General features: G+C 53.8%; 2 protein-coding genes across 4 annotated transcripts; both read left to right on the forward strand.

The window, feature by feature from the left end:
* The first annotated feature begins 8,965 nt into the window (after window positions 1-8,965).
* RFX2 (regulatory factor X2) lies at window positions 8,966-44,020 on the forward strand. 3 transcript variants are annotated; one of them, XM_074163623.1, is made up of 17 exons: window positions 8,966-9,064; window positions 11,756-11,845; window positions 12,869-12,948; window positions 14,019-14,283; window positions 18,494-18,568; window positions 25,582-25,763; window positions 28,085-28,204; window positions 29,233-29,348; window positions 30,283-30,401; window positions 30,724-30,836; window positions 34,756-34,907; window positions 36,426-36,523; window positions 37,178-37,327; window positions 38,222-38,430; window positions 39,241-39,394; window positions 41,887-41,929; window positions 42,486-44,014. In XM_074163623.1, exons 1-17 carry the CDS (start codon window positions 8,966-8,968, stop codon window positions 42,593-42,595), a joined length of 2,175 nt encoding a protein of 724 aa, XP_074019724.1. In that variant the 3' UTR covers window positions 42,596-44,014. The 3 variants fall into 3 exon arrangements, with proteins under 3 accessions (XP_074019724.1, XP_074019725.1, XP_074019726.1); XM_074163624.1 differs by lacking the exon at window positions 18,494-18,568 and having other exon boundaries at window positions 42,486-44,020; XM_074163625.1 differs by lacking the exon at window positions 11,756-11,845.
* Window positions 44,021-47,351: 3,331 nt separating this feature from the next.
* Window positions 47,352-49,545, forward strand: LOC141475515 (la-related protein 6-like). The gene is made up of 3 exons (XM_074163907.1): window positions 47,352-47,512; window positions 47,786-47,996; window positions 48,538-49,545. The coding sequence occupies exons 1-3, from the start codon at window positions 47,352-47,354 to the stop codon at window positions 49,543-49,545; spliced, it is 1,380 nt and encodes a 459-aa protein (XP_074020008.1).
* The last annotated feature ends 19,381 nt before the right edge of the window (window positions 49,546-68,926 follow it).

Consider the following 68,926-nt stretch of genomic DNA (forward strand, 5'->3'; position numbering starts at 1 on the left):
GGTCCGTGCACATGGGATTTGTCCGCAGGCTGCTGCCAGCAGCGTTAAACCATCACGGTTTATGCTGTTCAGCCTCAGCTGGCTCTTAAGGAAACTCCAAATTACACGCCAGCAGAGATACATTCCTCCCTCTCTCTGCCTCTCGGAAAGTTACTTTTAAAGAAACAGCGAAGAATAGTGAACTCCTGTTACGCAACAGTTCTCTGTGTGTGTGTGTATATCTATTACTTGACTTGATTCCATGAAATCTATAATTAAAGACTAAGTGTGTATTTGTATTTCGGTATATTATTAACTATTGCTAATAAAAGCCATTTCCAAATTTGTATTTTTCCATGAGGACCAGGTTTCTGAAAAAAAAACCAACCCCAGCTTTACTGCCTGCCCTTGAAACGCGTGTTTTGGGTTTATCTGTGTTTCCAGGTAACTAGAGCTCTTAGACAAGCAGCGTTTGCTTCTGTTTTAAATTAATTTAACCTAATCAGTGGAAGGCTCTGGTGCCTTCTCTCTGTTTATAACATTTGGAAGCAATGTAATAAGTGGCCTCTGCAGAATCAGCTTATTATCAAGTTCTTTGTCATGTTTGCTTCCCCCTTCCATCCCCTCCACTTACCACCGCTTATTAAAAGGCTAAAGGTTGTGACACACAGTTCAGGCCACTCTTTAGATGAGCCGGCTCCTGTGCCAAGCTCCTGTAAGTCTGGAAGAGCTCAATGGGGATGAGGACACGGTCACGCTCCTACGAGAGGCCCAAACCTGTCCCCCAGCCCCTTCTGGGAGGGGATACTGGTTTAGGAGGGGCTGGTGGTGAAAGGGGAGTGCTGCTCCCACCCTCTGGATGCCGGTGGTACAGGATGCTGTTGCTGCTAGTGGGGATGCTGGGCAGCATCCCGTAGCATCCCAGGCTCTGTGGGGCAGCTCGGTGTCACGTGGCTGCGGGCATTAGGGACTGTCCTTGGTGTGGGACGAAGGGTTTTGGTGGGGAAGCCAACGCTTTGATGAGCCAAGACTCCCTCCAGTCCTAACCTGCTCCCGCGTTCCCTGGCTCCCTCTGAAAGATGGAAGAGCAGGCTCGTCTTCCAAGACTTTGAGAGCAGTTAAAAACCAGGACACTTAGCTCTCCTAAGTCAAGCTGGCATCGTGATTGCCAGTTGTACAACATTTTGGATTAAATTCAGGTTGAGGATGAAGTTCAGGTGTGCAGCAACCAGACTGCCAAATGCTTTGAGCTGCGCCCGCTGCTCAGAGCCGTGTTGGGAGCTTCATTCTCCAACCATCGCTCGTACAGACTGAAGGAAAAGATAACTCCAAAACGTGGATACTGGTAGTGCAGGTTGTGTTTGACTCAGCCATCCGAAAGCAAAGAGTTTCTTTTGGATTCACAGATGGATGAGCTGGAATCATGTGTTTCCAAAGAGGGTGCAGAGATGGGGCCAGACTTGGCCCTTGGTCTCAGCTCAGAGCCACGTGCTGGCCACCTGCAAGTGCCTGCTCCTGGGCTCCTCCAGCTTCTGTGTTTTATGGGCGATGGAAAAAAAAATATTAATATTTTCCTGGTTGGAATTTCAGGGAAACGCCTGTTGTTTCTTGGAGATATGATGCTTTGGAGACGTGCACAGCGGGGATAAAGGATGCGTGCGGAGGCTGGGAGAAGCTGGGTCTGATACAAGCCGTGGTTCTGCTCTAAGGTGGTGTCATTCGCTTCCTTTCTCTGCTCTGGTTAAAAGACACCTAATGCCTTTTCTGGGCAAATTATTAAATAGAGACCAAGCCGAAAACGTTGAATGAAATGGAAAATATTTATGAAGGTTTTCTTTAGTAAAATAACTGTGGCAAAGCGTGGTGGATAAAGTTGATGGATAGCATTCATCTGCTAGAAAAGAAAGTCAAAATCTGCTATTCCTTTTGCACTCCTTTTAGTATTTTCAATCACTTTTGAGAGCGTTGAGGATTCTCAGTAGTGAATGTATTAAATATAAAAACCATGGTTCTTTTTTCTGTAGTCAGGGGGCAAAATACCATCTAGAGCTCATATAGAATGTGATGGTTAAACAGCATTTTTATTTCTTCTCTTTATGAATTCAGTTATTGCTGTTCTGGTTTTCCTATTTATCTAAGCTCCAAGCCAACTAAACCTGAATAAAAGTTCCAGAAACTAAATAACTATTTTTAAATGTAAGCCTTCCTTTCAAAGTATGCAAAAAATGTACAAAACCAACCAAACAAAAAAAAAAAAAAAGAAAAAAGCAAAGACCTGGGTTTGGATTTTGACTCTACCGGGTCAATGTTATGGAGGAGTATTTTTTGTTAATTAAACTACAACCTTCCCCTTATTTTCAGTAAAATACCAGGTATCAGGAGATTTCTATAAAAAATTCATAGCTGTATCCTGAACTTGTGTATGGAAATGTGACCGTATGGGATTCCCTGGTTATTTTACCCCCTGGGCAGCCCAAGAGCCCTTCACCAAAGCAAACTCAGAGCACGACCGGTGCCCAGCTGATGGCTCTGGCTGTTGGGTATTCTAAATCTCATTAATAAAAAGAGAAGCATAATTCTAGCAGGTTCACCTGGAAAAAAAGAAACTTTTTCCTCCTTTATATTTTAATTTCGAATGAAAGCCATGAAGTACATCCTTCAGTCGTCAAAAGTCTGATTTACCCTTGAGTCCTGTGCTTCAAGGCAGTCATTTTCCTGGCAGATTTTTATGCCCCACATTTAAATCCCCTTTGAGAAGAATTTGTTGAGACCATTTACAAATGGCGAGTGGAGGGGCAGTGGAATTACCCACCCAGTAGAGGTGATAACACCCACCAGGGTTTACTGGGAAGCTTAAATATAAGTAGCTGCGAAAAACTTTGTCCCAGAGGTAGAATAATTGACTGTTCTTAAAAACAACAAGAAAAATCTCATGGAAGATATTTTCCTTTCCCTCCTTTATGTCCCAGTATAATATTCTATTTCAAAAGTTCTGCCAGAAAAAATAGGATGTAATAAAGGAATTTAAAAAGTTTAAATAAGATCAAAGGATGACCAAGTAAGCTTTGAAAAGCAAATTAAATAAAATAGTTTATATGTTTTGTCTTCAAATGAGCAAGTGATTCGGTGAAACAGTAACAATTTTAGTATTTTGAAATCAACACTAGTGTGATTGTATGAATATTCTGGCTTTAAAAAAGACATTCCCTGGGTGCTGGTGTAGGGCAGTTAATATGTTTTATGTTTTCACCTTCCAAAACTAAAGATATGTAAATACAAAACCTAAAGAGCCCATGAGAGCCAAGCCTGTGCCAGTCCCGCTCCTGATTTATGTAAGGCTGCTCTTAAAAAATAAAAATAAGGTGAGGGGAGAGTTATATTCACTTCCAATGGGGACATTTTCTTCTAGTATAACACCACCAAGTAGGTTGGCCCCAATTACAACCGGAGCGACCCTGGGCCCAAGGAAGGCAGGGACTTAAATCCTCTTTTATTTGAAGTTTGGGGTGCTCAGCGAGCGCTGTGCTTGCATGTCCCGCGGAGCGAGGACCAGAGCAGCAGAGAAAAATAAACCAAATATTTCCCTGGGGCAGATTCCCTGCTCTGGCTCTAATCAGCAGCAGTTATTAAGACGTTTGAGGTCTCGGCGTTTAGCTCCGAACCGTTTTTGTTTGAGTGTTCAGGAGCTGATAGTTTATATTAAAACATTCTGTGGAAAAATACTTGCAGTTCCTCCTCATCTCCTGGATGGGAGAGCTCGTGGGCTGCGACGCCGACGAGCACCCAGGGGCACCCATCTCGCTCCTGGGGGCTCTCACATCCGCCCCCCTCCTTTCCCAAGCTCTTTTTGGGACCTTGGGAGCTGGTCCAGAGGATGCTGCCGCTTTCCCTTCTCGGTCCTCAGAAGCAACTCGCAGGAGAAAGACACCCTTCTGCTGCCCCCTCCTTTTCTCCCCCCTCTTGCTGCAACCTTGAATGTGAAAAATATTTTGAAATGCTCCTCTTATCTCTGTTTTCCCAGCATTTTGGAGCTGGTTTAGGCAGGAGAGATTAACAAAGGCGAAGCTATTTACATGAAGGCAACGTGGCTTATGAATGAAACGGTGACAATTGGAGTTTTTATCAACCCTCGAGGCTTGTAATGTTACTACTCGTCTTTCTCGAACGCATTCAGGCTTTGACAGCCCTCTGAGACCGGGGCTTGAAAAATACCTTACCCGGGGGCGGGGGGGGGGCAGGGGGGTATTTTGGCTTTTTTAGGAGTGGGAAAATTGAAGCGCGGGGAAAGGGAAGCATCCTGTTCAAGGTCACAGAGCAAGCTGGTGGCAGAACCAGAAATAGCACCCAGAAGTTATTAGGTTTTTTGCTGTATTTCCTTTCCTGTCAAGCTGTTTGCTTGGATACCGAGATAGCTGTGTGCAAACAGAAGGTTTCCAGAGCGCAGCGGCCTCGTTATCTGCCTGATTCATTCAGTGATGATGCAATCTGGAATCCAGATTTCTGCAACGCCTTCCAGGGTCGTGATGCCGCACGTGACATCACCGGCCCCGTTGAGCAACCGGACTCTTAAACTTGTCTCCACCTGAAGTGCCGATGTCTGAGTAATGCCCTTCTCACTGGGATTCTATTCCTTATACGTGGTTAGGTCCTGTCTGCTCATTCCTCTGACAAAAATAATTGACTTGTCTTTCTGCTGTCTTGAACCCAGTAAGGAGTCCTGGAGCTAAGAAAGTCACCTGTGGATGTTCATCCTCCCTGTGACCCACCAGCGGCTTTGTTGACTACTAATTAAGTTCTCGGTTTGTGCAGACTCCCCAGTACCAGGGGGCTGCCGGGCTATCAGCCTTCCACCGGCTGTCAGAAGCCACGAGACTTCTTTTAATAGCTTCTGTCCCTCACTTCTGCTACGAGACAGCCACAGCATTCTCCCCCAGCCAGGGGTGGGAAGGAAGCATGGCTGGGATGAACCTCTCCTTCTTAGACCAGGTCTAAGAGGAAGGCAGCAAATTTTAGATCTTCGGGAAACAGGAGGGCTCGCTTTTGAGTCACCGAGTCTCTGTGAGGAGAGGGTGACCAAGAACATCGTAAAACTTAACTTCCTCCCCTGTGGGAGGTGAGAATAAGATGGAAGGAGAGCGGTGAGTCCTTTCATGGGCATTTTCTTTAGAATCATAGAATCACAGAATGGTTCGGGTTGGAAGATACCTCAAAGACCATCCAGTGTCACCCCCTGCCCTGGGCAGGGACACCTCCCACCAGACCAGGTTGCTCCAAGCCCCCTCCAACCTGGCCTTGAACCCCTCCAGGGATGGGGCAGGCACAGCTTCTCTGGGCAACCTGGGCCAGGCTCTCACCACCCTCACAGCAAAGAAGTTCTGCCCCACATCTCATCTCCATCTCCCCTCTTTCAGTGTCAAACCCTTCCCCCTCCTCCTATGGCTCCCCTCCCTCATCCAGAGTCCCTCCCCAGCTTTCCTGGAGCCCCTTGAGGGACTGGAAGGGGCTCTGAGGTCTCCCTGGAGCCTTCTCTTCTCCAGGTTGAACCCCCCCAACTCTCTCATCCTGTCCTCACAGCAGAGGGGCTCCAGCCCTCTGATCATCTCCATGGCCTCCTCTGGCCCCACTCTAGCAAGTCCATGTCCTTCCTGTGCTGAGAGTGTGGCAGAACTGCCAAAGAGCAGCAGAAGCAAACAACCGATCTCCAGCAGCCGATGTTCATTAAAGAGCTACAAGAGCATTCCTTTACATGCACAACTCCCAGGAAGAGGGAAGAGCAAGACTTCGGATGCCATATTTCCTCTCCTCCTTGAAAGCCGATGCTTTATCCATCTGGCGCCTTGGCTCGGGTGCTGTCACTTGGTACCTCTGCTCCAAGGGTGTCGGCGGAGCTTTGTAGCACCTTGCGATGGTTTCTCCGAGCGTAGGAATTCTGTTTACGTTGTTCAGCTCTTCATCAGCGCAAATTAATGTTAGCAGATGGCGCGCACGTATCTGTCTCTCCAATTCTCGGGAAGCGCAGGATGGCTTTAATGGGAAATGAATTATTCTTTATCCAGGATGTTTCACTGATAAACAAAATAATAAGTCGTCTTGTATGTGTGTCTTGGCCGTCCAGTACTTGTGTGACTGTCTACCTTGTCTGGAAGTACCAGCCGCAGATTTCATCGGGGTCTCTGTGTCTGGCTTGGTTGTCATCGTTAAGAGAGCCTGCCCTTTGTAACAAATCTGCAAATAACGTTGATGATTTATTTTGGCAGCAGACAATTCATCTTCCACCCTGCAGGCCTCGCTCTGGTCTCTCTCGGTCACTGAGGGAAACCAGAAGACAAAATTTATCAGCAGAGATGAGTAGGTGGTGATTTTGAGATAGCATCGCTCCGGAGTGTCCTTTTCTGATTATAACTACACTTGAAAAGAGACCTTTTGCAGCCTTGAAATGCCGAGATCTCACCCTCCCGGAACCATTCTCAAATAGAATATTGAAATATATTTGACAACTTACCCACCTTTCTTCTGTAACCTCACCGTGCTATATTTTTCCAATCGTAAAACCTTAGAAAACTGTGGACTGGAGCCCTGGGCACAAATGATAGACAACAAAACGCCCTTGGAAAAGTGAGGAGAATACGTACGGTAAAAGTGACCCCTCTTCTCCTTGAGCACCTTCACGAGAGCTTTATAAACCTGCCCCCTTTGCCAACGGTGCTGGCCCGATCTTTAGTTGCAGATAATTTGGGGCTGGAACGGGCGGGAGGCTATTTCGTTAATTTACTGCAAGAATTCTTACTTTCACGATCCCACAGCCCTATCGCAACTGGTGTCTTCTCACAAATTGGTTTTGGCTTAAAAGCGTGCAGTGGAGCTGCAGGGAATGGGTTTGGGCCCGTCTGCTACGGGCTTGAGGGCCACCAGTGGGGATATATAGTGACTTAATTTCTTTACCGTGTTTCTGGGTCATTAAATCAATCTGGATGCTGTATTTGGAGCAGTGACTCTGTGGGTTCTGTATCTTCTCTTTCTCCTGGATGCAAGAAAGATAATGTCAAAGGAAATTATTTGCAAGCTGTGGGGTTTGGGGGAGTCGAGAGCAATTGGTGTAATTTGCTAATGGGTAACATGGGAATACGGGCTCAGCACTGACTGAAAAAAAATCCTTAAAACCTCTTTTGTGAAGAATCTAAATATTTGGGGGTTTTTTCAGTGGCTGGAGGAGAATAAACAGGTAACTTCTGTAACTTCACCTTCCCCTTGCATTTCTTCTTACCACAAAGGAGCAGGGCCCAGTGTCTCTTGGTTTCTCATTTTTCCTTTTGCCTCTTGCACAAAGTTGAGGAAAACGTTTAAATATTGGATGGAGAAGGGAAATAAACCAGAAAAGATTTCACGCCATTATTTGGAGCCTACGTTACGTTCAGCAGCAAGGCTGAGAAAGGAGAAATGACACTGCTCAAAATCTGGATGTTTCTGCATCTTTTGGTTTTGGAGTAACAGCAGAAACCCTCCGAAAATAGTTTTTTAAACAGGAAATTTCACAAGAAGCTGAGAAAAAAGGGCTCCCCCACCCCTCCATATTACACCAAAAAATCCCAGATGTCATTATCTGCTCTCGCAAAGCATCGCAGTGTCACCTCGGTGTCCCTGGGGCGGCTGGGCTTTAACATGCCCCGTGGCCCGCGGGGGACGGACACGGGGAGGGGGGACAGTGCCCTCATGGGGCGAGGAGCCCCAGGGGCTGGAGAGCCTGTGCTCCAGGGCCAGCTCTCCTGCCACCTCGCCATCCCCAGGACATCCCCACGTGGCCCTTGGGATGCTTCCTGAGTGACGCTGGGTGAGTGCTGGGGACCCGGGTGACTTGAAGGTGCTGAGGGCATCAGTCCCGTAGGGTGGCACCGTGGGAGCAGGACCGGAGGGCGACGGTGTGTCTGTGTTTGGAGACCTTGGTGACGCTGATGGGATTTTGGGGTGAGGACACAGATGGGAGAGTAGAGGTGGTTCTTTGTGGGGGTGGTTTGAGGGTTTTAAAGTGGTGCTCAATGGCTGTTCTTCTGCTATTCATATTTGTGATTCTAAACCCAAAAATTGACCACCCCGCTTTCCAAATGATGAGTCGGGGACGTTCAGCCTGGAGAAGAGAAGGCTCCAGGGAAACCTTATTGTGGCCTTTCAGTACCTAAAGGGGCTCCAGGAAAGCTGGGGACAAACTTTTTAGCAGAGCCTGTTGCGATAGGACAAGGAGTAATGACTTCAGACTAAAAGAGGGTCAGAGATTTAGATTAGATATAAGGAAGAAATTTTTTACAATGAGGGTGGTGAGAGCCTGGCCCAGGTTGCCCAGAGAAGCTGTGGCTGCCCCATCCCTGGAGGGGTTCAAGGCCAGGTTGGAGGGGGCTTTGGGCAACCTGATCGAGTTAAAATGTCCTTGTCCAGGACAGTGGTTGGGACTAGATGGCCTTTAAATGTCCCTTCACACCCAAACTATTCCATGAATATATGGAATGTATTCTATAAACCCAAATTGACCACCCCGCTTTCCAAATAAAAGCTCCAGGCATATACTTAGATTTGGTTATTTTTTTTATTTTTTTTTTGCAGTAGTTAAAACATGATAAGGCAGAGAGGGAGAAAAAATGATTTTTAAAACATGCTCTTACTCTTCCAGATCTCAAGATATCCTCACTGTGACACAATAATTTTCCAACGCTACTTTTTGGTTATATTTAGAAGTGCATTTTCTGTTCCTTCCCTCTCCTTTCTGTGGAACAATTGTGCAACTTTCTTTTTTCTTAATATAATACCGTATTAAAATTAGCTACAAGACTAAAAAGGCTCCTCTGTGTAGGAAGGCGGCTACCTTCCTTCCCAGCGCTTCCCCTGGATCTTCCACTGGGATTCTGGTCCTGTTCCCCGCGGGTTCCCGGGGCGTTTGCTGGGGTGTGGGGCTGTGTTTTCCCTGCCTGACGGTGCTCTGCTCTCCCCAGCAGTGAGCATGCAGAGTCCAGAGGGTGGATCAGACTCAGCAGCTTCTGTGGCACTTCACACTTCTGCCCAGGCTCCCGTAGTGCAGCCCGTGCCAGCCTCGCAGCAGGTAACGTATGCGCAGCTGGGAATGCCGTTTCCATGGAGAAGAGACCTCTTTTACTGGCAGATGTGTTTTAATCCAGGGTTTTTTATATGGGGGAGAGGATTTTTAATCCGCTCGTTGAGGTAGCGGGGAGAACCTGCTGCTGGACTTTGTGTTGATAAAGGCCATAGATATTTCGTGTGGTCGCCCTACAAATAAGTAAGCTTTAAAACATGGGATTTAGATTTTAACTTAGCTCCACAAGGAAGTTGTTTCATGCCAGTTTGGTGTTTGCTTCAGTGCAATATCCTGTTGTCATTATTTGGTGTGTCAATAAAAGCAGGAGAAAACGAAACTGCCCTTAAAGGCATCTCTGCAAATCGGGTACCGAGCTCAACAGAGAAGAGGTGGAGGGAGTGCTGTTGGAGAGGGTGGAGGGCTCTTCCTTTGGTAGGTGGATCCTCACATTTTAAATTGAGGAGGAGGGATTTATGATTCATGCTTCATATACATGAATATGATGCGCTTGGGGAGTCTCCTGATAGGACAGAAACGATAACTTCAGCTGATGACTGAAAACTACCCAGTGCAAAACGGGAAGGGTTAAGTAAAACTGGATGCTTTTTATGCCATTTGGGGAACTATCAAAAGAAGTTTCTGTCACAGGAAGCTGGAGGGATAAGAGGATGGGTGGGTGTAACTTAGCTACACCCTTCTCTGATTCCCAAGTGAGCAGAAGTAGCTGCCATTGGATGCTGATGAAAAGGAACAATTGAAAATTGTGAATTAGTAGGAGCATTCGATTCACCAGGAGACTCGGACATTCTCAGCGTGTGCTTCGGTGCGTGGTTGGCCAGCTCGTGGTCATCTTCCAGCCTTCCCATCTTCCATTGCTCTGGGGGACATTTCTTGTTCGTGTTGGAATGATGTGGGTATCGCTGATCAATAGGGATCGTAAGTCATTAGTGGGAATTTGGCTGTGACAACACATTAAAGAAGTTTAGAAAACCCATCAGCTTTGGATTATGAAATTACCCGTCCAGCCTTTGCCAGTGCTGTCATCATGACACGGAATATCGAGTGTTACTCCATGGATTAAGGAAGACCCAGAGGATCGTGGAGTATTGCTGAAGAGGAAGAGCGTCCAGAGCCTTCTCTTCTCACGAGCAGCACAAAGAAAACACTAGGAATGAACTACTGGCAGCATGAGTGGTGTGAGGAGGAAGCCTTTGGTGTTGTTGATCACTGGTCTACCTTCCAGTGTGAGCGAAGGCTGTATGAACAGGATGGCCTCATCTTACAGGTTGGGGCTGATTAATTTTTTGGGTTGGAAGGCAGTGGGAGCAACAGGACGGGCAGTGACAAATTCTACGATTAGCTGAGCCGAGCAGCTGTGCCCAAGGAGATGTGTCGCTTGGTAAAAGCAATGACAGAAAATGGGTAAAAAATAAGAGAAAGGAACGGATCTTTCTGAGCCTTCGATGTAGGTGGCATTGCCAAGTCCTGACTCGAACAAGGGCTTTTCATGTTCCCATCGTGCGCTGCTTACAGCCTCTTTTGGAGAGAAAAGGGACAAAGGGATGGCTGGCGTAAGTGTATGTGTCCTTATCTCAGCGGCAGGATCTCCAGTGTACCCAGGCTTACTGAAGGTCACCTGGGGACTGGTGTGGTAGAGGCTGCCTAGAAATCTGGGCAATTAGCACATTCTATAATTCTGCTAGAATAGAATTTCTGGCTGGTTATAAAGGGCATGTTGGGAGGGTGTCATAGGGCTAAAAATCATAAATATGTATGGATAAGGTGGCTGGTAATTGGCAAGGTCTCTTCTAGTGTTCATGTGGCATTGTTTTGCAGTTTTTGTTCTGTTGGCCCAATCTGCTGGGTATTTTTAAAGCCTCAAGCCACAGAGGGTGAGTGTCTCCTCGGAGAAGGTCCTCGTCAGTTAAAAGGCCATACTGATCTTTGGCTTGAATGTCTCCTTCCTTCCTCTCGTGCCGGTATCCCAGGCTCTGTTCCCACAGGCCTCGTTGAATCCTTTCTTTCCATCCACCACGTCCCCACGCTTGTTTAGCTGTACCTGCAAGGTGCTGAGCACTCTACGAGATGCGTGTCCATCTTCAAACTGAATGCCAAGTGGAACACAAAGAGCAGGGGACGCTGGAAATGACAGGGGAGAGGGAGAAGACAGAGTTGACCACCGTAAGGCAACACAAAGCATTTCCGTGCCCTTGGTGGCACAGAACCATCTGAGCTTTGGTGCTGGTAGAACCTGTAAGGGCTGGGATGCCTTGGAGAGCGTGATTTGATATTGCAGGAGGCAGAGCGTGGTTTGTTATAGCAGCCGTGAGAGAAGAAACTTTGCAGCCGTAGGAGGAAAATGTGAACGTGTGAGGAGTGATTCTTGTTTAGCTGCGACTGAACCTCATGTTGAGCTCCTCTCGTCAATCAGCCATTTGCTGTTATTTCCTTGGGCGGAGACTTAAAAGGTGATCTGTGTCGGAAAACGTGGATCCAGCTTTTGCCAGGTTCAGGGTTCTGAGTTTGGGCTGGTGTCCGGTGCAGGTTACACTGGAAGGACAGAGACCACAGTGACATTAAGTAAGGGTACTGCTGCCTCGGGAGCAGGAGGGAAGCTTTCCATGAAAGTTTGAAAGAGAATCCTAACTCTGTTACAGACTGAAAGTAAGTGTTTGTTGCTGTTTCTTCTTCTTTCAGAGGGTTCTGGTCCAAGCAGCAGGTTCCGCTCCCAAAGGAGCGCAGATGCAGCAGATCTCTGTGCCCAGAGTTCAGCAGGTTCCACAACAGGTAATAAATATCTCCAGGGTGAGACACCACACAGGGACCCCCGTGTCAACAGGACCCCACGTCCCACCTGACATTTGAAACCGTGCCAGATACCTGCTTAGAAAAATCGTAATTAGAGAGTTGTGTGCAATTAGAGAACTGGCGATCACTGTGAGAGCAGCTTTCTCCATCTCTCTCTTCCTTTCTGAGATTGATGGCGAAAGAAACTCTCAAGATATTTAAAGTTTAGAAAAAACGTTTACTGTAGCAGTTGCTTTTCGTACATTTGAAGATTTGATGGATGCTTTTAATTGCCATTTAAAAGCAATCCTCCCCTCTAAAGATTTTTTTAGAGGCACGGTGTTTGGGATTTTTTTTTAATTACACAAATAAATGTACTGACTGCATGTGGCTTCAGAGAAAGGTTAGGTGACAGAGAGCCATGCAAGTGTTTTTATTTATCTGAACTTTGCCTTTTGCAGTCCTTGTTTCCTAAGAAACCAGGCATATGTGGTGCTGCTTCATGTGGACAGTGAGTCTGACTCTCTTGACTTTTTCCTCTAGCGATTTTTTATTTCGTTGCTCAGTTTCAGAAAAAAAAAAAACAACACACCAAACACCAACTTGACAGAGGGCAAGTACATCCCTCCCAGACCAAGGAAAAAAGGGGCTGGGGTGCAGAGGGACGCTGCCAACCTCCTCTCTGCAGGACAGGCTGCAGCGTGATCTCACCCTTATTAGTCAGCAGAGAACCAGCCCCGAGACGTGTGTGCAGAGGAAACCTAGCTCCATTGTTTCCACTGCTCATGGAGCAACTACTTATTTATTTATTTTAATATGACCTTTTAAAATAAATAGGTCCTTTGGGATTCCTAAGCATGTGGGGGTTTTTGTTTGTTTTGTTTTTCTTTTTTTTTTCTTTTAAAAAGAAAGCCTAAATGTCAAGGTAAGGTTGAAAGTTGTTTAAGGATGTAATAAGCAATTTCTCCTGCTGTTCCTTGGCAATAACATACCCGTAACTCGAGTTTATGCTGCTTGTTCCAGGTGCAATCCGTGCAGCACGTATATCCATCCCAGGTCCAGTATGTGGAAGGAGGAGAAGCTGTTTATACCAATGGAACCATGTAAGAGTCTCTTGTTGGCTGGAGCAGAGCCCTGTTCCCCTCCCAGCTGGGCTCAGCCCTTGGGTTCTCCCCGGCTCCTTCCACCCGGGCGTGCTGCTGGCACTGCCCGCTCTTAAAGGGAGGAAGAGGAGGAACAACCCTTTCCCGTGCTCCCTTGTGTGCACTGGGGTAGTTTCAGCCAGACTCCACCCTTGGAGGAGGTGTTTTCCTCATGGAGGGGCTGTTCTCCAGGGAATCCTGCTACATAAACGGCCCAGTGTTTTCCTCTGCCCATTGTGTGGTGAGGTGGGGTGGCTTGAGGAACCAGAGCCTAACTGGTAGAGGAAGAAGGGGGGGTTTGTAAGGTTTCCTCTTCCTCCACTCTGCTGTACCCCCTGCTTTGAGCATCCCCTGCTGCCCTCCGGGATGCTCTCAGCCTTCTCCACCGAGGTTGCTCCCATGGCTGCAGAGCAGCTTCTGGGCTCTGCTCTGGCTGTGGGCCTTTGCTCCAGGGCCCTCACAGGACTGATTAACATTGTCACAATTAACATGGTGACTTTTACAGCACAGGGTTCACTTTCAGTGGAGCAAAGGGGTTGTTCAGCCTGCAGAAGAGAAGGTTCTGGGGAGACCTTATAGCAGCCTTCCAGTACCTGAAGGGGGCCTACAGAAGAGATGGAGAAGGGACTGTTTGCAAGGGCGTGTAGCCATAGGACAAGGGGCAATGGTTTTAAACTAGAGCAGGGTAGGTTTAGATTAGACATTAAGAAGTTCTTTACAATGAGGGTGGTGAGACACTGGCCCAGGTTGCCCAGAGACGTGGTGGAGGCCCCATCCCTGGAGATATTCAAGGTCAGGCTTGATGAGGCTCTGAGCAATCTGATCTAGTTAAGGATGTCCCTGCTTACTGCAGGGAGGTTGGGCTAGATGACCTTTAAAAGTCCCTTCCAACCCAACACATTCTATGAAATCCCACCAACAATGGAGTAGAATTTTTTTTTAAAAGGCAATCCGGATTGTGGGAACTATTGTCCATGAGATTAGCTCTGCAGGCTCCTCCCAACCTCCTGACCCTCTTGTTCCTTTGACAGACGAGCCACCTACTCCTACAACACCGAAGCTCAGATTTACGCCCCCAGCAGCGCAGCATCCTACTTCGAACCGCAGGGAGGTGGAGCTCAGGTGACTACAGCGGCATCCTCTCCTACAGCCATTCCCTCTCACAACATGGTGGGCATCACCATGGACATTGGGGGAAGTCCGATCCTCTCCGGCTCGGGAGCCTATCTCATTCATGGGGGGATGGAAAACACTAGACATTCCCTGTCACATACTTCACGCTCCTCTCCAGCAACGGTATGTAGCCCTGTAGATATTGCAGCTCGGGGGCCAGGAATTATTCCAAGGGAACTGAAAAACCTTCAGAAAATAAAACTTGCTGTCGTTATCTCTGTGTATATGTCTGTATAACATGCCGTGCAAGTGCAAGGGAGAGAATAGACACTGGTGTACTACAGAAGATATTTTTCAACAGGAGTTTGGAATGTCTCTCTTGCTGGTGGGCAGAGCCTTGACAGACTTTCTGAGCAAATCACTGAAATTACGCAGCACGGAGATAAGACAAAATTCTCGGGTTTTTTGGCTTTTTCCCCCTGAGCAAAATGTTTTGGCTTTCCAATTCAAAATGATTGTCTATATTTACATTTTCTAATAAGTATAACATCTGAACATGGGGCTTGGCTTACCCAAAACAAAGAAATGTATTTTTAATTACGAGTAGACCTGAAAAATCCATTATTAACACAGTGGATAATTAGTACATAAAATATGTCAAGCTGATCATGCCAAACGCACAGTGATCGACAAGTCTTTGTATGGATCTCCTACACCATTGTGTATTCTGTCCATGCCATATGTTACAGAAAACGTATTTTAGGGATAATACTTATCAAACAGAAATATTTTAGAGCTCTACTTGTTTTTAATCATGTCCCCCCAAGTGTCAAGCCAGGTGCCAGGGTGCTGGAAGCACAGCTGTACAGCTGTGTGGGACTCGGGGGGGATACAATCACTCACCCAAACCCTCCTTTCTGCAGCCAGAAGCTCCCAGGGCTTTTCTCTGGAAATCTCCCCGGCTCAGGAGCGGCTGCTGCCAGGAGTGGGTTGGAGCTCGTTTTCTGGGACACCGCTCACCTTCCTTCCCAGACTGACTTATGTGTGTTTATACGTTTGTATGTAAACATAATTACAAATGTAGGTGTAATTCAGCCCATGTGGCCAGATTTTAAAATGTGAACAGCACCACCCAGGGAGAAAAACAGGAGCCGTTTGCTACTGAGTACTCTTGAAAATCTGGCTGGTTTGGTTGTACTTTCTTTTCCCACTGAGTTTTAGAATATCGACTTCATGTTTTTTGAATCGTTATGCCTTGAAAGGTTGCCTTTGATCCTGGAGTAAATGTGTTCTGCCTTAGGTAGAAGTAGAGGAAAAGTCTTTAGTTGGGTGGAAGAGAAAAGGACAGATGCATCTGGGTTAGCTGGGGTTCGTTTCTCGCATGAGAATTGTGTGTGTGTGTGTTTTAACTGCTCATAGTTCAAAACTAGCATTGGACCATCTTCTGATCTTTGCTCAGGCTTGTTATTTTGAAGGAAGTAGCTGCTGATCTTGTCTCCCGCGTGCGATGCATCTTGCAAAGCTGCACAACGTTACTCTTGGGTTTTGTGTTTTGGGGTGGGTTTTTTTGGGTGTTTCTTTTTAAATTTTCATGGTGTAAAAAGCCCAAGTAGAATATGTGTGAACAGAAATATCCCATGAACAGATTTAGCTTGTAACTGTCTATCACATGAGATAAAGCTGTTCAGCAAAAAAAGAATTTAGGAAGTGACCTTTCTGAAAACGCATCTGAAATAAATTCCCTCTGTTGCACGTAGGGATGAACCTTCCGAAGGTATTTTAACACAAACTGTGGCTCTTGTGGAGGGGCTCGAGGGTGAAATAGCGGGCAGAACACAGGATAGGGATGTGTCCATGTGTGGCCTCCAGCTCTTTCAGCACAGACCAGGGTCAGAGGGGGATAGAGCAGAGCCATGAGAACTGCTGTGAATTTCCCACAATAATGGGTGGATGGATAGTGGAAGGGAAATCAATGGGTAGGAACATCATTTTTCGTTGTGATATCTTGCTTAGAGAATAGGAAAGGCTGGTGTTGAAGAGGCTGTAGTCCTGGTAAAATGTATTTAGGGCAGGATTAAGAGCTCTATGGAGAGCAAGAGAAGTACAGCTCCTGCAGAGGTAGCCAAGGAAGCCGCAGGGTTTGCGTGTGGTTTGAGGGTGTAGTGCAGAGGGGATGGATGGATGGATGGATGGATGGATGGACAGATGTCAAAGTGGCCAGCGAAGCGAGGGCTTGGCAACGAGAGAGGCAGTTGCAAGGTTGCAAGGAATGGGGAATGAGGGTTTGGAGGGTGTTGAGTGCTTGAGGCAGAGCTGCTCTCAGACCTCGAAAGCAGGGAGAGTGTCTTCAGAGGAGACGGGAAACAAGATAGCGCTTCAGAATTAGCTGTGGTGCAAGAGCTGCCTCAGGAGGTCGAGGGTTGTTTGGGTAAAGACTATGTACACTAAAATAAAATCTTCAAATATTTAAAGAAACCCATCTTCCATATCTGCTGGAATAATGATGTTCAGCTGCATTGAAAGGGCTAAACCAGCACATGAATCAGTCCCATGTCTGTGCCACAGAGCACTATTAATCTTCATTTAAATTAGGATATAACAAGAGGGGGAATCCTTGAAGACCTCCCATAAGTGAGTCCTCGCCTTTGCGCAGGGCTGGTTAAGAGCTTTTAGTCTTTCCCCTGCAACAGTTTTTTTCTGCAGATTTTGTATGGGACGCTTACCAAAACGCCAAAAGGGCAGGCGGTGTTTCTGCGCTCGTGTAAGTGTTGCTCAAGAGGCACCGCGCTGCTCCTTGAACAGAGGAAGGAAACGGTGTCTCCCTCGAACACTGACTCATTTCCTGAAGGCTGCCTCAGCAATCAGCCTCTCCTTCCCCCTGACACATCATGGTGTGACAGTTCTCTCAAAAAACACTGATGCATGGTCTTAGACTGACCCTTTTTTGAATTCATTGATAACTTCTTGAGAAGTGGTGGCACTTTTGGACAGAAACCAAGGAACGTGTGCTGGGGGTGCTGGGAGAGAGCATCGCGTTCGGTCGCGGGATGTTACTTTAGGACTTAGATGTGATTTGTTCTGTTCTATCACCTTCCTGACAGAGCCGGGTTTTGTAAATGGCTGGGTTTATCTCTACCATTATCTTCACCACACCGTGAGTTGGTGCAAACTGGAGTAGGGGGAGCTAACCAATATGTGAAGAGGCCGCTGACAGATCATTGTGCAGATGCGATGCTTTGTGCATTTGCCTCCAGACGAGTGCAGGACCCTGCTCTTAAATGAGGACAGATGCTAGAGATAGCAGCAAGTTTTGCTGACTGATGTGTGCCTTCTTTTCCTGCCTGCACCAAGAGGTCACAGATAACAAGGCTTTGAGAACATCTACTGGAGAGGTTCTGTTCCTGCCAGTCCCTTAATGTGGGGTGGTTTTTTGGTGTGGGATATTTTTTTTTTTTCCCTTCCTCATTTGCAAAAAGCTTGTGCTGAGGAGCACTAGAGCTCTGGGTCCGGCAGGCATCCGTTGAGCAGTTTGTTGGAGATTGCCAAGGGAGCCCCAGCAGCAGGAAGGAGAAGACAAGAAGGGTCCAGGAGAGGGTCTGGGCCAAGGCAGGAGCCGTAGCTGGGCTGGGTGTAGCAGAGAAGCCAGACAGAGGAAAGCAAGGGGGCTCTTCAGGAGCCATGGCTCCGCGTGCAGGAGTTCTGAGATCAATGGAAATGAACACAGGTAGCACCCAGCTGTGCCAGCCTGGCTTGGTGGGAAGAAGGTCACCTCATTGGAACCTCTCTCCCCTTCCTTCAGAGTCCCTCTGCAGTTCCCTTCAGTAGCAAAGAGCTCTTGGATAAGAGCTTATTCCAGCTTATGCACTCTGTGCGTCAGCCCTCCTTGTGCCTTTGTTTTATTTAGTTGCCATTAGCTTTTTGTCAAAATTTTAAGAAATAATAACCACCAAAGTAATTATTTCCAGTTTTCCTTGAAAGATCTGGGTAAAATGCACCTTCTCTGTAGCAAATCTTTGACCTGCTGCAGCGTCTGGTGGTGGTTTGGTCTAGTGTGAAGGGGAAAGGAGAAGGAAAACTGCTTCTCTTTTGTATATCTGGGCGATGGATATAGTGGAAGATCACAACCCCCCCTGGTCTCGCTCTCTGCCCCCAGCAGGGACTCTCGCCGCGGTGTCACCTGCATGCCATGCGATAACGTCCCTGCAGCTTCATCCCATAAGGACTGTGCCTCATCTGTTTGCCTCTTTTTCACAAGCTTGATATAAAGCATTAATCATTCAAATATTAATAAAGAAATAATAATCCTGGCTGTTGCTAACTATCTGATTTCCTTTCTTTTTCTTTTTTCCTTTTTTTTTATTTTTTTTTTTTTCCCTGTGCACATTTTCTTTAGCTTGAAATGGCGATTGAAAACCTACAAAAAAGTGAAGGGATTACATCACACAAAAGCAGTTTGCTCAACAGCCATGTAAGTTACAATCGGAATTTACAACCTCTTTCCCGCTTTGGTAGGAGCGTTATTTGTCACCCTTTAGGTGTATTCCGACAGCATGAGCCGCTCAAAGCAGCCCGGGATTCAGCTGGGCTGCCCCAAAGCAACCCCATTCCCAAGAAACAAGAATCTGCAGGAAAGCGCCACGATGTTAATGTTGCTTTGTGAGATGCTCTGGATTCTGTTAACTGCCTCTCCCCTGTTTTTATTTCTTTCATCCGCCTTGCAGTGGAAATTGCTGGCAATTAGATAAACACGTTTGAGGAAGTTCTTTCTTTTCACTGGAGTTGAAAGATGGCTGGAAAATACCTTGCAATTTGAGAGTAATAACTGGGAGTGAATTAGGATAGATATCCCTTAGATAGCGGGTACCCAAAGCTGCTCCTGCGAATGCCTTTATTGCCTCTCTCTGTGCCTCGGGAAGACGTTACCGTTACAACGCTGTGCTAAACCCATTTGCTAGACCTCGCTCTTCTCACTTTGCCAACAAATTCCCTGCTTTGTGTGAAGTTCCCACTGTTCTACTGGGCCTCCTGCACCGTGGTTTGTGGCTCCCCGTGCAGTAATCCTTGACGGTGGGCACACGCTTGGGTGAGATTTGAAGGGTCTGATTCAACCTCTGTTGAAGTTGTCGTACTTGCCTTGACTCGGTTGTGGTTTGGATTAGGCTGAAGCATGTCCTGCACTGATAAATCACAGTGCCCAAAGTGGGGCTTCCTTACCCTAACAAATTTCCTTTTGCTTTGCGTTTGGGGGTAGATCTGTTGTCATTTTTAGATCCTGAAAAAAAAAAAAAGGTTTTGCCCTTTTCACCCTAGAGAAATAGCCTGAGGAAACGAAAGGAGCGTTAAACCGAACACCGTGATTCTCCTAAGCTGGTGCTGAACTCCACGGCAGGGTTCCTGGCTGAGCTCAATCCTTATTTCAGCTTCTGGAAATGGAAGGTTCCTTGTTGTAGTTGGGGAAACACAAACCTGCAGGATCAGGCTGGTAGTTCCTGTTCTGAGCGTCTCAGTGCATCCGTCCTGTCCCGTGCTGTGCCCCGGGTGCTGTGCAGGTTTCTCTAAGGATGGGGTTGCTCTGCAGAGTTTTTCTTGTTCGTCCCAGTGCAGAGAGGGACAGAGGGGAGTAAGACGGGGTGGGTTGTGCTGAAAAAAGGCAGGAATAGGGCAGAGGAAAGAAAGCGAAGGTAGAAAAGAGATTTCATCTGACCACAGGCTGTGCAGGATGGAGTTGGGGCCCGATCCAGCCTCTGATCAGATCTTCCCCACGCTTGTCTTGCAGGGTAGAAGTACAGAACATAATGTCTGTCTTCTCAGGTTGTGGTTTATAGTTTGGCATAAGGCTTAAGTTCTCTTACAAATTCTAAAGCAAATAAACCACTTGCTGAGCATGTGTGTACACATCAGCTCTCCGCTGAGGATGTCAGTCCAGACACAAGCAACGTGCTGCTGCCCGGGGCAGCTCCAGGGCTGGGTAATTCCCTCTGCCAAGGGGCAGAGCCTTATCCAAGGAAATCCATGGGGCCTCTGCTGCCCCGTGCACCTCCAGTGTCCTTGCTCTGCCTTCCCAGAGCACGGAGCCATGTCTGTGGATAAAGGGAGTAGCGAGGAGGCGATGGTCCCAGCAGCGCCCATAGGAAACACAGGACATGGCAGAACCACATCAGGCGATGTCTCTTCAGACCTGGAGAAAGGTCGTTGCCACGTCCCAGGGAGGCTGCACAGCCTCAGCCAGGACTTGGCTGAATGTCCCATTCCACTAGAGTGAGGGACCTGGCCTCCTTTGGAAGGGAGCCCTGATCTGAGTAGGAGCCTGGACTGGAATCATAGAGTCATCATTTGCGGCCTCAAGTTGCACCAGGGGAGGTTTAGGATGGATATTAGGAAAAATTTTTACACTGAAAGGGTTATTGAGCATTGGAAGAGGCTGCCCAGGGAAGTGGTTGAGTCACCATCCCTGGAAGTATTTAAAGGACAGGTAGACATAGGGCTTGGAGATACGGTTTAGTGATGTTTTTTGTCAGTGTTGGGTTGATGGTTGGACTCGATGATCTGAAAGGTCCCTTCCAACCCGGGCAATTCTATGATTCTATGATTCTAAATGGTTTGAGTGGGAAGGGACCTTCAAAGGCCATCTAGTCCAACCCCCCTGCCATGAGCAGGGACATCTTCAACTAGATCAGGTCCAACCTGGCCTTGGATGTTTCCAGGGATGGCACATCCACCGCCTGGAGACTGGAGACTGCCAGATGTTGCTCCCAACCACAATGTGTGGGACAACCCGTTGAGCATCCAGCGCTGAACCTCTGCACGTGTTCAGTGGTACGAGGGTTTCTGCTGTTGGGATGTTGCAGTTCCACCTCTTTACGTTTAAAAAAGACCCAAAAAACCAAACAGAACCTCTTCCAAATGATGTGTGATTGACACATGATATTATCAGGCTTGTGCATGAGAACCAGAAAGTGAAGCAGGAGGTGACTGTGATTTGTCAAGGCTGAAAGCAAAATATGAGCTTGACAGAACCTAGTGACTGAGGAAGTTGTTAGATAATGCTAATTGTGCCATCAGTTGTGAGTTAATTGCTTTTAGTCTTAAGGTTGCAGAGTTTTTCATTAAGTGTTCCATCCCTTGCTTTGAACTTCGCATGTTTTGTTGCCGTTAGCAGATGTTTCACGCCAGGAATCTTTGGTTGGTTTGTTGTTTTTTTTTTTAAAAAAAAAGGGAAAAGTAAAGGTATCTCAGTCAATAGATGATCAGAGGGCTGGAGCACCTCTCCTATGAAGACAGGCTGAGAGAGCTGGGGTTGTTCAGCCTGGAGAAGAGAAGGCTCCGGGGAGACCTCATAGCACCCTTCCAATATCTGAAGGGAGCCTCCAGGAGAGCCGGAGAGGGACTCTTTGTCAGGAACTGTGGTGACAGGACAAGGGGTAATGGTTTTAAATTGGAAGAGGGGAGATTGAGATGCGATATTAGGAGGAAATTCTTTACTGTGAGGGTGGTGAGACCCTGGCCCAGGTTGCTGCCCCATGGCTGCCCCATCCCTGGAAGTGTTCAAGGCCAGGCTGGATGGGGCTTTGAGCAACCTGCTCTAGTGGAGGTGTCCCTGCCCAGGGCAGGGGGTTGGAACTCGATGATCTTTAAGGTCCCTTCCAGCTCTAACCATTCTATAATTCTATGATTCTATGGTAATAGGGAATTTTTTACATCATGCTGTTTAAGCAAAGTCAATGGGAGCTGGAGCCACACTTGATAGCTTAATTTAGCCTCAAAAACTCTCCGAGAGGTTATTTAAGTGCACTTGAAATATCACATTTAGAAGCCCAAGTTAACGTTAATACCCCGGTGACACGTGGTGTTACTAATGAACTCATGTCAATCTCTTGCTGTTACGGAAAAAGCTCTGCTCACAGGTGGACTCCAGAGTTACTGGGTCAGAGGATTACTTCTCGGCCAATTAGGAGCTTGCAGATGATGCAAAAAAATTTGAGAAAAATTACTACAATTTTTATATGCGAGCGCCTGGAGCTGGGCACATCATGAAGGAGTTGGATGCTATAACCTGCCTGAGGTCCTGCAGCCCCCAGATGGCCCTAGCACTAAGGAGTAAGAGGAAATGTATTTTTTCCTCATTCCCTGTAAAATAAAAAAAAACCTCAAAAAACCAAAATACCCTCCCCCCCAAACCATTGGACTTCTTCCCTGTGGGTGAATGGCTCTTAGGTAGGTGCTGATGGAGTTTTTTCCCCGAGGAAAAGATCTTGACCCCAAATGGTGTTTGGGTGGAAACACCTAAAATGAGACTGAGAGAAACAGGAAAACTATTAAAGGGAAAACTATTAAAGGGAATAATTCTCCCTTGGCTGGGGGAGGAATGTAAGGACCTAATGAAGGATGAATCTCCTGCTCGGTGGAGACAGACAGGCTAAAGATGATTTTTTTTTTTTTTTTTTAAATCAAAACAAACCATAAATAGAAATAAAGTTACACAGAAACGAGATGGAAGTGTCCCCCCAAAGTGCCCACGATGCTGCCCAGTGGTTTTACTGGAACCTGATTGTACTATAAACAGAAATGAAAGTGTAGAATTTTTTGTCATTGTCACAACTGAGCCGAATTTAAAAAGTCCAAAAAATAAGGGAAAGAATGGAAAGAATCTTTAATGTTCTCATTGTAAATGCCCACTCTGCCGTTACTAATGCAGGAAGAGCGAAATAATGTTTTGAAAATTATTTCTATTCTGACAGATTTCTTTTTTTAAGCTCTTTTGTGCGTTTTGTGAATTTCTAATTCAATAGTGGGAGTTCATATTGTGAAACTCTGTAATGTTTAAAGGAATATAAAAAGACACTTGCAGAAAAAGAAAGCTGGAAGATGAAGGGAATATTCTAGAAATATCTAGGATTAGACCGAAAATGTCCAGGATCAAATGTAACTGAGAGGGTTTTACCTGTTTCTCAATTTCCTGTAGTAACATGCAACTTTAATTATTTTTTTTAAGGCTTGGAATTAGAAGAGGTTTAGAAAATAATTAGCTGATCCACATTCAGTATCTCCCATAGAATAAATAAAATAAATGGTTAAAAAGAAAAGAACCTTCTTAATCATTTATCTTTTAAATACGGGAGATGGGCCACAATTAGCACAGGCGTGGACTTCTTAAAAACTGAGCTCCTGCTGGTCTTGTACATCAAAACCACTTTTATTAGAGATAAATTAATGGGCAGGGGGGGCTCAGGGCTAAAGAACGGCGTCTGGGGGCTTCCCAGGGCTGCCCCTTCTGCAGACGAGGGCACGAAGGGATGCGGATCGTTAGCAACCACCACCCCTTGGGACCGTAGGGTTTGGAGGTCAGAAAGATCTTCTTCTGTGGAAAACCACTTCAAACAGCGTCGTGGGTGATGTGTAACTGGGGGAAGGTGGGAAGGCGACAAGCAGCTCAGTGAAAAGCAGGACAGGGGGGAAAATGGCCAAGAGGCTTTTCTTCTTCCAGCTGTGGCAGCCCATGGTCTGCTCCAATGGCCACCAAAAATGATGGATCTAGGGCTGGAGCACCTCTCCTATGAAGACAGGCTGAGAGAGTTGGGGGTGTTCAGCCTGGAGAACAGAAGGCTCTGGGGAGACCTTATAATGGCCTTCCAGTACCTGAAGGGAGCCTACAGGAGAGATGGGGAAGGACTCTGGATCAGGGAATGTAGAGATAGGACGAGAGGTGATGGTTTTAAATTGAAAGAGGGGAGATTTAGATTAGATACTAGAAAGAAATTCTTTGCTGTGAGGGTGGTGAGAGCCTGGCCCAGGTTGCCCCGAGAAGCTGTGGCTGCCCCATCCCTGGAGGGGTTCAAGGCCAGGTTGGAGGGGGCTTGGAGCGACCTGGTCTGGTGGGAGGTGTCCCTGCCCAGGGCAGGGGGGTTGGAACTCGATGATCTTTAAGGTCCCTTCCAACTCTAACCGTTTATTGATTCTATGATCCTATGATTTGAACTCGTGGTTGCTTTGGATCAAACCCAGCTAATGAATGAAATAGTTATAACTCCACAGCTTGGGATTCAGTAGCAGAAGTTTAAATTTGGAGAGGTGAATGATAACCACAGAACAGCCATTCGCGGGTGCTGAAAAACCTTTGTGCGAGACCAAAATTTGAGATGAAAGAGGTGAACTGAAAATACCTCAATGGAGTGAGGTGTCAGAGACGTCATTGCACGTTTCAGGTTGTATTTTCACAGAGTTATTGGTATAAAACTCGAGTGATGTAGTGGGGAATTGGGACCCCAAAGTTTCCCCAAGAGAAAACTGTAGAAAGGAGCCAGGTACTGGAGTACGAGTGGAGAGGACTTAAGCATAGACCATCCATGGGTATGGTTCAGTCCTGCTGATCTCTAGACTGAGTTTGTGCTTAATTCCAATATGTGGTTGAACTAACTGTTGTAAGGAGATGATGTGGCTAATATTTTGGCATCTGTAACCTGAGTGTGTTTTGTCCCGGCTCTGGTGCAAGTGCAGCAGCTTCTGGTGGATCTGAGCCTCCTGCACACTCGGGGATGGAGAGGGAAGTCCTGAAAACATTAATCCCAAAGGTCCATAATGACAATAAAAGGGCTTTTACCAAAGCTATTGATTTGAGTCCACTTGCACATCTAGTTCCTTCAAAAATTCAATTAATATAACACTTACTTTATTAATGCTGAACTCATTTGGCCAATTAAAGGAGATGGGGGGTTTTTGTCTTTCTGCGTTTTAATTCCGGTGCTGACGTTGTGTGCGGGGCCAGCCCGTTCACATCGGCGGGGTATAAATAATTTATATCTAATTGCAAACTTTAATCAACAGAAATGTCAGAAGGAGTTCAGACAGTACATTTTGAAAAATAGATGGAAGCCCTCAGATTTTTAAGGTTTCTTTGGTAACCGTTAATTTTATCATTAAGGGAACAGTTGCAGACGTGCCAACCTTCAAATTAATAAACCCTTTGCAGCATATTTGGGGCTCCTAAAATTCATTCCTCTTAGGCAGTGTCTTAATTTTTCCGTCCTTAAAGAGCCATCCGTACATCAAACAAGGACTAGGTTTTTGCTGAAGATTTATTTTTAAAAATCAAAACAGTCCATAGAAATAAAGTTTTTAACGCCTTTATGCTTGGAAAACACGCGTTCTCACAGCTTTATTTTGGCTCTGCAGGAATTCATCCGAACGCGAGGTGGAGCCCGAGGTGGCAGGCGGACGATGGTCTAATGCTTTTGCAAAATCTGACAGCATTTTTGTTGGGTTATTACCTTTGGGGGGGCCTTTTACCTGTACAAAAACGCGACCGGCATAAGTTATATAAATTAACTCAGATAAATTAACTACCCAGCATTAAGTTCTCATGAACTCTTAATGTCAGGTGGGCTCTCCAGGCATTTAAACCTTGATGCTGTTTGATGCAGCCCGTTCCAGCCCTCTTTAGACTTTCATGTGTTCTTTATTTATTTATGCTTTCCATACCTAAAGCTCCAGTGGCTGTTGGACAACTATGAGACGGCGGAAGGCGTCAGCCTTCCCAGGAGCTCTCTCTACAACCATTACCTGCGGCACTGCCAGGAGCACAAACTGGATCCGGTGAACGCCGCTTCCTTTGGAAAACTGATCCGCTCGGTGTTCATGGGGCTGAGGACTCGCCGCCTGGGAACCAGGTTGGTATGAATCTACATTTAAATAGGGAAAAAAAAAAGTTCTACAACTTCCCTCACGTGTACTGAGAACCTACAGAGCATCATTTAGCAGGCACAGGTCTGTCTTCTGAGACCTACAGAAACAACCAAGCATAGTGTTGTGGGAAAACAAAAATTGCTGTTCTGAGGCCCAGAAGTAATTTCTTTGTGTTGTGAGGCAAAACTGCTTTCTTGAATCAGCGGTGCGAGAGACTCGACAATACAGTTAATTTCGGACACGCTCCAGGTATCTGATGGCAGCGCCTCGTCCAGCCACACGGTGGAATTTGGTCTGAGTCCATTTCCTAAGGAGCCTAAGAATATTTTATTTGAACCTAGGTTTCTAATCATTCCATTACTGTCTCAAAAACATGAAATGACTCATTTTCACAATTGCTGCTGTCAGCTGCAGAGCCCAAAATTCTGGTGCAGTGAAATGGTTTCTCCCTTTGGGTCCAGTAAAGTTCCTCCATCACGGATGGGAACAGGACCCGTGCCCAGGTCTTTGATGCAGAGCAGCTGTACAGGTGTCAACGGCTGGTTTCTTCAGTCCCCAAAGCAGCAGGCTGAATCTTGTGACACAGTTTTTTCTTTTACAACATCAAAGATCCATATGATGTTACAACAAAAGCATAATGTAAGAAACTACACTTGTGTGATTCCATGTGTGTCCTTCAAAGCAGCATCCAGAGCCTCTGCACACCTTCCACAGCTGAGTTTGCTTTTTATCCCAGCTTCTCTTTTTAAAGAAGTAGCTAAGACACCAGAGAAAAAGTGATTGCTCTGTTTGGTTATGATTTTATAATAAAATTCAAGCTTAGCTATTTGGGCTTCTAAACAAGACCAAACCCAGATGTGTCTGGGGTTTTCCACAGCTGGAATGTGGAGGATGAGCAGGGGAGAGGTTGGATTTCTGGATTTCTGTTCAAGTGCAAGAGCTCTGAAATAATTGCTTCAGAGGAGAGAAATTCTTTCATCCCGTCAAGGATTAAATTGAAAACAAACAAGCAAAAAACCCACTTAAAGTTGCAAATGTGGAGGCTGGGAAGGACACAATAAACCTCAATAAATATGGAAATAGCTGTCCACTGGTATTTTCTTATTCATTCATTTAGATTATAAATGCAGCCGTTATTTAATTTGTAGGCACTTAAAATCACTTAAGACACGATTGAAGCCTACTTGATACCTGAGCACTCAGTGTGTGCAAAGCCCTTTGGTGACAGTGACAAAGACCGAACGATTCAAAGAGAAAATTCCCCCAACCAGGAAGAAGGGGTTAATTCTTTGACAATTATTCCCCTCTTAAATTTTCTCTATCTAATTTTCCAATGGATTTAAGGATTTTAATGGGTTTAAATTCACTGGATTTAAGGTGCCTTCAGCCTCTGTCGTAGTGACACGGCAAATGAAGTTTAAGTGTCCCCAGTAAGGGCTTTGGAGTCCCGGCTGCTGCTCCCTGGCTCCGTCTCCTCTCCCGCTGAGGACTCGGCTCAGCCCTTGTTAGCGCCAAACTGGCTAAAGCCAAGTTGGACATTCTGTCGTCACGTATCCATGGCTGCAAAATTGTCCTTCTCCCTCCCAAAAGCAGGCGCTTGGGGATTGAAAAATTCCAGTTTGGTGGAAAAAACTTGAACTGACACATCTGTCTAATGGGATGGAAAGACGTTCTCCTTAAGGAGCATCCACAGCAGCTTTGCCAACCAGCAAAGGAAAAAGAATTACAGCCTCTTCTGCTCGCAAAAAGCTTTCTGGTTTTACAAAAAAAGCTACAAAAGTGAGCAGCTCCAAGAACAAAGCCACATCAAAGCCTGTTGCCGTTGCTGTGAAAGTGCTGGCAACAGAAAGACATTTTTCTTATCATAGTTGACTATTCAGTCAGGCTTGTTTTATCCGAGTCTAGATAAAGATGGAAGTTTGTTTTTATGGAAAAAACAAATCCTTAAACCCTAATCAAATAGCAAAGTGTCCCCTGAGGGCTCTCTGTCATTCTGTTTAATAACACTTTGTGTTGTAGCACTTGTCTCCTCTTCTCCGGTTTCCATGGGTTACTTGGAACAAACCTTGCCGGGTTTTACACGGGGATGTCACTGAACTTTGCGACATGTGGTTTTAAATTTTATAGGGGATGATGGCATTCGTTAGTTCATTAATTCAGCCATTCAAATAGCGCTTGGCAGCAAACGGCTGTGTGCTGTAAGTAGGGTGTATTGTCAAAACGAGCCTAAGAGTAAACTGCAGGGCTACGATGTCCCTTCCATTGACTAACCCACCCTGAGCAATTTCAACGCTGGTACTTCCAGGGGAAACTCCAAATATCATTATTACGGGATCCGTCTAAAACCAGAGTCTCCGCTGAACCGTTTGCAGGAGGACACCCAGTACATGGCCATGAGGCAGCAGCCCATCCACCAGAAGCAGAGGTAGGTGCTCCTCTGGGCTGCCGCGGGCAAGGTCCCTTCCCAAAGAACGCTGCAGAGACCATCTGGGGACTTGGCTTTTCCTGGGAGCAAAGGGACGTGTTGGGACAGGTCACACCCCAGAGCTGAGCTGTGGAAGAGGGGGCTGTGAGTCACTGGCCACTCTGAGTAGTGGAAGGGTCCAAACCCAGTTCTGGTTGATGCCCCATCCCTGGAGGGGTTCAAGGTCAGGTTGGACAGGGTTTTGAGCAACCCGGTCTAGTTGAAGGTGGCCCTGCTCATGGCAGGGGGTGGCACTGGGTGGTCTTTAAGGTCCCTTCCAACCCAAACTACTCTATGATTCTATGAAACAGCCTTTATCTGCCCCCTGCTCCAGAGAACACCACCATACGTGCTGCTCTTCACTGCCTCCCTCTGACCCAGCTGTGTTTGGACCTTGGCCATGGAGTGATTTGTGCCAAATCAGTGTAAAGGACTTGTGGGCTTGTGTTGTGTTTGGGTGGGGTTTGGGGTTTGTTGTGATTTTTTTTTTTTTTTGGTGTGCAACAGGGCAAGTTAAGTAGTGCTGTGGTTAGTCTTGTGTCTGAGTAATTTTGGATATAAAACACAGTGTGCAAAGGAATTTGGAATTGTCTCCTGGAAGCACGGATGCTTCTGGGTCCTGCTGGAGTGAAGAAGGAGCAGAAGAATTTATTTCTTCAGCTTCTAAAGAGAAAATAAATGCAAAAGTCAGCTCCCAAGACAGCCTGCTCTCTGGCAACCACTCTGCTTCTCATTTTTTTGGTTTTTTCATGTCACCTTGAGCAAACTCTTAACCCCTTTAATTCTGTCTTGGGGGATGCTTTTCGAAAGGAGGTTCTCATTTTCTTCCTCCAGTTATGTAGGTGATATAAACGGTCAGCCCTCAACATGCTGGCCTTCACTGTAACCTCATGTTGTCCACGATGAACACAGGAGTCCACGTGACTGTGTTGCAACCACCGCCTACTCATTTGCTTGTGCCTGTGTCAATCCCACCCCTCTCCATTTAGGTACCGACCGGCGCAGAAGATGGATGGGATGGCAGAGAGCGGCTCCAACAGTAACCCGCACACTACACCGGAGCAATCGGTGGCTGCTCAAAGTCAACACCATCAGCAATTCATAGGTGAGGAGGCGACCTTAATGTGTGAGATATCTCACATCTTGGCTTATAACTTTAAGAGGAAGGAAGGTCTTGACCAGCAAGCCTGGCTGTTCTGCGTTTGTTTGCTTTTCTAATCTACAGGATTATATATTATATAGAATATCTATATTATATACAGTATAATAATATATATAATCTCTATATTCTATGCAGTATATATTCTAATAAGCTCTTGTAACGTCACACTCGCTAAGTTTATTTGCTAACTCCCATACCCACAGGAAGCCTTTTTCCTTGTGCCGTCAGGTCTGTCCGTTCCCTCCAAGTACGTTTTTAATCCATCCGGTTTTACCCAAATGGGACGGAAAGAGTGGAGGGCCTGGAGACCCCGGCTGAGACAGGCAGCCGGAGGGAGAAGAGCAATTCTCTTCCTTGCAAAGGCTGCACTAAGTATCCGACCGCAGATGATCCGTACGGACCTTCTCCTCGTGAGACAAGCTCTTTGGCTTTGCTGGTGGTGGATCTACATGTCTCCAGCATTCAAGTAGAGACACCGAATCCCAGCCAGTGCTGAGCTTGCTCTGAAATACAATTGCTCTTGTCCAATTATATTTTCCATTGTACCCTCAAAATACCAGAGAGACATTTGTCAGGCTTCGGAGAAAACCTAATGGGAAGCATAGTGGATGAGGACAATGTATTCTTGTTTCTTTTATTAGAGAGAAAGAAAACATTTTCCTTTCCACACGGAATAAATGGGCCACGGTTGTTTGCTTTTTCCCCAGTATAACAGAAGGAATTGGGAAAATACTAGATTATCGGTCTCGTTTCTCCTGTTTCATCCCCAGTTGAAACACGAAAGATCGCAACCAGCGACAGCAGCACCTTGTACTCACCTGGAACCCTGAGCGCTCCGAACTCTCACCATCTTTCCCGATTTTTTTATTTTCCCTAGATGTCACCCACGTCTTTCCCGAGTTCCCAGCCCCGGATCTGGGTAACGTCCTCTTAAGAGAAGGGGTCACCATGAACGATGTGAAAACTCTGCAGCTTCTTTACAGGCGACACTGCGAGGTGATTGCTTTGAATATTTTTAATGGATTTCTTAATTGATGTGGGACCTAATGCATGTGCTCATCTCATATCCTGCTCTTAGGAAAAGCTAGAATATAATAGGCAATGCTTGATTTCCTGGGTATTACATCTCAAATTTTGCACTTATGTTATTTTTTCATTCTCTGACTTGTTTTATATCATGTTGGTTATTAAAACAATGCCCCTTCCATTATTTTTGATGTAAATTATTTCATCTAAATGGCAGCATGTGAAATTTCTGCTTAGGCTGTGTGACAGACTGCTGGCAGAGCAGCTCATGGGTTGTGTTCTTCGTTGTTAGGCGACTTTGGATGTTGTCATGAATCTTCAGTTTCATTATATTGAGAAGCTGTGGCAATCCTTCTGGAGTCCTAAAACACCCTCTAGCGATGGCTCTGCTGCCCTGCCGCCCAGGTACCGCTCTGCTTTGATTATTTCTGAGTGCTCCATTGGTTTTTTGGTGGTATTTTAAAAATGCATGAAGTAGAATCATAGAATTGTCCAGGTTGGAAGGGACCTTTCAGATCATCTAGTCCAACCATCAACCTAACTCTGATAAAAACCATCACTAAATCATGTCTCTAAGCACCATGTCAACCCGTCTTTTGAATACTTCCAGGGATGGTGCCTCAACCACTCCCCTGGGCAGCCCATTCCAAGGCTTAATAACCCTTTCTGTGTCAACATTTTTCCTAATATCCAATCTGAACCTCCCCTGGTGCAACTTGAGGCCGTTTCCTCTTGTCCCATCGCCTGTTCCTTGGGAGAAGAGACCAACCCCCCCTGGCTACACCCTCCTTTCAGGGAGTTGTAGAGAGCGAGAAGGTCTCCCCTCAGCCTCCTTTTCTCCAGGCTGAACACCCCCAGCTCCCTCAGCCTCTCCTCACAAGACTTGGGCTCCAGACCCCTCACCAGCTCCGTTGCCCTTCTCTGGACCCGCTCCAGCCCCTTGATGTGTTTTTTGTGGTAAGGGACCCAAAACTGGACACAGCACTCAAGGTGGGGCCTCACCAGTGCCGAGTATGGGGAGACGATCACCTCTTGAGTCCTACTCACCACACTGTTCCTGACACAGGCCAGGATGCTGTTGGCCTTCTTGGCCAAAGTATTTTCAGCTTCATTAGGCATTTTGAGGCATTTTGAGGGCTTTGTAGGACTTGAAAGTATTTACTTCCCTGCAGAATCGTTACGAAGAGTGTCAGAAGGGTCTCATATCGTAATGACCACATGAAGTTCAGACCCCAGAGGAAAGCATCTGCTCTGGTTCTGTACATCCATGTGCCTTTTACCTCCTGCAACAAGTGCTAATCAAAAATGCAGAGAGCCTTTGGATGGATGAGAAGGTGATGATGCTTTCGTTGACGGTCAGCAGGAGCAGACAGTAATGAGTCCGTGTCATTAGGTGTCAGTCCCGAGTGACATCCCGGGCTTTGAGGTTTCAGTGACATCTAGACCGACTCTCTTCTTTGGCTGCCTGTCCAGACCTTGAAGTGCCTCGTGTTTTGAGGCAGATAATGGCAAACAAAGCTGCTCTGATCTTTGTACTCCTGCCTGGCTTGGTGTTATTTGCCTTTTTTTCATCCTTTGTGCGTTGGTTGCCTGACAGGGGAATAGAAATAAGTGAAAACAGAGAAAATTGAAAAGGTGAAGGTTTCTTCTTAAAATTTGTATAGTGAGTCTCTACTGTCCACTTCTACTGATTGTATAAGAACTTCTGATACTGACAGTTTATATTCAGAAGAAAAATAGTAAAAGTTTGAGTAATAAGCAAGTATCACCTAATGATCTGCAGAATATGGCCCTGTTGTCCTCGGTAGATGTTACCCAATGGATGCTTTCCCACAAAGAATCACTGTAGCTGCGTTTCACAGAATCACAGAATCTTCTTGGTTGGAAGGGACCTTTGAGATCATCGAGTCCAACCACAAAAAAAAACCCCAAAACAACCAAAAAACCACCAAACACCAAAAAGAAAACAAAAACAGAAACAAAAACCACACAAAACAAACACCCAGAACCACACCCCACACCCACCCACAAACAGACCCAACCCAACAATCTCGGGCGCTAGAGCATGCCCTGAAGTGCCATGTCTACATGTTTCTTAAATACCTCCAGGGATGGCGACTCCACCACCTCCTGGGCAGGCTGTTCCAGTGCCTGACCACTCTCTCAGTAAAGTAATTCTTCCTAATATCTAATCTAAACCTCCCCTGCCCCAACTTCAGACCATTTCCTCTGGTCCTGTCATTATTCCCTTGAGAGAAGAGGCCAACACCCACCTCTCTACACCCTCCTTTCAGGTAGTTGTAGAGGGCAATGAGGTCCCCCCTCAGCCTCCTCTTCTCCAAACTAAACATGCCCAGTTCATAGATTCATAGATTCATAGATTGGTCCAGGCCGGAAGGGACCTCCAAAGGTCATCTAGTCCGACCTCCCCGCAGTCAGCAGGGACACCCCCAACTAGACCAGGTTGCCCAGGGCCTCGTCGAGCTTCACCTTGAATATCTCAAGGGAAGGGGCCTCAACCACCTCCCTGGGCAACCTGTTCCAGTGCTCCACCACCCTCATGGTAAAGAACTTTTTCCTAATATCCAATCTAAATCTCCCCTTCTCCAACTTAAAGCCATTGCCCCTCGTCCTGTCACTGCAGGCCTTTGGAAACAGATCCTCCCCAGCCTTCCTGTAGGCCCCCCTCAGGTACTGGAAGGCTGCTATGAGGTCTCCCCGGAGCCTCCTTTTCTCCAAGCTGAACAACCCCAGCTCCCTTAGTCTGTCCTCATAGGAGAGGTGCTCCAGCCCCCTGATCATTTTGGTGGCCCTCCTCTGGACCCGCTCCATCAGGTCCATGTCCTTTCTATATTGAGGGCTCCAGACCTGCGCACAGTACTCCAGGTGAGGTCTCACCAGAGCAAAGTGGCAGAATCACCTCTCTGAGTTCCCTCAGCCTCTCCTCGTATGACTTGTTCTCCAGACCCCTCACCAGCTTGGTGGCTCTCCTCTGGACACGCTCCAGCAGCTCAATGTCCTTCCTGTAGTGAGGGGCCCAGAACTGAACACAGCCCTCGAGGTGAGGCCTCACCAGCGCCCAGGACAGAGGCACCATCACTGCCCTGCTCCTGCTGGCCACGCTGTTCCTGATACAGGCCAGGATGTTTGATTGTTTCAAAATCTCTTTTCCTTAAGGGTGTCTCCCCGGGGCACATTGCAGCCCCCCGGGCAGAGCTGGGCTGGGTACACACAGGCTCACTCGGGTACTGGAGGCAGCATTTCTGCAGAGCTCTGTCTAAACTAACCCCAGTAGCTCTCCGTATCACTGCTAATAATCAAGATGGGTAAATAAAGCGCTCCCTCCCCCTGCTCTCTCTCTATGCAGATATAAAACCAAAGGGGCAAACTGTTTGAAAGTATGAAAAAATGCAGAATATGGTTCCACTTAACAGAAATTTTAGGTACTCTATAGCCCATTTCTCCATGTTAGAGTTCTAGGAGTGTGTCTGTGGAGTTCATTTACTAAAACCGCCCAGGCAGAGGCTGTAACTACCTCTTTATAGTATGTCCAAGCCTTGGCTTTAATGGTTTTGATGTAATGCATGGGGAAAGTCCCTTGCAAATTCCCAGTTCCCAGCGTAATGTCTTGGTAGCTCTGCTTTGATGCTCTGGCAGGGCGTTAAGGCTTCGGTTTTCTCTGCTTGCTGTTCAACCAAATACCGTACGCCTTAATCACGCAGAAGATGTTTCCATACATCTATAAAGTGGAAATAATGCAGCTTGATTGACCTCATTCAGTTAGAGACAATATACTCTGTTCTCATCAAAACACCAAATCTTTTTCCTTCTGAAAACACTCAGCATTTGAAGGTGTTAAATGCCTTGAAAACCATTTGTAGGATCTGTTAATACCAGCTAATCTGCTCAGACAACATTCGCTGGAAATATTTGTCCCCGCTGCTAGAGCTGAGGAGGTTTAGAGCACGGGGGAGAGGTGTGAAGGATTTGGAAGTAGCTGGGTCTGTGAGGAGGAACCAGCCGAGCCTTTGCTGGCTGAAATGGCTGTGCTGAAGTACAATTCCCAGGCACACGAAGCGAAGGCAGGCGGTCAGGCACAGGGAGACGTGGATTTGAGGGAAAACCGTTCAGAGCTCTGTCCCCATGGATGGAGAGGAGCTTGCGGAGTCAGAGAGGACTTGTACAAACCATCAGACATTTGCTTCTGAAAGAAACATGAGTGGGTTTTTTTCTGCTGAAAGCTGGGGTTAGGAATGGAGGGGAAGGTGAACGCGCTGAATGCAAACCTGCTGCTAACGCTGCCTCCCTCCTCTTCCTCCCGCAGCGAAGAGGAACATGAAGGGACCCTCCCGAAAGACAAGCTGATCACTCTCTGCAAATACGAGCCCATCCTCAAGTGGATGAGAAGCTGCGATCACATCTTGTACCAGGCCCTGGTGGAGATTCTCATCCCGGACGTGCTGAGGCCGGTGCCCAGTGAGTATCCTGCAGCGCACGGGTGCCGGCTCCGCTCCCGCTCCTCGCTGGGGCTGAGTCACGGGATGCTGCGTCTGACAAACAGCCATCCGTGACTCACTCGGTCTGGCTACCGCTTGCCACAAAGATTTCCATTGTAAAAACTTGGTTTAGAGGGTTTTGTTTTGAATACAAGCTAAAATATTATGGCAACAGCAATGTTGCTGCTGCAGCGTTGCTCTGCGTCAGCGGTGCTTTGTGGCCCCTGGAAATTCCCATGCTTTTTTAAAAATTGGGTTTATTGCATATCGCATCTCCTGCCGTTGGCGAGGAGTCAAGGTGAAAGCAGGGGCTGAAGGCAGGACTCGGCATGGCTAATCCTTGTGACATGTTTCCTTGGAGACAGCGTCATGTTTACATAAGACCACCCTGTCCCTTATGGCACCTCCTGGAAATTTGGGGTCAATTTTCGCTTGGGAGATGAGTGATGGGATACCGAGGGTTTGCCCTCTGATTTGGCTCCTCAATGAAGTTCCTGCGTCACTCTCCCCGAGGCTCCTGGCTTGAGGAGGACGGGAAAGCCACATCCTTTGGAGCTGTTGTTGTCAGTCTACACGCCGGGACACGTGTGGCTTTAGAGAGCGTGTTTCTGCATTTGGAAAATGCTGGGAAGGACCATGAGTAAGAAAAGGATAAGAAAGAATAAGAAAATAAGGATAAGAATAAAGATAAGGATAAGAATAAGGATAAGGATAAAAATAAGGATAAGTTTAAGAATAAGGATAAGGATAAAAATAAGGATAAGAATAAGAATAAGAAGAAAAGTTTGAGTAACAATATTAGAGAATAAGAATAATAAGAATAAGAAAGAATAAGAATAAATAAGAATAAGAATCATAGAATCATAGAATGGTTAGAGCTGGAAGGGACCTTAAAGATCATCGAGTTCCAACCCCCCTGCCCTGGGCAGGGACACCTCCCACCAGACCAGCTTGCTCAAAGCCCCATCCAGCCTGGCCTTGAACCCTTCCAGGGATGGGGCATCCACAACTTCCCTGGGCAACCTGTTCCAGTGCCTCACCACCCTCACAGTAAAGAATTTCTTCCTAATATCTAATCTAAATCTCCCCTCTTCCAATTTAAAACCGTTACCCCTTGTCCTGTCACTACATTTCCTGACAAAGAGTCCCTCTCCGGCTCTCCTGTAGCTCCCTTCAGGTACTGGAAGGCTGCTATGAGGTCTCCCCGGAGCCTTCTCTTCTCCAGGCTAAGGATAAGAAGAAAAGTTTGAGTAACAATATTAGAGAATAAGAATAAGAATAAGAATAAGAATAAGAATAAGAATAAGAATAAGAATAAGAATAAGAACAAGAATAAGAAGATTTTGAGTGCATCTCAGGACCCAGCTGATTTCCCTGATGCTAAATGGAGCTCAGAGCTGACCAGATGAGCGGCTGTGCTTTCCACCGCACGCCTAAGCTAGAAAGCGATGTCCGAAGATACAGAGCAGCCTTTCTAACTCTGCAGGCTTCTTTGCAGGCACACTCACACAGGCGATTCGGAACTTTGCCAAGAGTTTGGAGGGGTGGCTGATGAACGCAATGAGTGAATTCCCCCCCCACGTCGTGCAGACCAAGGTAAGCAGGGGGAGCACAGGGCAGGTCAGGGCGATGAATTAAGTGTGTGTGTGTGCATGGTGCAGTTTTCCACAGCGACTGGAAATCACTGCTGGGGTTTGGCCACGTGTCCTCCAGACTAGCACGGTGTAATGAATAATTATCAACCAAAATCAGCAAGGAGTGGGAGGACAGGCAAGGCAATTCCTTTGGACCAGAAGCTGCTGATGCTCTGTCCGTTGAGCCATTCCCACGTCCTGAAATCGCAGATAAAGCTTTCTGGAAGAAAATCTCTGCACTGGGGTGAAGCTGTGCCACTAGAAAGTAGAGGACACCTCATGGACTGAGGGGCATTGCAGAGACTGAACCTCAGGCTCCTACTTCCCCTCTTCTAAAGCCATGGATTCTTGCAGCCTGGTCTCACCTCGCTGGTCTCTGCTGGAGACAGAGTGTGAAAACCTGTTAGCTTAAAGAAAATAAACGCTGAGGCTGGTTTGCAAGGTGCAATAGATGCTCCAAAAGTGCTGCTCATGTATGCCATGGGCAGCAGCAGGGGTGGGACTGCGTGGGGGACCCCAGCTGATGGGCGGTGTGTGCTTGGGCTCAGCGTTGAGGAGCGTTTGCCCCCAAGCCCTGTGGCCTCCTGCTCATGGTGCCCTGCGTCCTGTCTTCCAGGTTGGGGTGGTGAGTGCCTTCGCCCAGACGTTACGGAGATACACGTCCCTGAACCACCTGGCTCAGGCCGCCCGGGCCGTGCTGCAGAACACTTCCCAGATCAACCAGATGCTCAGTGACCTCAACCGGGTCGACTTTGCCAACGTGCAGGTAACTTATGGCATCTTTTCCTACATCGTGTCCAGTTTTGGGCACCTTAATACAAGAGAGATATGGAGGTGCTGGAGCGGGTACAGAGGAGGGCAACGAAGCTGGTGAAGGGTCCGAAGAATAAATTGTATGAAGAACGATTGAGGGAGCTGGGACTGTTTAGTTTGAGGAAGAGGAGACTGAGGGGTGACCTCATCACTCTCTATAACTACTTGAAAGGACACTGTAGAGAGGTTGGTGCTGGTCTCTTCTCACAAGCAAATAGCGATAGAACAAGAGGGAATGGCTTCAAGCTGCAACAGGGTAGGTTTAGACTGGACATTAGGAAACAATTCTTCACAGAAAGAGTGGTCAGACACTGGAAGAGGCTGCCCAGGGAGGGGGTGGAGTCACCATCCCAGAATGTGTTTAAGAGTCGTTTAGATGTGGTGTTGGGGGATATGGTGTAGGGAAGAGTAGGGTTGTAGAGTAGGGTTGATGGTTGGACTCGATGATCCCAAGGGTCTTTTCCAACCTAGATGATTCTATGATTCTATGATCGTGGTGTCTAGAACTGGGACTCTAGAATGAGGTTGTCTGCTGGTAACCAGCGTCTTATTTCCAACACTAAGGAGCAATTAAATGAACAATTTAATGGGTTTGGTGTTACTTTTTCCAGGTAAGTCTGACATCTCACTGTGAACAGTGGAGAAGCTAGTAAGGAACAATACCAATGCTAACAATAATACAGTTCTAACAACAATATCATACTGTGGTCTGGACAGATCAGAGGAGACATGATTCAGAGCTGGTTTGGAGCCCTTGTCTCCTAGAAATGAAGTTGAATACCTGGGTTGGGATGCACCAAACGTGCAGGCTTGGTCTGAGTAACTGTCAACCCTTCTTCCCGAGCAGGAGCAAGCCTCATGGGTGTGCCAGTGCGAGGAAGGCATGGTACAGAAGCTGGAGCAGGATTTCAAGCTCACCCTGCAGCAGCAGAGTTCTCTGGACCAGTGGGCTAGTTGGCTGGATAATGTTGTCACTCAAGTCCTGAAGCATCATGAGGGTAGTCCCAGCTTCCCCAAGGCAGCCAGGCAGTTCCTGTTGAAATGGTCTTTCTATAGGTACATTTTCTTTCTCATTTTGGAGTGTTTTGGAGCTCAGGAAGGACATGGACCTGTTGGAATGGGTCCAGATGAGGCCACAAAGATGATCAGTCCTTCTGTGAGGACAGGCTGAGAGAGTTGGGGGGGTTCAACCTGGAGAAGAGAAGGCTCTAGGGAGACCTTAGAGCCCCTTCCAGTCCCTAAAGGGGCTCCAGGAAAGCTGGGGAGGGACTCTGGATGAGGGAGGGGAGCCCTAGGAGGAGGGGGAAGGGTTTGACACTGAAAGAGGGGAGATTGAGCTGAGATGTGGGGAAGAACTTCTTTGCTGTGAGGGTGGTGAGAGCCTGGCCCAGGTTGCCCAGAGAAGCTGTGGCTGCCCCATCCCTGGAGGGGTTCAAGGCCAGGTTGGAGGGGGCTTGGAGCAACCTGGTCTGGTGGGAGGTGTCCCTGCCCAGGGCAGGGGGTGGCACTGGGTGGGCTTTAAGGTCCTTTCCAACCGGAACCATTCTAATTCTGTGATATTTCTGCACCAGGCTTAGGGCATGTAAATAGCTCTTTGAAAAGCCAAGGCTGAGTTCTTTACTCCCATCAACTCTGGTAACTGGTGCTTTGCCCAGTACAGAAGGGAGTCTTGTGTCTCCTGTATCCTTTCAGCATGGGGGTAGGATACTCCATCACTGATTTCTTAAAGTTCTTTGATGCTCTTGGGTTACAGGTAGAAACAGAGCGCTGTGTCCCACGGTACCTTCAGGGTCAAGAATTCACATCAGCCTGTGATGCAAACATAAACCATAACCTAAATATTTTGTTTCCCGGCCGTTTTTTCAGCTCCATGGTGATCCGTGACCTCACCTTGCGCAGTGCTGCCAGCTTTGGTTCCTTCCACCTGATTCGCCTGCTCTATGACGAATACATGTTTTATCTGGTAGAGCATCGCGTTGCCCAGGCAACAGGGGAGACCCCGATTGCTGTAATGGGAGAGGTGAGAATTGTTTATTCCCTAGAAACAAACCCAAACTAAGCAGCGCTTAAAGAGACAGGGTTGGTTCACAAACCGGACGTGTTTTTACAACCATCTTTGCCGAAGGATTTATGGAGTTGTTTTGGGTGCCTGGCACAAGGATCCAGCTCCTCGAGCATCTTCCCTCTTGGCTCGCTAATACCTGAGTGGGTGGGTTTTGGGGCAGTTGAGCATCAGCTGGGCTTTGGGGGCCTGGAGGAGGAAAGGATCTCCCCACTTCTCCCCATTACCTGTGGGTACCAGCCCTGACTTTGGGGGTCCCACCAGGGCAAAGTCCCATCAAACACAAAAGTTAAAGCAAGTTAAAAGAGGTCCAGAAGTTACTTTCCCTTCAGCTTTCAGTGGTCCCGTTCACTGAACTTCTTCAGGCCTCTGCAAGCTCCGGAGTTACGTGCTCAGTCGGCCACTTTCTCCGGTTTTGGCTTGAAAAAGAGAAGTGATGGGTTGTTTGGGGTGGTGAGGGGGGCGTTTGGATTTTTTTTTTAACAAAATCAGACAGCAAACCTGGCACCCAGCTTGCAGGCAGCGCCTGTCCTGCCTTGCTGAAGCCACTTCCCATTTTTCACTCTGAAATGCTCAGATTTAAAAGGCCCCAATCAACCTGGGACAGCAAGATAGAGACTTCTGTTAAATTAAAACCGATCTCATTTGCTCCTTGAAGCTCATAACTGTTTTCTTCCTTCCATGGAGCTCTCGTGGGGGAGTCAGAGAAATCAATTGCATGCCTTTGGCTTCCCCTTCCCCTCCCATCAGACCCACGCTGTTGCCCCAAGTCAGCAGCGCTGCCAGTTCCCACCATTCCCCACAAAACCTCTGTCTTTATGGATATTAAAGGAACATGAAAGGCAGAGAGCGGCTTCCAGCCAAACCCAGCCGTGGGACCTTTCATCCTTCAGGTTTTGCCTTTCCTTTACACTCTTGCAATATTTCTGTTCTCCAGGAGGAGGCTGATTCTTCCCAGTGAAAGAGGACGAGTCGTGTCCTTCCATTCCCATCGCTCCCTTTATAACTCCCGCTCTCAGTTTCTTCTCCTGCCCAACTTCACATGGCTTTTCAGCATTATTATTAGAGCAATTTAGTGTTTCAGACCTCGTCACAGAGAGAGAGACGACACATCTCCGGACCCCAATATATCCCCAGATCTCTGGTTTCGCTTGGCACCGTGACCTTGCAAACCAAAGCGCTGTCCTGCGGTGAATGCAAAGGCTTCGCAGAGGATTGCAGAGAGGTGGGGTGATGGTGGGGTCCCAGCAGAGGTGAATTAACTGCCCCGCAGACACTGAAGGCTGGAGAGAAGGCACCATCCTTTGGTCAGTGGCAGCACATTAGAGATAATGGCGGGTAATACTTACTGTTTTGGGAAGTCAACTCTGTAAAGGTTGTACTACCAGCGAGGTGATATGATAAGGAAGTATTTTCATTTTTTCTGAATTTGTTATAAAATCAGCTAGAGCTTCGGCGAGAAGGTGAAAGAGCTGAAGGTGAAATGAAAGGGATAAGAACAAAAATCTCCGTCCTAGAAGCACGGAGAAAGGCAGGGTCAGAAGGTTTGCATGGTAACTGCAAGACTGACTCCTCATTTCCTTCAGTATTTCTGTACATTCTTGTTTAGTAGTCGCTGCAGGAAGAATGGCCACCACAGTCACGTAGGTGGAAGGGTCAGAAGCAGCTGAGCATACCTTGGTCAGACTGAGCAAAATTATCTAACGGTATAACATCTCTCTGGCAGGTAGCCCAGGAGCGAAGTAGAGAGTTTAAACAGAGACTTGGGAAAATGACAGCCGAGTTCCGTACCTGCCGAAATCTGTACCAGATTTACCATTACTTTAAAGAGTGACAGGCTCTCAAATAGTTCCTGGTGAATCACTTGAAATAAAAACTGTTTCAAAAGTCTAAGAAGTATCTAGGCTGAATGAATTTTACGGTCATAAACTGGAAGATGGAGCAATTTTTAGCCAGTTTTGTCATCGCTTTAATAAAGCCTGAATTGTGTTTAAATGACTATGAGATATAAACCCAGAAAAAAAGCAAAAAAAAATAAAATCCCTAGCTCTCTATATAAGAGTATCTTGAGTCCCAGCTGCTGTGGATGCTGCCACGCTAACGAGGCTGCTTGGCAGCTGGGTCTGGGCACTCAAATTACCTTCTCTATGAGCAAGTTTTCTGTGACTTGGGAGATGGAAAAATGTCTCCCTTCATTCCAGAGCTCCATCCTGCCCTGGGTTGTTCCCTGTGGTGTTTGCCCAGAGGTTTAAATGCCAGTGGCAGACTTTTCCCCAAAACGTGTGGTTGGTTTTGCTTTCTGCTCTCCACCTCCGGCAGTGCTCATCCTTGGGGTTTCTCCCAAGCTCCTGCTGCTTGTTGGGATTGCTCAGAAAGAGATTCCAACTTGCAGGTCTGGCACCTCGGGTTTCCATAAGCCTCACTTACCTTGTAACTCCTTTTTCTTTCAGTTTGGTGACCTCACGTCCCTGTCCCCAACGCTGCTGGACAAAGGTACCTTCTCTCTCTCAAGGGAAGCCCTTGGGTCGGGGATGGAGTCGCTGTGGGAGGGGGAACCTCATGCTGGCTCTTCCACCCCACTCTGTCGGGAAGAAGGAGCTCTTCCCCTCTGGTCCCCACTGATGCTGAGATTTGACAGGCTGAGAGAGTTGGAGGTGTTCAGCTTGGAGAAGAGAAGGCTCCAGGGAGACCTTTTAACGGCCTTCCAGTACCTGAAGGGGGCGCCAGGAAAGCTGGGGAGGGACTCTGGATGAGGGAGGGGAGCCACAGGAGGAGGGGAAAGGGTTTGACACTGACAGAGGGGAGATTGAGATGAGATGTGGGGAAGAACTTCTTTGCTGCGAGGGTGGTGAGAGCCTGGCCCAGGTTGCCCAGAGAAGCTGTGGCTGCCCCATCCCTGGAGGGGTTCAAGGCCAGGTTGGAGGGGGCTTGGAGCGACCTGGTCTGGTGGGAGGTGTCCCTGCCCAGGGCAGGGGGGTTGGAACTCGATGATCTTTAAGGTCCCTTCCAACCCAAACCATTCTATGATTCTATGATTTATCCTTTGCAGATGACATTAGTGACCTGGGCAGCGAGGTGGACACCGACTCCCGGAGCGTGGGGGAGCCGCTGGTGAAACGGGAGCGCAGCGACCCTGGCCACTCGCTGCAGGAGATCTGAAACGGGGACTCGGCTTTTCTCCAGCTGGACGAAGAACATCTAGAGCCAGGTTTGACGGTGGCAAACCTGAGTCTCCCCGGTTCTGCGTTATTAGTGCCTCTTAGTTTCTCTTTCTGTTTACTTGTGTTTGAGGACAGGCTCTGGGGGGGAACCCGGGGGGGGCCGTGGGATGGGGCGGCGGTGGCCGCCTGCTTTCCTCCAATACGACTGCTGGCTCGAGGGCCAAGCTCCAACGTCTACTACCGAGCGATGGAAGCCTCCATGGATGGCAAATCGGACGTGCCTGTCCTCTCCAGCCTGAGCGAGGCGGGCAAACGAGGCTGTCTCTTTCAGGGAAGGTGGGTTTGGGTTTCTTCCCCACTTCTCAGACTTCACTGTGATACACACTTGAACCAATCAGTGCCCAAGAAGAAAGAAAAATACCTGACCCTTCTCCTCTGGCCTTTCAAGACAAGCTGTCCTGGCTCTGACTTTGCCAAATCGTTCGTGCCGGGAAGCACAGGACGGTTCGTCTCTCCATACCCACCTGGGGAAGGGGCTCCAGGCTGCACATCCGACTGGTCCCGGCAGAGTGATGCTCGTGCACACCCTGGGACTGACATGTCCATGCTCCGGGACTGACACCTGCACACTCTGGGACTGCGGGACATGCTCTGGGACTGCGGGACATGTTCTGGGACTGCAGGACACACATTCCCACCTGCTCCCATGTCTCCCCATCCAGGCATTCCATCCCTGATCCACCAATGCTCCCGGGACACTGTCAGGCCAACTCAAGATACCAAAGGACTCTGAGGAAGCGGCAGCCGGTCGCAAAGCGTGTTCGTTGCCCCTCTGCGCTTGCCCTGGGCAATCCCACAGGCAATCCCGTTGCCCGGGCAATCCCCATCCTCGCCAGGGTGCCCAGGCAGAGGGAACTGGTCCCACGTCCTGGGTTTTGTAAAGTTCTCGCTCGATGTCCTGCTAAAATGCTGAAGGTCGGGTGCAGCCGCCCGTGGGGCTGCGTCTGGAGCGTGGGCGAGGGTGGGCGACCGCAGTGCCTTAGGGGGGGCCCACGTGCCCGCTCCCCCCGCTCCGGCGCAGCAGGACCTGCTGCTCAGACCCTGATAAAATAAAATAACCCCGTCCCGTGGAGCAGCTGGGGGGGGCTCTCACGGGCCCCCGGTTTGCTCAACACCACGGTGGCGTTTCCCTTCGCTGTGTCGCTTTGCCTTCTGCGGTGTCGTGGTGGTGGCTCCTGTGGGGCTGAGCCGGGGGGAGCTTCTGCCCCACGGGGGGTTTATTCTCCCTTTCCGTGTCCTGTGGGTCTGGATTGACATGGACGACAGGACGGGGGGGGGGGGGGAGGGGCGGAATCTGCCATCAAGCCAAACTGCAAAAACAAAGCCCTGGGGCAAATCTTTCTGTGAATAAAGGCCGTGTCATAAATAGCTTTTATTATTATTATTATTATTTCTAATGATACAGTATTTGATGTGAGCTTTTCCAGGGGCCTTGTGTACATTTGCATCAGAGCATATTCTATCCAAATATATTATTTACTCGTGCCAGATGGTACTAAGGTAGCTGGGACACTTGAAAAAAAACTATTGCTAACGGAAAGTAAAAAGGAAGCGTGTGCAGCGGCACATCCTTCCCTCTTCCTGTCCCGTGCCGTTGTCTGTCAGGGTGATGTTTGTCTGTAAACGTGTCGAAGTCGCAGGGGACGAGGGAGAAAGGTGGATTTATCTGTAAATAACCACGATGAATGCTCCCTGGGTCAGAGTCCGCACCTCACATCCTGCTGATGGGATAAGATGGTCGGAAAAACCAACTGAGTCTTAACCCCCCCCCCCCCCCTGCTCCCACTGATGGGATATTAATTCCAGCCAGTGCGGTGGCTCTTCTTTGTGGCCGCTGCCGCCCGATCCCAGCCCCTCTGCTCCCCACGGACCTGCAAAGGAGACGCTCTGGAGCCGTGCGGGTGCCTGGATAACCCCCCGAACCCCATCCGCACAGAATTCCCAGCTAAACCCGAATAGCAATAAACATGTATCGAATGCTCAGGCCTGTACCGTAGTTGTCGTGGTCCCGTTTCTTCTTTAATCACTGAAAGGAGGCGTCGGGCGGATGCTGCAGCTTTGCAGGGAGATGCGGGTGCTGCCCGGTGCAGTTTAATTAAAGCAATTATGGCCCAGGACCCAGTGTCGGGTCTGGGGGCGGGGGGGGGACACACACGACACACGCAGATTCACCGTGAAGCAGCGGCTGGTTTGCAGGGATAACGTGCCCGTTACACCAGAGCTCCCGGAGGGAAGAGGAGGCTGAAGAATCAGGCTGCTGCTGAACGTGGGGCCACAAGAAGCCTATTCTAATTACGCTAATTAGAACCCAGGCTAATTGTGGAGGATGGGAGCAGTGAGACAGGGATGTGACGAGTGACAGATCGTTCCTGCTGCCATCCTTCGGGAAGGGGAAGGTTCAGGTTCAGCCTCTCTCCCTCTGCTTCCTTCTTGCTTGTCCCACTCTCCCTCTGGGTGGTGCCCAGTCCGGGGGGGGGGTGGCTGAGCCCCCGCCTTCGGACACCGAGTCTCGGGGCTGGGAGGGGGTTATTACCCCCCTGGGGAGCTGAGCAGCCCCCCCGACCCCCAGCACACCCGGCTGCGGTGGAAAGCAAAGCGCAGATCGAAATGCTCAGGTTAAAACACACACACACGTGGAGCTTTGGCTTCTCTCTGCTCCATCGCCCCCCCCGGGACAAACCCCCGCAGGGATTTCGGCTGCGGGGCCGGGCTGGGATCGGCCGATGGGAGCCCAGCCAGGGGCGGGGGAAGCCGGGCTGCCTGTACCCCCCCCGCTGCCTGCACCCCTTCTGCTGCCTGTACCCCCCCCGCTGCCTGTACCCTCTCCACTGCCTGTACCCCCCACTGCCTGCACCCCCCCACTGCCTGCAACCCCCATTGCCTGCACCCCCCCTGCTGCCTGTATCCCCCCCGCTGCCTGTACCCCTTCTGCTGCCTGTACCCCTTCTGCTGCCTGTACTCCTTCTGCTGCCTGCACCCCCTCCACTGCCTGTACCCCCCACTGCCTGCACCCCCCCACTGCCTGCAACCCCCATTGCCTGCACCCCCCCCGCTGCCTGTACCCCCCCCTGCTGCCTGCACCCCCTCCACTGCCTGTACCCCCCCGCTGCCTGCACCCCTTCTGCCTGTACCCCACCGCTGCCTGCACCCCCTCTGCTGCCTGTATCCCCCCCGCTGCCTGTACCCCCTCCGCTGCCTGTTCACCTCCACTGCAAAATTCAGTGAGGTGTGTCCTCGTCACCTGCCACCAAGTGCCACCACCCTTCAGGGACCGCAGCTGTTGCCAGCTCCCCTCCCGGGTGGCCCTTGGCCACCTTTCTCCCCCCAGGACTTTCTCTCCCACCCACCATCTCATCCCCACGTAGCCCCCGACCAGCAGAGAAAGCTGGGACATGGCAGAGGAGTGACACCACCAAGTGTGACAACCCCAGGGAAACCAGGGGACCGTGACATCCCAGAAGCAGTTTGGCATCGCCGGTCCCTGTGGCTCATCCCAGAAGGATGAGCTTCCAGCAGGACGGTGTGGCACAGCCCGGGGACCAGCCTGCCCGTGTGGGAGCTGCTGCCAGTTTGGTGACAGGTCGTTTCGAGAGCTCAGGGTGGATGCGTGACGAGCCCTTGACCGGTCCTTGTCACCACAGGGCACAGCAGCATCAGCTAAACCCCGTGCCTGGACAGAGGGGCTGAGGGGCAGCCGGGTCAGGCTCCCAGCATCGACCCCTCCAGATATCGGCTCTGGTTCTCGGCCGCCTCCACAGCCCCCCGTGCCCTGGTATCGCCCCCAGCCTGGCAGAGCCAACCCCGCCTGCCCTATAACCCCCCCACTGCTCCGACAGCCCTGTCCCCATCCCCACATTGTCCTCGTCCTGCTCAAGCAACGGGGATGAGTTCCATCCCAGACCCCCTTCCCCATCTCGTATGGAAGCTATGGACCATCCTGCCCCACGGTGTCACCCCCTCCCTGGGCTTCACCCCATCCCTGGGGCTCTTCTTCTCCCTCTCAGTGTGTTGGGGGTTGTTTCTGCAGAAAGACGGACCTTTGCCTGTCACGCTGGTGGCACCAGGAACCCAAACAGTGCCCAGGACTGAACTGTCCCCCCAGCTCCGTGTGACTATTACGAGATGGGGAAACTGAGGCACAGACCGAGATGTCTCATGGCAGCAGATCGCCATCCTGCTGGGTACCACTGGGTACCAGTACACTACTGGGTACCAGCACCACTGGTTACCAGTTTACCCCTGCCCCTGCTCTCCCTGCCCAGCAGCCCTGGCAGCAGAAGCCGGCTCAGCTGGGGCTGTTTAACCTTCAGAGAGGTTTCACCTGGAGCCTGGTGGGTCCTGGTGGGGGCAGGTCTGTAACCGCCCGCCGGGGCTCCTCCTGGGAGGCTGGTCTTATAAACCAGCAGCCTGCTTGCCCCAAAGAACTTTTTCTTTCTTTCTTTTTCTTTCTTTTTCCCTTTGTCTTTTAGGAGCCTTAGTTTGGAGGCGGGGAGGGTTGGGGCCTGCAGGTCTCTAGGATGTAGTGCCAGGACTTTCCACCCTTCCCAGCGCTGCCAAGCAGGTAAGGGCACAGCAACAAACTGCCTCCTGTCCCTGGGCTGGGGGCTGCAGCCCAGAGCAGGGCCCTGCCCTGGGGCTGGCTGTTGTCGGAAAGCATCCCAACACTGTCCTTCTCGTGTCCCAGATGAAGGACGATGTCATCACGTAGCTCTGGGGTGGCCTTGGGGCTCGGTTCCCAGCCCAGCACCTCTCTGCTGGCACAAAGGAACTCCTTCCCGGCGCTGCATCTCCATTCCCCGCAGAGCAGCTCGCTCACCCTGCACAGCCAGGAGGACTTCTTCCAGAGCTTCAATGGGTACGTGGCTGCTGGGAAATGCCTTTTGTTTGTCCCTAAGGGAATGTGTTCCCTGTCTAGGATGGGTTTAGGTTCATGGTCTGCTACTGGTGGTCCCAGCACCTGGAGTTTTTTAGGGTGCAGGCTGGCATTGCTCCCCTGCAGCCAGGGCAAAGCTGGTGGCCCTGGGTCTCCCCGGTGTCTCTGCTGCTCACACCACCGTGGCTGGGACTGGGCAGTGCTGCTCATCCCAAAGGCCACCGACTCACGCCCGTGCCCCTGCTGCCCTGCCAGGAGACTCTACGACATGAGTGATGTTTTGAGGGCTGATCTGTTGGACTGCAACTACTCCATGCCCGACCCGCAGCTGGTCCGGAGGATCGTGTCCCAGGTGGAGTTTTACCTCTCCGATGAGAATCTGTCTAAGGATGCTTTCCTCCTGAAACACGTCCAGAAGAACAAGATGGGCTTCGTGAGCATCAAACTGCTGACATCCTTCAAGAAGGTAGGCAGCCCATGGCACCGGCCAGCTGGGGTGGGATGTGGCCTTCACGTGGAGGATTTCTGGGTGTCTCTGGTGGGGTGTATGGGGAGGTCCAGGCTCTTCTCAGGCTGTCTGTGTCCCAGTGATGTGCTGGTGGTGCAGAGCTGGTCTCTGCTCTCTGCCTTTGATATGCTGCAGCAGCTCCCCAACCAGGGAGGGTGGTTGGGGAAGCAGTGAACAGTCCTCAAACCACCCCCAGGGCTGGATTTGCTTCTTCTGCCCGAGGTTTCCCTGGGCTGCTTTGGGAAAGATCATCTCTTAACTGGAAAACTGCAGTGAAGTGCTGGTGGTGTGATGTCTGGGGAAGCTGTAGCTTGTTGCTGTGGTCCAGGAGGCACTGGGGACCTTCTCCTGCAACCCCTGAAGATGCTCATGTGAAAGGGGGATGTTGCCTTGCTATGACCCCATGTTGATGGGGCTGCAGCCTGCCTGGAGGACAGCTTTCAGGTGGTCCCTGCCTGGGGAGACTCATGGCGACGCAGTGACCCCCTCTCTCCTGCAGGTGAAATACCTGACGCGCGACTGGCGGCTCACGCTCTATGCCCTGCAGTTCTCGGAGCTGCTGGAGGTGAACAAGGAGGGCACCAAAGTCAGGCGGCGGGTCCCCGTCCCCGAGTCGCTGCTGAGCATCCCCCCCAGCAAACTGCTGCTGGCCTGGGAGCTGCTGCCCCAGGGGCAGGGGCTGCTGCCGCCGCTCCAGAAGAACTTCCTGGAGACCATCACGAGGATGTTCAGCCCCTTTGGCGCCATCGCCTCCATCCGCATCCTGCGGCCGGGCCGCAAGCTGCCCTCGGATGTGCGGAAATACACCTCGCGCTTCCCCGAGCTGCTGAGCAAGTGCTGTGCGCTGGTGGAGTACGAGAGCCTGGAGAGCGCCCGCAGGGCCTTCGAGGGCCTCGGCCGCCAGAGCCGCCCGGGCAGCGAGAGCATCAGGGTGGTCCGGCTCTGCGGGAAGAGCTCCAAGAAGAAACCCGGGGCCGAGAGGGAGGCGGCGGAGGAGCTGGTGGACCAGCTGGGTTGGAAGGCGCAGGCGGCAGCGGCGACGTCCCCCTATGGCATCAGGGACTCCCTGCTCCGCAGCTCCCTGGAGCCAGACGGTGCCCTGGAATTGTCATCCCTCCTGCAGAACAAGGAGCCCTCGGTAGCCACATGGTCCAGCGGCGACTTCAAGCCCAGCGACTTCGGCAACGCTTTCACTGGATCGCTCCTCACCAGCAAAGCCTTTTGTCCACTGGGGACAGGCGTGGGCACCGGTGGCTGCTACGGCCTCTGCTCCAGCCCCGAGAGCCCCTGTGGCAGCGGCTGGGGCAGAGGGGGGGGTCTCTGGGGTCCCTGGTGCAGCAGCCCCATTCCAGATGCCAACCCTCCTCCCGGCAATCCCCTGGCAGCCAAGCGGGTGCCGGAGCACCTTGGCCTGCGGGACGGGGTCCTTCGCTTGCCCCACGGCCCTGATGGCACCAAGGGCTTCAGTAGCAGCTCCGGGAGAGGAGAGCTCGTCCCCCGGCGCTGAGGCTCCATTCCGTTTGGGTTTGGGAATTTTTCTTTTCTTGTCTTTTCTTCCTTCTCTGGAGCAGAACAACTCCCCCTGGCCCCCAGGAGCTGCAGGCAGTGGGGGCGCAGCTGCTGCAGGGGACAGGATTTTTGGGGGCAGGAGGATGCTCGGGGCGGGTCAGGGTGTGAGGGAGACGCTGAGCAGCAGCGGGGCAGGGAGCTGCGCCGGGTTGAGCTGATGCCAAGGGGACTGCACCTGCCCGGGGTCTGGAGAGGCTGCCACTGCCCCAATGGTGTCCCTGGGGAAGGGGCTCAGCCCCCAACCCTGGGGGTGCCCTGACAGGGACTGGGGACCTCCCCCCACACCTTCTGCCAGCCGGACCCAGAGAGGGGCGGCCGCTTCCCGAAGGCACGGTGGCTGCGTTGGCCCCGGGCTCTGGAGCTCAGATGGGAAATGGGCAATAAAGAGATGAAGTTTCCAGGCACTTCCTGGCCAGTGCAGTGACATTTTTATTTATTTATTTTCATTACTATTTTTTTTTTTTTCTTCCTTCCTGGTGTTGCGGCTGCCCAAGGTGCAGGTGGAGAAGGGGAGGAGGGTCTCTGCCTGGCCTGCAGCTCCCTCCCTGGCCATTCGTGGGGTGATTTGGGGGGATTTTCCTGCAGTGGGGAGGCAAAGCCGGGCTCTGGAGCCGAGCGGTGTGAGCTGAGGATGGGTGTGCTTGTCCCCAGGCTTTGGGGGACTGTGTCCCGAGCCCTGTCTCCGCAGGAGGGTCTTGGCCAGAGTCCTCATGAAATGGTTGAGTTTAACATTGTCAGTGGAATGAGAAAAACGGTGGGAAGCGTTGCTCCCCTGGCTTTTGGGGTTGAATGCCCCATTAATGAGCTGATGATGCCAAAGTGGGAGGTGCTGTTGACCCTCTTGAGGGCCACGAGGCCTTGCAGAAGGCTCTGGAGTAGGAGTGGGCACTCCTGCTCTGGGCAGAAGTGTAACTGGGGAGAGGGGTGGCTGGAGAGCAGCCCTGCAGAAAGGGGGTGTGGGGGCGCTGGGGGCAGCAGCTGAGGAGGAGCCATCGGTGTCCCCTGGCAGGAAGAGGGCAACCCCCATCGTGGGGGGCATCAAACCCAGTCGAAGCAGGCGGCCAAGAGCGGGGATTGTCCCGCTGTGCTCGGCGCTGTGCGGCCTCACCTGGAGCCCTGGGTGCAGGGCTGGGCCCCACCGTTGGAGAAGGATGGGAAGGTCCTCGAATGCCTCCAGAGGAGGGCAACCAAGCTGGTGACAGGGCTGGAAGGCATGTCCTGGAATCACAGACTGGTTTGGGTGGGAAGGGACCTTAAAGCCCACCCAGTGCCACCCCCTGCCCTGGGCAGGGACACCTCCCACCAGACCAGGTCGCTCCAAGCCCCCTCCAACCTGGCCTTGAACCCCTCCAGGGATGGGGCAGGCACAGCTTCTCTGGGCAACCTGGGCCAGGCTCTCACCACCCTCACAGCAAAGAAGTTCTTCCCCACATCTCATGATCTCAATCTCCCCTCTTTCAGTGTCAAACCCTTCCCCCTCCTCCTGTGGCTCCAGTCCCTGATGATCCAACATTCGGAAGTGTTTCTTTACCAATGGGGTGGTCAACCAGTGGAAGAGGCGTCCTGGAGAGGTGGTTGATGCCCCAAGTGTCTCCTTGTTTGAGAGGCATTTGGACAATGCCCTTAAGAATGCCCTTCTTGGGTCATGTGGGGGGATTTTCCTGCAGTGGGGAGGCAAAGCCGGGCTCTGGAGCCGAGCGGTGTGAGCCGAGGACGGGTGTGCTTGTCCCCAGGCTTTGGGGGACTGTGTCCCGAGCCCTGTCTCCGCAGGAGGGGACGCTGGCCGGGTTCCAGAGCAAGGCCCTGCAGCCCGCGTTGTGGGGTGTGTGTGTCCCATCTCGGTCCCCAAGGGCTGTCCTTGTCCCGGGGGCTGCGTGCTGCTTTCCGCGTGGAGCCGCGTGCGTGGGTCCTGCAGGGACCCCTCTGTCCTGGCTACCCCAGGGGAAGGGGACAGGGGAGTCCCCCCCCGGGCACTGCCAGCCCGCTGGTGGTGGCTCGTCCCTGGGGGCAGCTCGTTGCCCTTTGGGGCTCGTGGGCTCTGATTTGGGGCTCCTGGGGGCTGTGGCACCTGGCGGGGTGCTGATTCCCGGTGCCCCCTACGCTCCCTCCCTCCCTGTCCGTCCCCCCCCCTGCCAAACAGGCACGGAGCAGTTCTGGAGAAACAACTTTTAATCGAAACAACTTTTTAACACAAGAAAAAAGGTCCTCTGGAAGCTACTCTACACCCCCCTCCCTCAAATACACCCCCCTCCCTCAAATACAGCCCTCTCCCCAAATACCCACCCCCCCAAATACAACCCTCTCCACAACTGCACACTCCCCTCCCCTAAATACCATGCCCCCATCCCCAATTATGATGCCCCACTCCCCGAGTACACACATCCCCTCCCCAAATACACCCCCTTCCTCAAATACACACAAATTCCCCCCCGCCTCCATCATCTCCGTCTCCTCCCTGCGCTGGGACTCGGCCCCCCTCTCCATCGAGAGCCCTGCGCTTGCTGGGTGGTGTCAACGGGGGGCTGGTCCCCCGCTTTGTCCCTCGCCTCTCCCCCATGGTGGGCTGGGCCGGGGGCAGCTCCGTCCCCACATCCCCCGAGGGCTCCTGGGACCCTGCTGGCAGCTCCGTCCCCAGATCCCCTGAGGGCTCCTGGGACCCTGGTGGCAGCTCCGTCCCTACATCCCCCCAGGGCTCCTGGGACACAGGTGATGGCTCCGGCCTCACATACCACCAGGGCTCCTGGGACCCTGCTGGCAGCTCCGTCCCCACCTCCCCTGAGGGCTCCTGGGACCCTGGTGGCAGCTCCATCCCAACGTCCCCCCAGGGCTCCTGGGACACAGGTGATGGCTCCGGCCTCACATACCACCAGGGCTCCTGGGACCCTGGTGGCAGCTCCGTGCCCAGGTCCCCACAGGACTCCTGGCGCTCTGGTGGCAACTCCGTCCCTACATCCCCCCAGGGCTCCTGGGACACTGGAGATGGCTCCGGCCTCACATACCACCAGGGCTCCTGGGACCCTGGTGGCACCTCCATCCCCACATCCCCCCACGGCTCCTGGGACTTCCTCCCACTGAGGAGTTCCTCCTGGAAGTGCGTGGCCTCTGTGGTCTCTTCCAGGCTGTAGCTGGGGCTCAGCAGCAACCTGGGCAGCTCGAGGGAGGGGAAGTCGCAGGGGCGGATGGCTGCGCCAGTGGCACCAGGGTCCCCAGGCCTTGGGCTGCTGCCAGGATGCTCCCGGCTGAGCCCTGCCACCTCCCAGCAGCAGCTGTAGAGGCTCAGGGCTTCCTCCAGAGGCAGCTCCTGGGGCACTGCCAGCCCCCCAAAAGCCTGCTTCTGGCGGAGAGCGGCCGAGCTGGTGGGGCCATGGCTGTCCGGGGATGCGAGGCTGTCCCAGGAGCTGTCGCTGTATGGGGGGAGGCTGCTGGGCGGGCGAGCCTCCTCGGGGGTGGCCGTGCTGGAGCTGGTGGTGCTGGTGCTGTCCTGGCTGGAGCCCACCGTGTCCGTGGAGGAATCTAAGAGCCTGAGGGCCTCTTGGAGGAGCATCTCCTCGGTGAGTTCCACGGTGCTGTCGGGGTCCCCAGGAGGTGGTTTGTGGGGGCCAGCAGAGGGTCTGGGGGGCACGTGGCTGCGTGGGTGGACGTGGCTGCCCGTGGGTGCCCCCGCAGGGGTGGCCGTGCTGGAGATGTTGCTCCATGCAGGGGGTCCTTGGACGTGCCGGAGGCCGGGGATGGAGGTCAGCAGCAGCGGGGGGGCTGCGGGCACCGCTCTGCCCTGGTGGCCGTGGGCTGGGAGCTGTGTCAGCGGGGGCTGTGTGGGCTGTCCCTGGAGGATGCCGGGGGCTGCCCAGGCCGGGAGGGTCTCACAGCCCCCGAGGCCCCACAGGGCAGGGCCCGGGGGAGCAGCGGCGCCGTGGCCGAGCGTGGGGGTGGCCGGCGGAGGCTGGATGCTGAGGGTCCATCCGACAGGGAAGAAGCGGGGATTGAAGCAGCATCCGCAGGGGACCCTCTGCAGCCCTGGGGGGGGAAAGGGAGGCGTGCTGGGCCGGGGGCAGCCTCCAGGGCACCCACCGAGCCGGCCCCCATGGCCCCCATCCCGGCTGTGGGCCAGGCCCCTGGGGAGCCGGTGGCCGGGCGCTGCCCGGGGATGAGCTTCTGTGCCGGGGGGGCCGGGACTGGCAACTGGGGAGGGGACGTGCTTTTGGGGGGAAACGGGAGAGATGGCCCCCAGGGCTTGGGCAAGTCTCTGGAAATGGGGTTTCCTGGGCAGACGAGTGCAGGGACGCTCAGCCGGGCTTGCTGAACCCTCCCCCTCCCCGTGCCAAAACTGCTGGGGGGAAAGAGGGGAGGTGGGATGGTGAAGGTGACCAGGGTCCTTGGGGGCTGAAGGTGGCAGAGGGGACAGTAGGGGCCATACCTGGTGGTGGGGCCTGTGGAGCCCATGGGGCTGCCCCCACGGGGGGTGCCCAGGCTGCGGGGAAGGGCTGCTCCTGCCCGGGCAGTCGAACCAGGGTGGCTGAGCCTGGAAGAGAGACAGGAGCCATGGCCGCGGTCACCTCCTGCGCTCTTGCCCTCGAGAGTGTCGCGAGGGTGTAGGTCGGGGTCGGTCCCTACCTTGGGGGTAGAAGGTTTGGGGGAGCACAAAGGTCTGAAGCGAGTGGGGCGCCGCGGGGGCCCAGGGGCCGTTCGGTGGGAGCCAGAGTGGTGGCAGCGCCATCGTCGGTCCTCTCGGTCTCTCCGCTGCTAAGGACTCTTTGGTCACCAGGGATGGAATGTGGGGGCTCCCTGTGCCCCGCCCCCTCCTCCCCTAGCCTCCCCATCTCCTGCTGGAGGCCTGGTGGGAGATGGGATGGTCTTGGCCAGAGTCCTCATGAAATGGTTGAGTTTAACATTGTCAGTGGAATGAGAAAAACGGTGGGAAGCGTTGCTCCCCTGGCTTTTGGGGTTGAATGCCCCATTAATGAGCTGATGATGCCAAAGTGGGAGGTGCTGTTGACCCTCTTGAGGGCCACGAGGCCTTGCAGAAGGCTCTGGAGTAGGAGTGGGCACTCCTGCTCTGGGCAGAAGTGTAACTGGGGAGAGGGCTGGCTGGAGAGCAGCCCTGCAGAAAGGGGGTCTGGGGGCGCTGGGGGCAGCAGCTGAGGAGGAGCCATCGGTGTCCCCTGGCAGGAAGAGGGCAACCCCCATCGTGGGGGGCATCAAACCCAGTCGAAGCAGGCAGCCAAGAGCGGGGATTGTCCCGCTGTGCTCGGCGCTGTGCGGCCTCACCTGGAGCCCTGGGTGCAGGGCTGGGCCCCACCGTTGGAGAAGGATGGGAAGGTCCTCGAATGCCTCCAGAGGAGGGCAACCAAGCTGGTGACAGGGCTGGAAGGCATGTCCTGGAATCACAGACTGGTTTGGGTGGGAAGGGACCTTAAAGCCCACCCAGTGCCACCCCCTGCCCTGGGCAGGGGCACCTCCCACCAGACCAGGTCGCTCCAAGCCCCCTCCAACCTGGCCTTGAACCCCTCCAGGGATGGGGCAGGCACAGCTTCTCTGGGCAACCTGGGCCAGGCTCTCACCACCCTCACAGCAAAGAAGTTCTTCCCCACATCTCACGATCTCAATCTCCCCTCTTTCAGTGTCAAACCCTTCCCCCTCCTCCTGTGGCTCCAGTCCCTGATGATCCAACATTCGGAAGTGTTTCTTTACCAATGGGGTGGTCAACCAGTGGAAGAGGCGTCCTGGAGAGGTGGTTGATGCCCCAAGTGTCTCCTTGTTTGAGAGGCGTTTGGACAATGCCCTTAAGAATGCCCTTCTTGGGTCATGTGGGGGGATTTTCCTGCAGTGGGGAGGCAAAGCCGGGCTCTGGAGCCGAGCGGTGTGAGCCGAGGACGGGTGTGCTTGTCCCCAGGCTTTGGGGGACTGTGTCCCGAGCCCTGTCTCCGCAGGAGGGGACGCTGGCCGGGTTCCAGAGCAAGGCCCTGCAGCCCGCGTTGTGGTGTGTGTGTGTCCCATCTCGGTCCCCAAGGGCTGTCCTTGTCCCGGGGGCTGCATGCTGCTTTCCGCGTGGAGCCGCGTGCGTGGGTCCTGCAGGGACCCCTCTGTCCTGGCTGCCCCTGGGGAAGGGGACAGGGGAGTCCCCCCCCGGCCACTGCCAGCCCGCTGGTGGTGGCTCGTCCCTGGGGGCAGCTCGTTGCCCTTTGGGGCTCGTGGGCTCTGATTTGGGGCTCCTGGGGGCTGTGGCACCTGGGGGTGGTGCTGATTCCCGGTGCCCCCTACGCTCCCTCCCTCCCTGTCCCGTCCCCCCCCCCCGCCAAACAGGCACGGAGCCGTTCTGGAGAAACAACTTTTAATCGAAACAACTTTTTAACACAAGAAAAAAGGTCCTCTGGAAGCTACTCTACACCCCCCTCCCTCAAATACACCCCCCTCCCTCAAATACAGCCCTCTCCCCAAATACCCAGCCCCCCCAAATACAACCCTCGCCTCAAATACCCCCCCCAGATACAACCCTCTCCACAACTGCACACTCCCCTCCCCTAAATACCATGCCCCCATCCCCAATTATGATGCCCCACTCCCCGAGTACACACATCCCCTCCCCAAATACACCCCCTTCCTCAAATACACACAAATTCCCCCCCGCCTCCATCATCTCCGTCTCCTCCCTGCGCTGGGACTCGGCCCCCCTCTCCATCGAGAGCCCTGCGCTTGCTGGGTGGTGTCAACGGGGGGCTGGTCCCCCGCTTTGTCCCTCGCCTCTCCCCCATGGTGGGCTGGGCCGGGGGCAGCTCCGTCCCCACATCCCCTGAGGGCTCCTGGGACCCTGGTGGCAGCTCCATCCCAATGTCCCAACAGAGCTCCTGGGACACAGGTGATGGCTCCGGCCTCACATACCACCAGGGCTCCTGGGACCCTGGTGGCAGCTCCGTGCCCAGGTCCCAACAGGGCTCCTGGCGCTCTGGTGGCAACTCCATCCCTACATCCCCCCAGGGCTCCTGGGACACAGGTGATGGCTCCGGCCTCACATACCACCAGGGCTCCTGGGACCCTGGTGGCAGCTCCGTGCCCAGGTCCCCACAGGGCTCCTGGTGCTCTCGTGACGGCTCCATCCCCACATCCCCCCAGGGCTCCTGGGACACTGGAGATGGCTCTGGCCTCACATACCACCAGGGCTCCTGGGATCCTGGTGGCACCTCCATCCCCACATCCCCCCACGGCTCCTGGGACTTCCTCCCACTGAGGAGTTCCTCCTGGAAGTGCGTGGCCTCTGTGGTCTCTTCCAGGCTGTAGCTGGGGCTCAGCAGCAACCTGGGCAGCTCGAGGGAGGGGAAGTCGCAGGGGCGGATGGCTGCGCCAGTGGCACCAGGGTCCCCAGGCCTTGGGCTGCTGCCAGGATGCTCCTGGCTGAGCCCTGCCACCTCCCAGCAGCAGCTGTAGAGGCTCAGGGACTCCTCCAGAGGCAGCTCCTGGGGCACTGCCAGCCCCCCAAAAGCCTGCTTCTGGCGGAGAGCGGCCGAGCTGGTGGGGCCATGGCTGTCCGGGGATGCGAGGCTGTCCCAGGAGCTGTCGCTGTATGGGGGGAGGCTGCTGGGCGGGCGAGCCTCCTCGGGGGTGGCCGTGCTGGAGCTGGTGGTGCTGGTGCTGTCCTGGCTGGAGCCCACCGTGTCCGTGGAGGAATCTAAGAGCCTGAGGGCCTCTTGGAGGAGCATCTCCTCGTTGACCTCCACGGTGCTGTCGGGGTCCCCATGAGGTGGTTTGTGGGGGCCAGCAGAGGGTCTGGGGGGCACGTGGCTGCCCGTGGGTGCCCCCGCAGGGGTGGCCGTGCTGGAGATGTTGCTCCATGCAGGGGGTCCTTGGACGTGCCGCAGGCCGGGGATGGAGGTCAGCAGCAGCGGGGGGGCTGCGGGCACCGCTCTGCCCTGGTGGCCGTGGGCTGGGAGCTGTGTCAGCGGGGGCTGTGTGGGCTGTCCCTGGAGGATGCCGGGGGCTGCCCAGGCCGGGAGGGTCTCACAGCCCCCGAGGCCCCACAGGGCAGGGCCCGGGGGAGCAGCGGCGCCGTGGCCGAGCGTGGGGGTGGCCGGCGGAGGCTGGATGCTGAGGGTCCATCCGACAGGGAAGAAGCGGGGATTGAAGCAGCATCCGCAGGGGACCCTCTGCAGCCCTGGGGGGGGAAAGGGAGGCGTGCTGGGCCGGGGGCAGCCTCCAGGGCACCCACCGAGCCGGCCCCCATGGCCCCCATCCCGGCTGTGGGCCAGGCCCCTGGGGAGCCGGTGGCCGGGCGCTGCCCGGGGATGAGCTTCTGTGCCGGGGGGGCCGGGACTGGCAACTGGGGAGGGGACGTGCTTTTGGGGGGAAACGGGAGAGATGGCCCCCAGGGCTTGGGCAAGTCTCTGGAAATGGGGTTTCCTGGGCAGACGAGTGCAGGGACGCTCAGCCGGGCTTGCTGAACCCTCCCCGTGCCAAAACTGCTGGGGGGAAAGAGGGGAGGTGGGATGGTGAAGGTGACCAGGGTCCTTGGGGGCTGAAGGCGGCAGAGGGGACAGTAGGGGCCATACCTGGTGGTGGGGCCTGGGGGACCCATGGGGCCGCCCCCACGGGGGGTGCCCAGGCTGCGGGGAAGGGCTGCTCCTGCCCGGGCAGTCGAACCAGGGTGGCTGAGCCTGGAAGAGAGACAGGAGCCATGGCCGCGGTCACCTCCTGCGCTCTTGGCCCCGAGAGCATCCCCGGGCTGCGGGTCGGGGTCTGTCCCTGCCTTGGGTCTAGAAGGTTGACCCTCTTGAGGGCCAAGAGGCCTTGCAGAAGGCTCTAGGTAGGTTGGAGCACTGGGCAATCAGCAGCGGCGTGAAGTTGAACCAGGAAAAGTGCGGGATTCTGCACTGGGAGGGAGGAACTGCACCACTGGAGAAGGACAGGAAAGTCCTCGAATGCCTCCAGAGGAGGGCAACCAAGCTGGTGACAGGGCTGGAAGGCATGTCCTTCCCTCACCCGGGCTTGCTGAAGCCTCCACCCCCCAGTGCTAAAAGTGCTGTGGGGCAACAGGGGAGGTGGGATGGTGAAGGTGACCAGGGTCCTCGGGGGCTGAAGGCGGCAGAGGGGACAGTAGGGGCCATACCTGGTGGTGGGGCCTGTGGGGCCCATGGGGCCGCCCCCACGGGGGGTGCCCAGGCTGCGGGGAAGGGCTGCTCCTGCCCGGGCAGTCGAACCAGGGTGGCTGAGCCTGGAAGAGAGACAGGAGCCATGGCCGCGGTCACCTCCTGCGCTCTTGCCCTCGAGAGTGTCGCGAGGGTGTAGGTCGGGGTCGGTCCCTACCTTGGGGGTAGAAGGTTTGGGGGAGCACAAAGGTCTGAAGCGAGTGGGGCGCCGCGGGGGCCCAGGGGCCGTTCGGTGGGAGCCAGAGTGGTGGCAGCGCCATCGTCGGTCCTCTCGGTCTCTCCGCTGCTAAGGACTCTTTGGTCACCAGGGATGGAATGTGGGGGCTCCCTGTGCCCCGCCCCCTCCTCCCCTAGCCTCCCCATCTCCTGCTGGAGGCCTGGTGGGAGATGGGATGGTCTTGGCCAGAGTCCTCATGAAATGGTTGAGTTTAACATTGTCAGTGGAATGAGGAAAACGGTGGGAAGCGTTGCTCCCCTGGATTTTGGGGTTGAATGCCCCATTAATGAGCTGATGATGCCAAAGTGGGAGGTGCTGTTGACCCTCTTGAGGGCCACGAGGCCTTGCAGAAGGCTCTGGAGTAGGAGTGGGCACTCCTGCTCTGGGCAGAAGTGTAACTGGGGAGAGGGGTGGCTGGAGAGCAGCCCTGCAGAAAGGGGGTGTGGGGGCGCTGGGGGCAGCAGCTGAGGAGGAGCCATCGGTGTCCCCTGGCAGGAAGAGGGCAACCCCCATCGTGGGGGGCATCAAACCCAGTCGAAGCAGGCGGCCAAGAGCGGGGATTGTCCCGCTGTGCTCGGCGCTGTGCGGCCTCACCTGGAGCCCTGGGTGCAGGGCTGGGCCCCACCGTTGGAGAAGGATGGGAAGGTCCTCGAATGCCTCCAGAGGAGGGCAACCAAGCTGGTGACAGGGCTGGAAGGCATGTCCTGGAATCACAGACTGGTTTGGGTGGGAAGGGACCTTAAAGCCCACCCAGTGCCACCCCCTGCCCTGGGCAGGGACACCTCCCACCAGACCAGGTCGCTCCAAGCCCCCTCCAACCTGGCCTTGAACCCCTCCAGGGATGGGGCAGGCACAGCTTCTCTGGGCAACCTGGGCCAGGCTCTCACCACCCTCACAGCAAAGAAGTTCTTCCCCACATCTCATGATCTCAATCTCCCCTCTTTCAGTGTCAAACCCTTCCCCCTCCTCCTGTGGCTCCAGTCCCTGATGATCCAACATTCGGAAGTGTTTCTTTACCAATGGGGTGGTTAACCAGTGGAAGAGGCGTCCTGGAGAGGTGGTTGATGCCCCAAGTGTCTCCTTGTTTGAGAGGCGTTTGGACAATGCCCTTAAGAATGCCCTTCTTGGCTCATGTGGGGGGATTTTCCTGCAGTGGGGAGGCAAAGCCGGGCTCCGGAGCCGAGCGGTGTGAGCCGAGGACGGGTGTGCTTGTCCCCAGGCTTTGGGGGACTGTGTCCCGAGCCCTGTCTCCGCAGGAGGGGACGCTGGCCGGGTTCCAGAGCAAGGCCCTGCAGCCCGCGTTGTGGTGTGTGTGTGTCCCATCTCGGTCCCCAAGGGCTGTCCTTGTCCCGGGGGCTGCATGCTGCTTTCCGCGTGGAGCCGCGTGCGTGGGTCCTGCAGGGACCCCTCCGTCCTGGCTGCCCCTGGGGAAGGGGACAGGGGAGTCCCCCCCCGGGCACTGCCAGCCCGCTGGTGGTGGCTCGTCCCTGGGGGCAGCTCGTTGCCCTTTGGGGCTCGTGGGCTCTGATTTGGGGCTCCTGGGGGCTGTGGCACCTGGGGGTGGTGCTGATTCCCGGTGCCCCCTACGCTCCCTCCCTCCCTGTCCCGTCCCCCCCCCCCGCCAAACAGGCACGGAGCCGTTCTGGAGAAACAACTTTTAATCAAAACAACTTTTTAACACAAGAAAAAAGGTCCTCTGGAAGCTACTCTACACCCCCCTCCCTCAAATACACCCCCCTCCCTCAAATACAGCCCTCTCCCCAAATACCCAGCCCCCCCAAATACAGCCCTCTCCCCAAATACCCACCCCCCCAAATACAACCCTCTCCACAACTGCACACTCCCCTCCCCTAAATACCATGCCCCCATCCCCAATTATGATGCCCCACTCCCCGAGTACACACATCCCCTCCCCAAATACACCCCCTTCCTCAAATACACACAAATTCCCCCCCGCCTCCATCATCTCCGTCTCCTCCCTGCGCTGGGACTCGGCCCCCCTCTCCATCGAGAGCCCTGCGCTTGCTGGGTGGTGTCAACGGGGGGCTGGTCCCCCGCTTTGTCCCTCGCCTCTCCCCCATGGTGGGCTGGGCCGGGGGCAGCTCCGTCCCCACATCCCCCGAGGGCTCCTGGGACCCTGCTGGCAGCTCCATCCCCACATCCCCTGAGGGCTCCTGGGACCCTGGTGGCAGCTCCGTCCCTACATCCCCCCAGGGCTCCTGGGACACAGGTGATGGCTCCGGCCTCACATACCACCAGGGCTCCTGGGACCCTGCTGGCAGCTCCGTCCCCACCTCCCCTGAGGGCTCCTGGGACCCTGGTGGCAGCTCCATCCCAACGTCCCCCCAGGGCTCCTGGGACACAGGTGATGGCTCCGGCCTCACATACCACCAGGGCTCCTGGGACCCTGGTGGCACCTCCATCCCCACATCCCCCCACGGCTCCTGGGACTTCCTCCCACTGAGGAGTTCCTCCTGGAAGTGCGTGGCCTCTGTGGTCTCTTCCAGGCTGTAGCTGGGGCTCAGCAGCAACCTGGGCAGCTCGAGGGAGGGGAAGTCGCAGGGGCGGATGGCTGCGCCAGTGGCACCAGGGTCCCCAGGCCTTGGGCTGCTGCCAGGATGCTCCCGGCTGAGCCCTGCCACCTCCCAGCAGCAGCTGTAGAGGCTCAGGGCTTCCTCCAGAGGCAGCTCCTGGGGCACTGCCAGCCCCCCAAAAGCCTGCTTCTGGCGGAGAGCGGCCGAGCTGGTGGGGCCATGGCTGTCCGGGGATGCGAGGCTGTCCCAGGAGCTGTCGCTGTATGGGGGGAGGCTGCTGGGCGGGCGAGCCTCCTCGGGGGTGGCCGTGCTGGAGCTGGTGGTGCTGGTGCTGTCCTGGCTGGAGCCCACCGTGTCCGTGGAGGAATCTAAGAGCCTGAGGGCCTCTTGGAGGAGCATCTCCTCGGTGAGTTCCACGGTGCTGTCGGGGTCCCCAGGAGGTGGTTTGTGGGGGCCAGCAGAGGGTCTGGGGGGCACGTGGCTGCGTGGGTGGACGTGGCTGCCCGTGGGTGCCCCCGCAGGGGTGGCCGTGCTGGAGATGTTGCTCCATGCAGGGGGTCCTTGGACGTGCCGGAGGCCGGGGATGGAGGTCAGCAGCAGCGGGGGGGCTGCGGGCACCGCTCTGCCCTGGTGGCCGTGGGCTGGGAGCTGTGTCCCCAGGGGCTGTGTGGGCTGTCCCTGGAGGATGCCGGGGGCTGCCCAGGCCGGGAGGGTCTCACAGCCCCCGAGGCCCCACAGGGCAGGGCCCGGGGGAGCAGCGGCGCCGTGGCCGAGTGTGGGGGTGGCCGGCGGAGGCTGGATGCTGAGGGTCCATCCGACAGGGAAGAAGCGGTGATTGAAGCAGCATCCGCAGGGGACCCTCTGCAGCCCTGGGGGGGGAAAGGGAGGCGTGCTGGGCCGGGGGCAGCCTCCAGGGCACCCACCGAGCCGGCCCCCATGGCCCCCATCCCGGCTGTGGGCCAGGCCCCTGGGGAGCCGGTGGCCGGGCGCTGCCCGGGGATGAGCTTCTGTGCCGGGGGGGCCGGGACTGGCAACTGGGGAGGGGACGTGCTTTTGGGGGGAAACGGGAGAGATGGCCCCCAGGGGTTGGGCAAGTCTCTGGAAATGGGGTTTCCTGGGCAGACGAGTGCAGGGACGCTCAGCCGGGCTTGCTGAACCCTCCCCCTCCCCGTGCCAAAACTGCTGGGGGGAAAGAGGGGAGGTGGGATGGTGAAGGTGACCAGGCAGAGGGTTGGGGGGTGGTGAAGGTGACCAGGGTCCTTGGGGGCTGAAGGTGGCAGAGGGGACAGTAGGGGCCATACCTGGTGGTGGGGCCTGTGGGGCCCATGGGGCCGCCCCCACGGGGGGTGCCCAGGCTGCGGGGAAGGGCTGCTCCTGCCCGGGCAGTCGAAGCAGGGTGGCTGAGCCTGGAAGAGAGACAGGAGCCATGGCCGCGGTCACCTCCTGCGCTCTTGCCCTCGAGAGTGTCGCGAGGGTGTAGGTCGGGGTCGGTCCCTACCTTGGGGGTAGAAGGTTTGGGGGAGCACAAAGGTCTGAAGCGAGTGGGGCGCCGCGGGGGCCCAGGGGCCGTTCGGTGGGAGCCAGAGTGGTGGCAGCGCCATCGTCGGTCCTCTCGGTCTCTCCGCTGCTAAGGACTCTTTGGTCACCAGGGATGGAATGTGGGGGCTCCCTGTGCCCCGCCCCCTCCTCCCCTAGCCTCCCCATCTCCTGCTGGAGGCCTGGTGGGAGATGGGATGGTCTTGGCCAGAGTCATCATGAAATGGTTGAGTTTAACATTGTCAGTGGAATGAGAAAAACGGTGGGAAGCGTTGCTCCCCTGGATTTTGGGGTTGAATGCCCCATTAATGAGCTGATGATGCCAAAGTGGGAGGTGCTGTTGACCCTCTTGAGGGCCACGAGGCCTTGCAGAAGGCTCTGGAGTAGGAGTGGGCACTCCTGCTCTGGGCAGAAGTGTAACTGGGGAGAGGGGTGGCTGGAGAGCAGCCCTGCAGAAAGGGGGTGTGGGGGCGCTGGGGGCAGCAGCTGAGGAGGAGCCATCGGTGTCCCCTGGCAGGAAGAGGGCAACCCCCATCGTGGGGGGCATCAAACCCAGTCGAAGCAGGCGGCCAAGAGCGGGGATTGTCCCGCTGTGCTCGGCGCTGTGCGGCCTCACCTGGAGCCCTGGGTGCAGGGCTGGGCCCCACCGTTGGAGAAGGATGGGAAGGTCCTCGAATGCCTCCAGAGGAGGGCAACCAAGCTGGTGACAGGGCTGGAAGGCATGTCCTGGAATCACAGACTGGTTTGGGTGGGAAGGGACCTTAAAGCCCACCCAGTGCCACCCCCTGCCCTGGGCAGGGACACCTCCCACCAGACCAGGTCGCTCCAAGCCCCCTCCAACCTGGCCTTGAACCCCTCCAGGGATGGGGCAGGCACAGCTTCTCTGGGCAACCTGGGCCAGGCTCTCACCACCCTCACAGCAAAGAAGTTCTTCCCCACATCTCATGATCTCAATCTCCCCTCTTTCAGTGTCAAACCCTTCCCCCTCCTCCTGTGGCTCCAGTCCCTGATGATCCAACACTCGGAAGTGTTTCTTTACCAATGGGGTGGTCAACCAGTGGAAGAGGCGTCCTGGAGAGGTGGTTGATGCCCCAAGTGTCTCCTTGTTTGAGAGGCGTTTGGACAATGCCCTTAAGAATGCCCTTCTTGGGTCATGTGGGGGGATTTTCCTGCAGTGGGGAGGCAAAGCCGGGCTCTGGAGCCGAGCGGTGTGAGCCGAGGACGGGTGTGCTTGTCCCCAGGCTTTGGGGGACTGTGTCCCGAGCCCTGTCTCCGCAGGAGGGGACGCTGGCCGGGTTCCAGAGCAAGGCCCTGCAGCCCGCGTTGTGGGGGGTGTGTGTCCCATCTCGGTCCCCAAGGGCTGTCCTTGTCCCGGGGGCTGCGTGCTGCTTTCCGCGTGGAGCCGCGTGCGTGGGTCCTGCAGGGACCCCTCTGTCCTGGCTGCCCCTGGGGAAGGGGACAGGGGAGTCCCCCCCCGGCCACTGCCAGCCCGCTGGTGGTGGCTCGTCCCTGGGGGCAGCTCGTTGCCCTTTGGGGCTCGTGGGCTCTGATTTGGGGCTCCTGGGGGCTGTGGCACCTGGCGGGGTGCTGATTCCCGGTGCCCCCTACGCTCCCTCCCTCCCTGTCCGTCCCCCCCCCTGCCAAACAGGCACGGAGCAGTTCTGGAGAAACAACTTTTAATCGAAACAACTTTTTAACACAAGAAAAAAGGTCCTCTGGAAGCTACTCTACACCCCCCTCTCTCAAATACACCCCCCTCCCTCAAATACAGCCCTCTCCCCAAATACCCACCCCCCCAAATACAACCCTCTCCACAACTGCACACTCCCCTCCCCTAAATACCATGCCCCCATCCCCAATTATGATGCCCCACTCCCCGAGTACACACATCCCCTCCCCAAATACACCCCCTTCCTCAAATACACACAAATTCCCCCCCGCCTCCATCATCTCCGTCTCCTCCCTGCGCTGGGACTCGGCCCCCCTCTCCATCGAGAGCCCTGCGCTTGCTGGGTGGTGTCAACGGGGGGCTGGTCCCCCGCTTTGTCCCTCGCCTCTCCCCCATGGTGGGCTGGGCCGGGGGCAGCTCCGTCCCCACATCCCCCGAGGGCTCCTGGGACCCTGCTGGCAGCTCCATCCCCACATCCCCTGAGGGCTCCTGGGACCCTGGTGGCAGCTCCGTCCCTACATCCCCCCAGGGCTCCTGGGACACAGGTGATGGCTCCGGCCTCACATACCACCAGGGCTCCTGGGACCCTGCTGGCAGCTCCGTCCCCACCTCCCCTGAGGGCTCCTGGGACCCTGGTGGCAGCTCCATCCCAACGTCCCCCCAGGGCTCCTGGGACACAGGTGATGGCTCCGGCCTCACATACCACCAGGGCTCCTGGGACCCTGGTGGCAGCTCCGTGCCCAGGTCCCCACAGGACTCCTGGCGCTCTGGTGGCAACTCCGTCCCTACATCCCCCCAGGGCTCCTGGGACACTGGAGATGGCTCCGGCCTCACATACCACCAGGGCTCCTGGGACCCTGGTGGCACCTCCATCCCCACATCCCCCCACGGCTCCTGGGACTTCCTCCCACTGAGGAGTTCCTCCTGGAAGTGCGTGGCCTCTGTGGTCTCTTCCAGGCTGTAGCTGGGGCTCAGCAGCAACCTGGGCAGCTCGAGGGAGGGGAAGTCGCAGGGGCGGATGGCTGCGCCAGTGGCACCAGGGTCCCCAGGCCTTGGGCTGCTGCCAGGATGCTCCCGGCTGAGCCCTGCCACCTCCCAGCAGCAGCTGTAGAGGCTCAGGGCTTCCTCCAGAGGCAGCTCCTGGGGCACTGCCAGCCCCCCAAAAGCCTGCTTCTGGCGGAGAGCGGCCGAGCTGGTGGGGCCATGGCTGTCCGGGGATGCGAGGCTGTCCCAGGAGCTGTCGCTGTATGGGGGGAGGCTGCTGGGCGGGCGAGCCTCCTCGGGGGTGGCCGTGCTGGAGCTGGTGGTGCTGGTGCTGTCCTGGCTGGAGCCCACCGTGTCCGTGGAGGAATCTAAGAGCCTGAGGGCCTCTTGGAGGAGCATCTCCTCGGTGAGTTCCACGGTGCTGTCGGGGTCCCCAGGAGGTGGTTTGTGGGGGCCAGCAGAGGGTCTGGGGGGCACGTGGCTGCGTGGGTGGACGTGGCTGCCCGTGGGTGCCCCCGCAGGGGTGGCCGTGCTGGAGATGTTGCTCCACGCAGGGGGTCCTTGGACGTGCCGGAGGCCGGGGATGGAGGTCAGCAGCAGCGGGGGGGCTGCGGGCACCGCTCTGCCCTGGTGGCCGTGGGCTGGGAGCTGTGTCAGCGGGGGCTGTGTGGGCTGTCCCTGGAGGATGCCGGGGGCTGCCCAGGCCGGGAGGGTCTCACAGCCCCCGAGGCCCCACAGGGCAGGGCCCGGGGGAGCAGCGGCGCCGTGGCCGAGTGTGGGGGTGGCCGGCGGAGGCTGGATGCTGAGGGTCCATCCGACAGGGAAGAAGCGGTGATTGAAGCAGCATCCGCAGGGGACCCTCTGCAGCCCTGGGGGGGGAAAGGGAGGCGTGCTGGGCCGGGGGCAGCCTCCAGGGCACCCACCGAGCCGGCCCCCATGGCCCCCATCCCGGCTGTGGGCCAGGCCCCTGGGGAGCCGGTGGCCGGGCGCTGCCCGGGGATGAGCTTCTGTGCCGGGGGGGCCGGGACTGGCAACTGGGGAGGGGACGTGCTTTTGGGGGGAAACGGGAGAGATGGCCCCCAGGGGTTGGGCAAGTCTCTGGAAATGGGGTTTCCTGGGCAGACGAGTGCAGGGACGCTCAGCCGGGCTTGCTGAACCCTCCCCCTCCCCGTGCCAAAACTGCTGGGGGGAAAGAGGGGAGGTGGGATGGTGAAGGTGACCAGGGTCCTTGGGGGCTGAAGGTGGCAGAGGGGACAGTAGGGGCCATACCTGGTGGTGGGGCCTGTGGGGCCCATGGGGCCGCCCCCACGGGGGGTGCCCAGGCTGCGGGGAAGGGCTGCTCCTGCCCGGGCAGTCGAAGCAGGGTGGCTGAGCCTGGAAGAGAGACAGGAGCCATGGCCGCGGTCACCTCCTGCGCTCTTGCCCTCGAGAGTGTCGCGAGGGTGTAGGTCGGGGTCGGTCCCTACCTTGGGGGTAGAAGGTTTGGGGGAGCACAAAGGTCTGAAGCGAGTGGGGCGCCGCGGGGGCCCAGGGGCCGTTCGGTGGGAGCCAGAGTGGTGGCAGCGCCATCGTCGGTCCTCTCGGTCTCTCCGCTGCTAAGGACTCTTTGGTCACCAGGGATGGAATGTGGGGGCTCCCTGTGCCCCGCCCCCTCCTCCCCTAGCCTCCCCATCTCCTGCTGGAGGCCTGGTGGGAGATGGGATGGTCTTGGCCAGAGTCATCATGAAATGGTTGAGTTTAACATTGTCAGTGGAATGAGAAAAACGGTGGGAAGCGTTGCTCCCCTGGATTTTGGGGTTGAATGCCCCATTAATGAGCTGATGATGCCAAAGTGGGAGGTGCTGTTGACCCTCTTGAGGGCCACGAGGCCTTGCAGAAGGCTCTGGAGTAGGAGTGGGCACTCCTGCTCTGGGCAGAAGTGTAACTGGGGAGAGGGGTGGCTGGAGAGCAGCCCTGCAGAAAGGGGGTGTGGGGGCGCTGGGGGCAGCAGCTGAGGAGGAGCCATCGGTGTCCCCTGGCAGGAAGAGGGCAACCCCCATCGTGGGGGGCATCAAACCCAGTCGAAGCAGGCGGCCAAGAGCGGGGATTGTCCCGCTGTGCTCGGCGCTGTGCGGCCTCACCTGGAGCCCTGGGTGCAGGGCTGGGCCCCACCGTTGGAGAAGGATGGGAAGGTCCTCGAATGCCTCCAGAGGAGGGCAACCAAGCTGGTGACAGGGCTGGAAGGCATGTCCTGGAATCACAGACTGGTTTGGGTGGGAAGGGACCTTAAAGCCCACCCAGTGCCACCCCCTGCCCTGGGCAGGGACACCTCCCACCAGACCAGGTCGCTCCAAGCCCCCTCCAACCTGGCCTTGAACCCCTCCAGGGATGGGGCAGGCACAGCTTCTCTGGGCAACCTGGGCCAGGCTCTCACCACCCTCACAGCAAAGAAGTTCTTCCCCACATCTCATGATCTCAATCTCCCCTCTTTCAGTGTCAAACCCTTCCCCCTCCTCCTGTGGCTCCAGTCCCTGATGATCCAACACTCGGAAGTGTTTCTTTACCAATGGGGTGGTCAACCAGTGGAAGAGGCGTCCTGGAGAGGTGGTTGATGCCCCAAGTGTCTCCTTGTTTGAGAGGCGTTTGGACAATGCCCTTAAGAATGCCCTTCTTGGGTCATGTGGGGGGATTTTCCTGCAGTGGGGAGGCAAAGCCGGGCTCTGGAGCCGAGCGGTGTGAGCCGAGGACGGGTGTGCTTGTCCCCAGGCTTTGGGGGACTGTGTCCCGAGCCCTGTCTCCGCAGGAGGGGACGCTGGCCGGGTTCCAGAGCAAGGCCCTGCAGCCCGCGTTGTGGGGGGTGTGTGTCCCATCTCGGTCCCCAAGGGCTGTCCTTGTCCCGGGGGCTGCGTGCTGCTTTCCGCGTGGAGCCGCGTGCGTGGGTCCTGCAGGGACCCCTCTGTCCTGGCTGCCCCTGGGGAAGGGGACAGGGGAGTCCCCCCCCGGCCACTGCCAGCCCGCTGGTGGTGGCTCGTCCCTGGGGGCAGCTCGTTGCCCTTTGGGGCTCGTGGGCTCTGATTTGGGGCTCCTGGGGGCTGTGGCACCTGGCGGGGTGCTGATTCCCGGTGCCCCCTACGCTCCCTCCCTCCCTGTCCGTCCCCCCCCCGCCAAACAGGCACGGAGCAGTTCTGGAGAAACAACTTTTAATCGAAACAACTTTTTAACACAAGAAAAAAGGTCCTCTGGAAGCTACTCTACACCCCCCTCCC

This window comes from Numenius arquata, chromosome 25 (genome assembly GCF_964106895.1).
Source record: "Numenius arquata chromosome 25, bNumArq3.hap1.1, whole genome shotgun sequence".
Lineage (NCBI taxonomy): Eukaryota > Metazoa > Chordata > Aves > Charadriiformes > Scolopacidae > Numenius > Numenius arquata.

Coding starts and splice junctions, on each gene's coding strand:
- RFX2 (XM_074163623.1), top strand. CDS start 8,966: ATGCAGAGTCCAGAGGGTGGATCAGACTCAGCAGCTTCTGTGGCACTT. Junction 14,284..18,493: donor CACGCTCCTCTCCAGCAACG/GTATGTAGCCCT, acceptor CATTTTCTTTAG/CTTGAAATGGCGATTGAAAA. Junction 37,328..38,221: donor TCGACTTTGCCAACGTGCAG/GTAACTTATGGC, acceptor CTTCCCGAGCAG/GAGCAAGCCTCATGGGTGTG.
- LOC141475515 (XM_074163907.1), top strand. CDS start 47,352: ATGTCATCACGTAGCTCTGGGGTGGCCTTGGGGCTCGGTTCCCAGCCC. Junction 47,513..47,785: donor TTCTTCCAGAGCTTCAATGG/GTACGTGGCTGC, acceptor CTGCCCTGCCAG/GAGACTCTACGACATGAGTG. Junction 47,997..48,537: donor TGCTGACATCCTTCAAGAAG/GTAGGCAGCCCA, acceptor TCTCTCCTGCAG/GTGAAATACCTGACGCGCGA.